Source organism: Glycine max, chromosome 8 (genome assembly GCF_000004515.6).
Source record: "Glycine max cultivar Williams 82 chromosome 8, Glycine_max_v4.0, whole genome shotgun sequence".
In the NCBI taxonomy this organism is placed as follows: Eukaryota; Viridiplantae; Streptophyta; class Magnoliopsida; order Fabales; family Fabaceae; genus Glycine; species Glycine max.
Window position 1 is genome coordinate 23490083 of NC_038244.2, and position 61075 is coordinate 23551157.

The following is a 61075-nucleotide window of genomic DNA, read 5'->3' on the forward strand; positions in this document are numbered from 1 at the left end:
AGTTTAAAATTTAAAGTGACTTTTAAATCTAATAAATTTAGCCCAAAATAATGCTAGTCCCTTAAATGTATTACTTAGTGTGTGTACAAATAATATTGAAAAACCTCAAAAAATGTGATAATAATTATGATCTCTTTATCCTAAAATAGAGAGTCTCTTAAATACGTTATTTGGGACTCAATTATGAACCATGCATGAGTCTGGAATAATAGGTTCATAATTTAAAAGATATAGTTTAAATAAAATTTAAAGATATAATTTTTTTTTAAAAAAATGTAAAGAGAATACATAACTAATTTAATTAAGTAAAAAGATATTAGTAACTTAGGTATAAACAAAAACGAAATATTAAGGAATACTGAGTTATCAATGATTATTGATTGCTCTTGGGATTTTTATTACTTGGGAGTTGGGAGTAAGGTTTTATATTTGGTAATGGCCTAATAGGTTCATATTTGCAATTTTCGTAATTTAAATAAAGATAAATTAGTTTAAAATTATTTATCATAACATAGATACTCAAATTAATTAATTATACTGATAAAAGAAAGTTGGTAACATGGTAAGCAAAAACATTTAGTTTTTCTTCTGAATATTAATTTAGTGTTTTATAAAATCGAATACAGTATTATTTTAAAGATGAAAATAATGATTTAATCAGCATATTAGAAAGACTTTTTTAAAAAAAATATATTTAAAGTGATTTGATTGATTAAAAGGATAATCAATATCTCATGTTATTATGAAGACAAAATCGATTGCTGAAGCTATTTCTTTGGGAAGATTGTGTAAAAGCAGAAACTACTACCAATGCTCCTTTTCTTGTCTAAATTCACAACATTCTAGACTCATGCATTTTTAACTCGTGAATGGGAACGTGCACGTGTTTGGTTTCCATGAGCGTCAGTTTCATAATTAAAAAACTTGAGAACGTGAACATGTTGGTGACTCAGTCAACAAAGTCGATTATTTCAATCACCCAACTTCTATTATTTGAAAACAATACTGTTTTTGCATCAATTTGATTATTAAAATTTCAACTAAAAAGAAAGAAAAAAAAAAACTTTACGCGGGAGTTTGTCTGATCTTCAACCTTGTTTGTCCAAACTCGTTCGGATTTATTTGACTGTAAATAAATCTGGCGGACAAGTTTGTCCCGACAACAATTTTTAAGGAGGCTTCACGTGGGACTTGCACTACTAAAAAACTTGTTTTTTACGATGCACATTCTAAGACGGTTATACTAAGACCGTCTTAGAATGTGACGTGATGGCATTTTTGTAATTAAAATTATTATATTTTATTTTTACGACGCACATTCTAAGACGGTCATGAAAAACCGTCTTAGAATGTGACATGGTGACATTTTTATAATTAGTGAAAACTTAAACTACGACGGGTTTCTTAAAGAACCGCCTTCATATTCGTTCATTTACTACTAACCCTAGCTTCAGTGGTTTCAATCTCAGACATAAGGCTCCCGCGCCGCACCCCACTCCTCCCCTCCAAACCCATGTATGACGCTGCACTCCAATCCTTTCCTTCAAACCCTCCCTGCCACATAATAACCAAGCCTTCATCTTCTCCTTCCGCTCCAAACCTTCTTTTTTTCATTCCCATTCCCACTTTTTCTATTTCTTCAAATTTCTCTCTCTTCCATCTTCTTCTTCTCAATCATCATGTTGCCACGTGGTTTGAATCTCCACCGAGACCTTGGAAGTCTCGTCGCCGCCTCCGCCTCCGGGTTTCAACTTCCGCCCCTTCCAACAACTACACCAACCTGCGCTGGCTTCTTTCGCGATGTTCCACCAAGGAAGGTCGTCTTGTCGATCGAGGATTTCGGTGGCGGCGGAGACGGGAAAACATCCAACACCAAATCGTTTCGGAGGGCGATTCGGTACATGTAACGCTTCCAGAACCGCGGTGGGGCCCAGCTTAATATCCGCACCGGCAGTTTCAATCTCACAAGCAATTTCACATTTTTTCTTCACCACGGTGCTGTTATTCTCGCCTCTCAGATTCCAACTTTCTTTTATTTATTTTATATTTCTTTTGTTTTGTTTTTGAATTTACGAATTTATGCGTGTTTAAATTAATTTATTTTGTTTGGATAAAAAAATGATAATAATCGGCTGGGTTGACGGAGGAATACGTGGGTGCAGCTTCATATTCACATGTGGTTCCGATTTGGGTTTTTTGTTAATGAAAAATTAAAATAAATTTACATATTTAACTGCTATTTCATTAATTTAAACTATTATGTGGTTTTGTAGGACAAAGTGGGATAGTGAATGGTCAAGGAAGGATGTGGTGGGAACTTTGGTGGAACAGAACATTGGAGCACACGAGAGGGCACCTCCTTGAACTAATCAACTCGGATAATGTTCTTATATCAAACCTCACCTTCGAAATTCTCCTTTTTGGACCATCCATCCTGTTTATTGCAGGTTTGATCTTTTTGGCTATATATTTTTACTTCTATGACTTGTTTCATGGTTTAAATATTTATTTTTTGGAATGTGAACTTAGGAATGTACAATATTTTCATATTTGTTATAAGCTTTGAAAAATTATTCCTTACTATTGTTCAATTCCAAGAAAGTATTAATCTCATGTTTTACTACTTCAATTTTTACTCAAATGATAAGGGGTAAATAAGAGGAAGGTCAACTTATTGAAGAAGCTGAACATAGCCCTACAAATCAAGGGAAAAATAAACTAGCTTTGCGGAAGTGTCGTGCGGAATTGATTACCAGCTTACAGTTATTGGGTGATTATGAGTCCTTACTGACACCACCTCAACTTGTTCTTGTGGAAGCCAATCAAGCTGCTGCCAAAGCTATTATGTTCTTATCAGGAAACCCTGTTGGTAGTGGATGCTTCAAATATATGAGCACGAATGACATGCCGATGAAATGTTGTGAGTAAATTCTTATGTTGTGGTAATCAGAATCTATAAAGTTCTTTTTTTTCTGTAGCATTTGTACTTCTAATTGATATGTATCCTTTTTATAATTTTATTTTTAGGTTCTAACTGAGGCAGAGCTAGGGTTAAACTGCTGGAGTGGACCAAAGTTAAAATAATCCAAGGAATCTATGGAAAGATAGAAAATCTGTTGGGCTAATAAATCTGTTGGACCAAAGTTAAACTATTGTGGTATTTAATCATTTTTTTATACGCCTGTGGTATTCAATCATATTTTCATAATTTGGTCATAATGTAATGCTCTTTTTACCTCTCTGTTATTTACTTTTCATATAAGGCTATCTCATAAAAGTCTGTTCATATGTTTGTTCTGAATCCCTATCTTTTATGTCTTTGGTGTGCAGGTGACACTTATTTTTATTTTTGTGTTCATTTTTTTTTACCTGCAGCTGGAAACTTGCGACATCTAATTGTTGAGGCTTGTATTGCAAAAAAATTGCTTGATACATCAGCTTATTTATGGCCTGGCTATATATATGAATACATGCAGCAATCAAATTCCTTGTAGCATTTCTAATCATGTGTCTGGCATGCATTGGTTAATGTCTTAGTTGCAACATGTTTCTCTTGGGGTTGGAGGGGAACTATGTACAGCTTCAGGGGGTGATTGCAGTCCCTAACTTTTGAAAACTTTAAAATATCCCCTCTTTTTTGTATGAATTTATCAATTTTTTTTCTGTTGAACTTTTCTGTTTTAGCTCTCTATTTCATTTCAGTTTATGCCATTGCTTTTTGTTTGTAACTTCATAATTTTATCTGATTATGATAGGGGAGGAAAGGGTAATGGCCAGGGTGGCTCTGGAGCAAATGGGACTATAACTGGGAAGGCTTACCCCAAAGGGTTGTACGGTACCCTTAGTGATCCTACTATCCAACTTGAGCAGGATTGCATCCATTAGAAGATACCTGAAATCTTAAACCAAAAAAATTAAGCTTGTGAAATGTGAATTGACTTGATTTATGTTTGCTTACTGTTTATCTAATTATGCTTTTTCTTTGCATATAGAATTTTGATATCACTCTTCTATATGGAACATGACTCACTAATAGCACTTGTAAAACTTGACAGATGTAGAAGTTCCAGGTGCCTGCATCATATTGATAGGCTTGTCATATGCAGTGGCAGCAGTGAGTTGCTTCTCTAAAACAATTTATATTGTTATTATTAGTACATTTTTAAATAAATGGTGATTAAAAGCACAATAAATTTTAATAAACTAGAAAAATATTATTCCATTATATATATTGTTCTTCTCTTGGCATCTGCAACTAGTTATAACGCACAATGAAGTGTACACAGATACTATAATATTATACTTTTTTTTATCCTTATACGTAAGATTTATTTTCGATATGAATTTCATACTTCATAATATATAGTTTGTATCAATTCCAGTTTACTTATAACAGTAGTAACCGATGGGATATTGTACATAGAAAATAATTGTACATATAAAGAATAAATTATTTTTTAAGAACTAAATTAAAAATGAGTTATATATATATATATATATATATATATATATATATATATATATATATATATATATATATATATAATAAATGAACTTTTTTCTTTTTGCTTAATTAGATTGTTGGTACGTACCTTCTGTTCTTGCTATGAGAGAATGCATGGTTATCATTTTTTTCCTATGAAAATAGCTCACAGTTGCCTATAATTGTACAATTAAAATCAGAGTAAATAATATTTTTTTGTTTAAAAAGTTTATTTTATTGGTAAATGTTAGTTGGTTTTTATGTCTTTGGCTAGAACAAATATCATGCTTAAATTAGTTTTTAGCATAAGATATAGTTAGAGGCTTCAATAAGTATACATATACATATTATAGTATATTATAATAATATAGACTCACGTGGTTGACAAATGATTTGTCTTTTAGCGTCTTGAATCTCTACAAGTCTACATGATTAATGAACAACACACACAAGCTCAATATAAATAGCCTACATAATCGTTTAGAAGATTTGGCTCAAAATTTTAATATATATCTATATATGAAATATCAAGTGCAATAAGTAGTAATACCAACAAAAATGGGTAGCTAATAGTTTCTATTGAAAAGAAACATTAGCTAAGCAGCAAAAAAGAAGATATACTTTTTTTAGTAAATGAACACTTTAAAAGTGTAAGATAATTTAGTTCATAAAAAAACAAAAAATTCTAATTTAATTTTTGTATATATAAAAAAATGTGACAATTATATTCTCCCATTAAATTTTGTGGGACCTAAATTGTAATGTTTAGAGATTAATTTGACCTATAAATTGTAAAATTTAAAAATTAATTTAACATTAAAATATACCACAAGAATATAATTGTCATACTTCAGTTTCAGATTGCATTGCCACAGTTGGAGCAATCATGTCCATAAAAAATTTCAACAACCTCTTCAACAATAGTCATCAAAGATTAGGAGCTGCACTATATGGTGTTATCTAGCTACAAGTTTTACTGGGCATTTTTCGACCACAAAGGTAAAAACTACTGAATTCCCTTGTTATTGAGAAAATGTGTATCTGCCTACATGATTTTATTGGTTAGGAAATTTTATCCATGTTGACCTAAAATTGCAAGCTTAGATCATTGAATCATTTTATTAATTGAGATTTTTGTAGAAAAAATAATTTTTTCAAAAGAAGAGAATGCATAGGAGCTTGTTAAACTTTTATCCTTGGACATTATATGTAGACTTTTAGTGTCACAAAATTCAAATACCAACAACACCCCGATCTTAAGATAAAACTGATAACATCCATAAGTTTAGGTAATGAAAATAATATCCTTATTATCTTTATCTATACAACATCCTATAAATTTGAAACATAACAAAAATTCTTAAGAACTAGATTATTCATTTTCAAACTGCAGACATTTAGGTATTTCAACAAAAATTCTTAAGAACTAGATTATGCATATGTACATCATTTATCATTTATATAATATATTTGAAGCTATTTTTAATTTTCCGTCAATCTAACCATTCCCAATTCAAAACTTAGGTTCTCTAATTTGAATCGAGAATTGATACCCTTGTTCCTCAAAATTATTAATAATTTTCATTATATATATATATATATATATATATATATATATATATATATATATATATATATATATATATATTTTAGTCATGTTTTGAACTAGAGTTTTGTCTGTTGCAACTTGCAACCCCTTCCTTCTTTAGATGTCTAATTTTTTTCGACTAAGTTGAATCTGTTAGTTTGGAGCTCATCCTCCTTATTACCAAAGAAATGTTTTTTCTTTATAAAAACTGGTCATTTTGTATTTCATTAACAATTTGGAGTGTTAACATACAGGATGAACATCTGATAAAATATTTTGTTAGGAATAATGTTTTGAAGCCAATTATTGATGCATTTGTTTCCAATGGCAATCGCTACAATCTGCTCCATTCTGCTGTTCTGGAATTTTTTGAGTTTATTCAGAAGGTGTGAATCTTTAGTAATTGTTCTGGATCTTAAATGCCTAAAGCAATGTTGTGCTGATGATATTGTATTGTGTTGGAGAATTTGAAATTATTGCTGAGATACATAGTCCATTCTTTTTTGGACCAGCTTGTGAAATTTGAGAATTTGGCTTCAATTCGCTCAAGTTAAATATGAGCAGGTAAGTCTTTTTCTTTTTGAGCATGAATTGTGGGCCAAACACAAGCTTGAGTTTACGTGCTTGTAGTAGACCTTTGAAGAAATGATGAGCGTGCTCTGGAGATAGAAGAAGAACGGTACTTTAATGAGGATAGGTACATACCTTATTTTTTTTATCATGCTAGTAGATTTTCAGATGCTTATACTGTTAGCACAGAGTCTCTTAAGTTTTGTTTATTTGATCAGTGACGAGGAGGATACTGCTTCTGTTCCATGTAATCTAAAAGGACACCAACAACCTAATATATCCAATGGAGTTGCTGCAAGCTATTCACAGTTAAGGTACACTTTAGTTTCTTAGTATTATGTTTAACTGTTTGTAGTTTATATGCTTTAAAATAATTTGTTCATCTTGATTTTTAGTCCAAGATCACTGATTGATTATGAGGATGATAAAGATTACAAGCCACCGCCAAGGAAGCAGCCAGAAACTTCTGAGGAAGATGATGGAGTCTCTTAGGCTGAAGAGGTAATTAGTTTCCCAAACATACTACGACGATTCGCATTTAACCGATTTAGAATGTGGAATTTTCTAAGACGGTTATTGAATAACCGTCTTAGATTTTGCATGTTTCTGAAGACATATTAAGACGGGTGTAGTGAAGACCGTCTTAGTATCTATTACTTTCTAAGACGGTTAAAAAATGAACCGTCGTAAAAAGTAATACATATTAAGCCGGTCCAGATAATACAACCGCCTTTAAAAAGAGAACACTCTAAAACGGTTATTAAATAACCGTCTTAGAAAATGCTATTATCTATGACGGTTCAATAACCGTCGTAATAAGTGCAATACCATATTATGACGTCTCATTCTACGACGGTTCAAAACCGTCTTAGAAAGTCGTATATAACCGACTTAGAATGTCATTTATGTAGTAGTGTTGGAAAAAGTCTTAGAGATTTCATGAAAGAAAGGACTTGTGTTTTCCATGTTTCGTATAATTGAGGTGTGTTCATCAACATATTCAATTAAATGCGCATCGTAATAATTGAACTGGGAAATTATAACTACATAAACTGAAAATTGAAAAAAAAATTATCTTGAATATCAATCTGATTCAAGTTAAATTGAACTACAATATGTATTTAAGATGATTCAATATTTAGTTACATATGCACAAACTAGAAATTTGTTATCACTATATAATTTGATTATCATAATTCGAAAATATAATTTATAAGTTCAAAATATTTTATTTTAAATTTGATTTATAATATTGTTTATTTATTAAAAAAAATATTTATATATCACAAATTTTAGTTATATAAATTAAACAATTTTCGTGTCATTGCACATACTGAAATATTAATTAGTCATAAGAGTAAAATTGCATGCATAACCTTTTCTTCTCTACAATTAACATGAAATTGTTAAGGTAATATTGTGTAATCAAAATTATCGAAAAAATAAACTCAAATACAATGATAGTTGTCACAAGTGACAATGACTTGTATCTCTTAATCAAATGATCAAGGATTTAAATTTGAGTATAAAATAAATCACATTGAGATTAAAATATCTACCTTGTGTGGATTCATAGTTCTTGACAAAAATTTATCATTGTTTTTAATAGAGACATATTTGTATCACACTACTAAAAATAGCACTTTCCATGATGGTTATGAGAATTTTTTTATGATGGTTTTCAAGCGTCTTTGAAGTCGTCGTCGTGAAAAATCAAGACTTTTCACGACAATTCTCAAACCGTCTTAGAAGATCAATTTTTTAAGATAGTTTTCTGAAAAATCATCTTAGGATATCCCTGGAAAGGATCAATTAGAAGTAAAGTCCACCAGTAATTGTTTGTCTTGTTTGGGAGCTTCAGTCATATACATAGAAAAACTCTTAATTTTTATACGTATAAATTAATTCATATATAAATAGATGTGAATTGATTTAGATTGTTGCTTTATTACACTATCTTTTATGAGATGACAAGTTTCTAACTTTAAAACCATGTGTTACGTATACAAATGTTTTTAAGATTAGGAACTCAAATTTTTTACATCATTAGTCAATGTCAGAACTCAATTTCTTTAACCACTAATTTAAGTGTTTGTGTGATTGGTTTAAACAGAGTAATTGTGAATATCTAATATCTCTTAATTAACAATATCAGAAATAGATAATTAAATAAGCAAATTACTAAAAAATTGAGTAAAGATCTTGCCATTTACATTTACCTGGAGAACTTCTTTTTCCCATGAAACTTGACAACTTCAGCCAAGGCCTTGGCATGTTACATCCATAATCCTTTAAGTGGTCGCCTCATACAAGAACACAAGCATCTCCCATGTCAGTTCAACTATTAGCATAAACAACAACCAAGTCGGCTTAAACTAGTGAATCACACTATTAAAGATCAAGTTTTCATTGCTCAATTATCATTCGTCTCTATTAATTTATATTAATGACTGGACCCTTTATAAGAGTTTGCTATGATAGAGGACACTAACAGAAATAGGTCATTAAAATGGAAATTTCTCAAGTATCAAGCTTATGAACATCAGACAAGATTTTGCCAATTAATTAGTTGAAGGAGTGGCTAGTATGTTTCGGAGTTGCTATCACCCAAGGTATATTCATTAATTATGGTTTATCAATTGGGGGGTTTTAGTTTTCCCAGTTAAGGATACTATTGCCCCATTTTATTTCCAGTTTGGTTCTTGGTATTACATTTTTATGGGAATAAGTGGGGTGCATAAATTGGTGTGGAGGGATAAAATGTCTCTTTCCACAACTTGAAAACTTTTTGCTTGATTATTATTGGCAATCATGAATTTAAGAGTTGTTTTAATTAATTCTTGCATACTTTGTTTTACCTAAAAGTATAGTAAATAAGCTATCCTAAATAAAAGAAAGTGAGTACTATCTATGCTCACTCAAAACTTAATTTCAAAAGGGTTTTCAGAACTATTAGTGAAAAAGATTATTTGTTAAAAAACAATTTAACAAAAATGAAATTTCTTGAAAACATATCTCTGAGAGAACTAATGTTTCTTATATATAATCAACATAAAATAGTACTAAGGATGCATTATGCCCATGAGAATAAAAATCACATTTAGGCACTATTTATGCTTACTCAAAACTCTAACCACAGATATACTCTTTCCCTACTTCTACCATGTTTTGACATATCAAGATTCCCCCCCAAAAAAGTGTAAACCAAAAGCAAAGAAAGATTGGTATGGTGCCATAATTAAGAACTCGTATATAAGCTTCCATAATCAAGAACTTACATCACTGCCTCCATTTCCTTTGTGTCAAAAGCCTCATTAACCCTAATTAAAGAACAAAAAAAAAGTTCAGAACAAAAAAATAATAAAAAGAAGATGAGGTGGAATGGTGCCTGTAAAACTCTATATGGATAGGGTCTTCAGATAGGATTGAGCACAATATAAGCAATCTTAGACCATAGGCCCTGAAACAATGACAAAAATATGTTAAAAGGAAGAAAAAAGGGAGAAAGTGGAGGATGAAAAAGGGAATGAAATTAAAATGGGACCTCTTCCAACTTCATCAATTCCCATTAGGCAAGGCTTCCCCATTTTGGAAGCTTTTTGGATCCCATTTTGCTTCCTTTCGACTACTCAAGGAAACACGCATTTTCTTCTCAAGAGTCAAGGGCTCTTTATTCCGGGAAAAAAGATCATAGTTGTGGTTTGAGATTGAAAGAAAGAGAGAGAAAGAGTGAAAACGGGAACATGAAGAAGAAGAACCAACTTGAGGTTTAGGAAATGGGAGCATTGACATCTTGCTGACACTCTGGAGAAGCTTGTCTTCATCGTTGTCGCTCATCTTCATTGTTGTTGCTTGTGGAAGGAAAAGACAGAAACAATGGAAGGAGATATTTTGAGAAAGGCTAGGGCACAAATAAATTAAAGGGTGTATGAGGAAAACTGAGCGAGACTAATTTCAAATATGGTTTTAATAAAAAAAATGTCTTTAAATACTTGATTTTTAAAATAATTTTATTAAAACCGTCTTTCAACACTCACCTTCTAAAACGGTTTTTATAAAATTGTTGTCATACATCTCTTGTTATTTACAAAATTGTTACCGCCTAACGTTCTAAGATAGTTTTATGGTAACCGTCTTATAAGGTTCATCATAAAAAAACAATTTTTTTTGTAGTGTCAATACCAATGATAAAAAACACCATTCAGCTCACCTACAATTTTTTTTACGTACTTTAGAAATTGGTTTCCCAAGAACTTTAAAAATTGGTTTATTAGAAACCGATTTCTAAGGTATGTTTCTTTTTCCTAGTTTAAAAATTAGCTTCTAAAGAATCGATTTATAAACTAGGTTTTTTTTAAAATCAATTTCGAAAATTGAAATTGATTTTTTTTTGTTTTTATTTTTTTTTATTTCTTTTATTTATTTTTTAATTTTTATTTTTATTTTTTCCTTATTTTTTTAAAAAAATGTTGTTTTTTTAAATAAACCATTTTTTTATTTTTTTATTTTACTGATTTATATATTAATTTATAAAAATATAATTTATCTAGAATAGTGTTTTATTTAAAAAAAAAAATATTGCTTAAATGAAACTCAACCTAGCTAAAAAAAATATTGTATTTAAATTTAGTTAAATATTTTCCTTGTTATGATTTATAACTATCATATGAAAAATTATTTTTGTTTAACTAATGTTTAAGAAAAAAAAATCAATATAAATATCTAAATACTCATAAAATATAAAGATGTATATTAAAATAATTACTTGCATAGACTATGGATATGCATTTTTAAGAAAAATACAAATTTTAAAAAATGTAATATAATATCTTACCTATTAAATAACATCCTTATAAAGAAAGAAAACCGTCAATGAAATAAAAAAGAATCATTATAATTTTTTTTACATCATATTTTTATTAATTTTCTTACTTATTAAATATTTTTTTTAAGAAAAATGCTTATATTTTTAAGTGATCTAATTCTTTTACCTAAAAAAATAAAATATGTTTAATTTTAATAGTATGCATTAATGATTGATGTAAAACTATGAGTACTTAAATATAATTTATCTAGAGCAATATTTTAAGAAAAATATAATCCTTAAATGAAATCAAGTTTATTTGGATTGAAGGAGATGGGAAAAAAAAAAAAGAAAATTTAGATAAACAAAACTTAGGTAAACATCATAATCTTCTAGGACTAACACGATTAAAGTGGAAAATCTTTTTTAAAAAAAGAAACAACAAAAATCTAATAATGAATTACAAGTTTGTTCTAAAACAGTAACAACAAATAGTTTATGGAATGACCATAGATTCATCACGCATTAGAATAATTATCTCACTAACTGTTCTTGGTTTCCTTGGTTTGTGTAACAGTGCAAAGATTTTATTTGAAGAATGCCAAAAAATTGCATTCAACTCAATTAGACCATTGGTATTAAATTTTGAATAGATGAAAAATATTTTTCCCATAGCAAAAGAGGGAGAGAAGTCGCAACAATGTCTGCATTTGAGCAAGTTTATACACAAGTACTGAACAAGGTCATCGAAGATGCACAGAGAAAAGCAAACACTCACACTGTTCTTGAGTTCGATCGACGCGACACAGGATTCTTAGTCTTGGAGACAATAAAGCTGAGAGAGGTTTGATCCACCGGAGATTTCATGATCAGGCTAAATGAAAGGTGGTGTGACTGTGAAAAATTCAAGAAATTACACATATCTTATTCTCATGTTGTTGCTGCTTGTAAGCATGCTCACCATGAGTACAAAAAACTACATACATTCTTTGCATACAGAGCATTGTTTGGAAGATTGCACAATGAAGCGTATTAGCCACCGTGTCACGAGTCAATGATTTGCCCTGACCCAGACAAGAAAAGAAATTCCAAGGGTTGTCCTGCCTCCTCTCGTATCCACACCAAAATGGATATCCGAGAAGTAGGTCAACCAAAACAATGTTCCGTGTGTTGCATCCCAAGTCATTCAATGAAAAATTGACACCACTGTGTTGGCTCAAACCAACAATGTTAAATTTATGTCATAGTCTTTGTATTTTGAAAATTTTGATGTATTATTTCAAATTTAAATATCTTATTCTATTGTTGGTAATTTCAAAATGTTTTATAATTTAAATATTTTAGTTCAATTCAACTTGTTGCTATATTTTTTTATATTCTTTTGCTCATTTGCTAGATTCTCCTTTTCTTTTTATTACCATTTCTATTTTAGAAATCGATTATTTAGAAACCAATTTCTTAACGTGAACAGTAATTTGTATTATCCATGTAAATAACTTTTATTTGTATTATTTGCATAAATAATTATTTTATTTGTATTATTTATGTAAATACCTCTTGGGCTCGATTAATTATGAACATAATTCAGCATTTCGGCCTGTGGTGCAAGCCACATTGGCCCACAGATAATCACCAAGCACACTCAAGTGCTGTATGAGCGGTCAATTTATTTATCTCTATAAACGACAATAATTTTTATCCCAAGTTTTCATATGATTAAATAAATTCGGATTTGTGTACAAATGTGGCAACCGGTCATATTTCGACCAAGACGATAATTTTATTAGGTTGCATACTGGCATTATTTATTTTATAGGCGATTTGTGGGGATTAATTTGTAAATTTTGTATTGAAAGCTACAAGTCTTGAATTAGAATGGAACACATTCCCCCTGAAAACATTTTCATATCATTTCATTATAGGCTTCACAAAAATTCATCAAAATACTACTATCTCGTGAACATAAAATAGACTTTATGTCCATCAAAAAAGGAAATAATTCTCATAAAAGACATCATGTCCATCATCAGTGAAACAAATGCAAAAATAGCGCATAACCTTGCCATGTTAAAAATTAACACGCAAATCAATTTCCTCTGCGTGACGGATGCACAATAATGCTATTTAATTGTAATTTTAAATACGTGGCATAAATAATTTATATTGTTAGTCACAAATGAAGACCTAGATGACTCGGAGTGGATTTGTTTGACATGACCATATTCAAATTTACATTGCAACCAAGGAATGTATATATAATAAAAATAACAAAATCGCCCATAACGTACATATACACCAGATACAAATTTTTCAAGACGTATGATATTGCAAATGACTTAAACTTCTACACAAGAACGAACAAAATGCTATAATGAATTCCCACACTGCCACACAGTTCAAAGTTATTGCATACCAATAATTTCAAGAACCCTTATTAACTTACACTTTCAAAGGGATTGGCACAACAATATTATATGCTAATAAATATAATAATCTTAAGATGATGAAGCAGGTTTGGAAGATGGGTTGAAAGGAACCTGCTCAGCGCATGTAAGGATGTCATGGGGCCCAGCCTGTTCTCGACCAACACCAAGAAGGTCAAGATAATACAGGTAATGGGAAACAATATTGTTCATTGAGTCCACATCACCTTGTCCACAAACACCATCCCCATAGAGAATGTTCATTGTAGTGCCAAATCCAGGAACCCGATTCTCCATAGTGTCATTCTTGGTAGGCTTCCAGCTGCCGACAAAAGCATCATGAGCAGAGGGCTGTGACTTTTTCATTGGTGTCATCCATCTCCAAATTGCAGCCTGGAAAGCAAGGGTGGCATTCTGCTCTATGTATTCTGGATGGCTTAGTAGGTCAATCTTCAAAGCTTCTCCGACAGCACCATAGTTGTAGTTCCTATATTGATGATACCATTAAGTATAACCTCCACATTCAACAAGCACAATGATGTTGATAAAACCTAATAAATAGTTTCCTTACTGCCTATCTATACGTTTCAAGTAAAAATGGCTCCAATGAAATATAACTAGATCTGCCTAAAAATATGCATAAAATACTATATAGCTTAAATCTTCAAAACAATTTCTTCTTTGACAAAATGTCAGTTGACAGTCTGAGATGCTACTCATTGCCAATATACTGATATGGTCAAATATCCAACCCATTCAGACCAAACAGAAACTAGTATATCAGAACATAGAAAGTTAGGGAACAGGTTTAAGATTTAGCTGGTCTTACAGAAAACGTGCACATGCATATATTATTTTAATTTTCATTGGTATAACTGATACTTTCGTAAATTATCTACACAAACCCAGAAATCTAGCTCTGTATCCCCCAGTAACTAACAAATTTTCATTGGTATCACTGATACTTTCGTAAATCATCTATACAAACCCAGAAATCCAGCTCTGTATCCCCCAGTAACTAACCAATTACTTTCTTTATTATGATTTGAAGGACCTAAAATTGCTACAATGGGAAGCTAAATGATATTTTGAATTTGAAGGTTTTAACCTTATAGTAGTTATCTGGGTATGAAATGTGTCATTTACATTTCATAGACTGCTCAGACCATAAACTTCTTTGCTAAAGTGATTTTGATGATCATGGTCATTGAAGTGCTTCAGATGAATTATTTTGTGCACTAGAACCTAACTGCTATCCGTTAACTCCATTTTATCAGACAAGAGAGGAGGCTATAAATTAAGAAGAAATAACCTTGTGGTGTTGGTTAACCATTCTAGAAGTCTGATTGATTTGGTACAGACTGGTCAGGGATATTGCAGAAACCTTAGAACAATACAGGACAAATTTGAGAAGAATGGCAATTTTCAGGATTGAGAAAGAAACATTCCAAGACTAGTTACATTTTAGCTTCTCTGGTCTCTAAGTATTACAAAGCAATTAAGTCAAACAGTGAAAAATAACTGAAAATTCCAAAACCAGGAAAATATGCTTCTATTATACATATATCCAAAGCCAAACAAACATATACATACCAAAAAATGGGAATGGCTCCACGTCCATAGTAGTCAGCACCAGGAGTACAGGGGTATGTGAGTTTGAAGTAGTCATCACAGTATGACTGCATAGGACTCATTTCATGATTGTAACAAAGACCCCAGGCCAAAGGTCCTCCAGTGGCCACTCCATAACCACCTGGCACCAACATTATAAGAACAATAACACCACACAGTTGTCCAAATTAAAGCAAAACTAAATCAACCACTGCACTACACCTAACATTCCCACAACATAAACAATTAATCCAAATCAGATGTCTCCGACAAATCAACTCTCACAAAACATCTTTCAACTTCACAAAATGCGGTTAAACACATCAGGCAGACAGACACCATGTCAATCACAAATCAAAACATCTTAAGACAATTCATGCCAAACCAACCTCTGATCCGAATTCCCTGCATCCAATTTTCCATGCATTCACATTCACACATTCAACAACTCATAACTGTCATATGAAGATCGAACAGCTCGAGTTTTATTTTGATAAATCAGACTTAAAACACACATTCAAAACCCGAGTCGTCCAATCGTCATCCAACAGCCACTTAGAAATGTGATGACGACTATGTGAACGCATGAAAAATCGACCGCACCGACACCAGTTCCAAACAAACCAAGGTTTACAGCATAGCAATCAAATTAGGCAACACAAGAACAAAATCCAAATCATTCAAAATCTCAAACATCACAACACACACAGATCTCACAATCTCAAAACCGCTAGCTCAACCTAAACAGATTCTCACACACGCGCGCAATCTCAAAACGAAGTTCAGAAAACTAAATCAACAAATTATCGATGGAGAGTACTACTACTCACAAGAGGTCTTGCTGCCGACGTGTCCGAAGAAGGCGGCGATCTCCATCATCTGCATCGTCTTGTTCCCGGTGGTGCCGAACCCTTCCGGCTCAAAAAGCGCGGCGGCGGCGATGAAGGAGTGGTAGTCCCAAAATCCGACCGCGTGCGCCACCGGCGAGTTCCGCTTGGAGAACAGATTCTCGAACTGGTAGGTCTGGAAATAATCGGTAATGGTGAGGTTACAACAGTAAATTGACCAGCCCTTACATTCCCATCCTTTGTCGCAGTACTTCTTCCCGTGCTTGTACTTCACCAGCGTCTTCACGTCCGAGTTCTCCTGAGCATCCACCGCCACACTCGCCGCGAGTAGCACCAACGCCGCGAGTGCCGCAACGACAGCGTTTCGCTTCGCCATCTCCATCATCATCTGTCTCTGGTCACTGAGAGAGAGCGAAGAGGGAGAAATCAATGAAATAATACTACGTGTTGTTGGTAGATGGAAGGTCCTTCTCCGATGGTATTAATGTGTGCTTAGAGACTGTGATTAAATGTCGAACATGTTTAGGGGAATCGACGGTCTGGAAGGTGTTGCTGGGACACCAAGTGTTCGATGTTTAAGTAAAGAACAGACTGGCTTTGAGGCAACGAACCACGCTACTCCACCGACACCTAATGAGGATACCTCAAATGACCTTACTGCCCCTTCACTCGCTTTAGTTGGCAAGTCTATTTATTCCTATATTTTTTTCTGATTCGCGGGTCAATTACAACGTGATTATTATTGTGAAACAAATGGACTGATGAAAAGTTAGTTATAATTATTTTTTTAAGTTAATTAAAATGTATGTTTAAATTAATTATTGACATTAAATTATATTAAAATGTATATCTTTAACTGAAATATGAAAATTAATTATAATTGATATTAAAATAAATAGGGATTAAGAAATTATGATCTGAAAATTTCATAGCCAAACACTTGAAATTAATTTTTTTTATTAACACACTTTTTACCTTTTTTTTACCATCACGCTTTTTAATTTAAAAACTTATATTAAAATTATTCTCCTTAATTTGAATATAAATTTTTTTAACTATGGAAAGAATTTAGTAAAGAAGAGGGGGATATTTTGTAAACTAATAAATTAAAGAGAGAACTAGAGAAGGACATAAGTAACGGCAACCGACAGGAACTAATCAACGAATTATCTTCTGATAATTGTACTCAGTAGAATCCACTAAACCATAAACTAATGAATTATGAAACATAAACTTAACTTTTTCTATTTTTCTTATCTATGTTATTAATATGAAGTATAAATTAGTGACTAATCTTCTTCAATAAAATAAATATTCTCTTTTTAATATAATTTATTTCATATTTAACCACCAATCAAAATTTAAATCTGAATTATTTGATTAACAAGTTGTTAGATGTGTTACCACGTGTACCAACCTACTTTAAAAACAAAATTTAACAAAATTTTGGATTTTTTAATCAAATTATTTCTTAAATTTTTTTATTTACTTCTTTGCATTTTAAATGTTTAATAATTCGCAATTTTTTTCATTATTAATAGTAACATATTATTTTTTATTCTTTTTCTAAACTAATACTTTTTTAGAATGTACATATAAGGGTGTATGAATCTTAGTTGCTCTTTTAGAAGAAAAATAATAAACTAATATATCTTTAATGTTTAAGTAAGAATAATGTAAAATTGTAATTTTTTAAAAATGTACAATTTGGTTTAAATTAAAGTAATATGTTGTAATTTAATCTAAAACTTATATAATTGTTTATTATATCAATTTACAATTCCCTCTCTTACTATTTACATCAAATTATAGATTTATATTAGAGATTAATTAGTCTATACTATGAGTGTAAATTTACTTACATACACATCTAATTATATTTAGACTATGTCTTGTCAGCAAAACAATCTAAAAAAAAATCTAAAATTACAAAATCTAAAATTATGAGAATAACTTTCTCACATTCAGATAAATCAATTGTGCTTGTGTCTTATTCCCAAAAATTATATAATATTTTTTACATCATTTTCTATTATACTATTTTTTTTCTCTAGTTCTTTTCACTACGTTACTGCTATCCATTACAATTCTGTGTCTTATTCAACCTCTTTCATGATTATATAAATTTGTGTATAACTTTTATGTTTTATTGTGCAAATTTTCTAATTATGATTTGATTTTTATGCTAAAAAAAAGCTACGGAATATGTTTTAAAAATGATGTTTTAATCTTAGAAATATATTTGAATGAACATGCCAATTTAGTTTTTGTAATGACTAAAAAAAGTTTATGAAATGACCAATAAGCCACATTTGTTGTCGGCGTATAGTACAAGCCCCTTAGACGACGTATTAGTTAATTAATGAACGGCATAAAAAAAAATAATTATTTTGCTAATTTTTGTGCCTATGTTTTTTTTAATTGTATAGGTTATGTTGTGGGATGATCTAAAAAAAAAACAAGACATAGCTAAAAATGATTTTTTTTTTCATTTTAGAACTTCAAATGAAATAAATTATGAGACAAAAAAAATTAAAAACATATATGATCAAAGTAAAAAGAATCATGAGTAGGGATGACGGAAATATTTGCTTGTTGATATTTACAGGTGGAATATAAATAGTTAATTGAATACCCGGAAATAACTTAAAACGGATTTTTAATTGATAAAAAGTGAATCCTACTAAGCTTTCCTTTTCTTTTAATAGGTAGTAAAATATTTATAGACAGAAAAACTCAATTTTAAATTGGAAGACTTCATGTAGTGAAGCTAAGGCAATCTCAAGAACCGAGCAAAACAAAGAGTGAAAGAGATTACAAACACTCACGAATTTTCAATTTGTGCACTTGTATATGAACTCCTAGATACATTGTCATCAATCATGATTAATCTACAATTAGAAGAAGGGACTTGGAAGTTGGAAGTGCCAACATTCCCAGAAGTGTTCTAACCACATTTTGAGGAATTAGGATCGTTAATGAGGGGATATTGAGCTTGGCTAGCCATGGCCAATTCAAATTGCTTGAATGAAATTGGAGACAAAGACAATAATTCAGGTGCCTTCATGTTGTCCCAACCCTTGACATTATTTGTAATGGTCGACCCATCAATTCCAATATGTGTCACATGCTTCACATCTGTTGGATACCCGATTTCCATCTCAGGTTCCATTTCCTCCACATCCTCCTTCTTGTAAACTAAATTCAAGTGAAGAAAATACTCAACAATCGACACATTACAAAGATGCAACAAAGCAAATATAAACAAGTAGAGTTGAAATAAGTTAAAATATTTTATTATCCTCCACAAATACGACTATAAACAAGTCGAGTTTTTTTGGTGGCAATAAGCAAGTAGAGTTGAAATAACTTAAGCAAATAATTAAATTAAAATTAACCTTAAATATGGCTCTAGGCCAGTCCATATGCTGTAAGCAAGGCCCAGTCCAATAGCAAGTTTCATTTTATTTTTGAAAGGCACCAATAACAAATTTTCTTGAATGACATAAATCAAATTTCAATAACATAATTATATATTAATGTTTAGATGTTAAAAATACATGATCACCCTGACATTTTTTTGTCAACACGTTTTTTTTTAAGATTAATTTTGCTCACGGTATATGATTGCTGTTAACTCAAAAGAATTTTGCACAGATGCCATGGGATACGAATTATTCTATTAGATATATTTTCTACATTTAAACACAACAATCTCTTACATTATTGTGCAAAGGTTGAGAGTTCTTGCAAGATTCTTTTAAATTTGTGTTTAGTTATTGCATTTCTTGTTTTGCATATTTTGCAACAGAACTTAGGTTACTAATTTCATTATTGATTATATAGACATTTTCGTAATTATTTTGTTAGTTTTATTTACCTACTTTTTAACTTAACTAATTAGTATTGTTTTTTTTAGTATATACATAATTTCATATATTTTTCTAAGGTCTTATTTATTAATGTTTTGTCCGTTTCTTTAGTAGGTAGGATTCAGACACTAAAATCAAATACAATTATGTTGTTTGCATATTATTAGAATTTAGTTTCCCATACTCCACAGCTGGACAGAATCATTTCAATAAAGGGAGAAGAGAGAATATAATCACCTAAAATCATAATCGGCCATCAAAATTCCAAACTACTCTGATCTAACTAACTCCTACGATGCCTCTAAATTTCTGCTACATATATATGTTTCATTTTCTAATGTTATGGGCCCATACCAATTGTGTCCAGTATTTTCAATTGGAGAAGTGGAGCAGCCCAGGTCATACATAGTCCAAAAATAATCATGTTACACATAAAAAAAGAAGAGAAAGATCCAACAAAAGAGAATTATATATCAGAAGGAAAAAGAATAATGCACCTACCATGAACTATATGCATTTAGAAAATGAATTATGGAGTGTTCAGGTATTAATAAAGAGTTGGAAACTAATTTTTCAAGATATGGAGATCTATTCAACAAGCTTATATCTCTCATTGAATTTTTTTTACATAGCTTCGAACTTAAGAATCAATTTTTTTTAGCACATATTTAAGGAATATGGTTATCAGCTAATCAGAATATGTTGGTAAAATGATTTTTGTCTGGTAATGGAAATCGATTTTTTTAATTCACAAAAAAAGACCAACCATAATTGATAACAAACAAAATTAATTAATAAAAGTAGAGATTGTTGCACTCACCAAATAATTGAGATAAACTCTTGATGCCCTTGATTATTCTCTGTATGCCAGCAGCTACATTGGGCTTTGGTAGAACCAGAAACCCAGAAGGCTTGCCTCTCTTCATTTTAGCCTTGATGATTGATCTATCTTGTCCTTCTTGTCTTCCTTGCATAACGAATATCTCAAATTACAGATAGCACTCCAATCACTTAACAAAAAAAATGAATAGAGAGATAGATATTAATTAGATAGAGAGCAGAGAGAGACTACTTGAAACAATAGTGCCTTTTGAATCTTCTTTTGGTCCTTTGGGTGCACCTAATTCCACACTTGAATGGGAAGCACAGCTGAAAGAGCATGGAACTACTAATCTTTCCATACGGTTTCTCATCTTTCCTTATCCCCAAATTTTATGTGTCTATAGCTATAGCAACTTCTAATATTCCAATAGCTTATTAACCTATATAGCTATCTATCAACAGGGTGCCTAGAATGGGGTTATATTTAGGTTCCTGTTTGTCTTTATGAGCAAGTTAGAATGATTTACGTGGGGAAAGGAAATTATTTTCAATTCAAGTTTGGTATGTGTATATATAAAATGATAATGGAGTGGGTGTGTTAGAGTAATAGAGTGGTTAGTTGGTTAAACTGTGCAACTCAACCTGCTTTGGCAATTTGTACAAAAATAAGAATGCTTTCTAAGATTGCTAGGCCAATAAGTTGGATTAGTACTGGGTTCTAAAACTAACTTTTGTTCCTCTACAAGCTCCTAAATAATAATCATATTCCAAAGTGGGCTCCTCCTAACTAGCATCACTTGTGTACTAAGGCATTCTTTTGCAGATTTTTCACATCTTTACATTATAGAGTTTTTGTTCCATCCACTTTATTTCCTTTATAAGTATGTCATTTTGAAATCATTTGTTAACTTGGTCTGAGCCTATTATTGAGTCTTACTTAACTTGTGTATATCAACATCATAGAGTGAATCACAAGGGAGCTCTGCAAGTAACATTTAAGCACGTGCCCTTCTATTTTTTATTTATTTATTGGTAAAATGCATTTCATTTTTTTTTAATTCCAATTAGTTGGGTGGTGTGATATACATATACTTTTATTAGTCAAAGTCAATTTTGCCGGTAATGAGTTTTGACTGCTGGTTATATTGTGGTGGATGAATGCAAGTTTCAATGGTTTTGTATGTTTTTTTTAAAAGCATTTTTATGTGAAAATGTATCCACAATATAACTTTAGAATTTTATATATTTCGTAAAGCGAAGCAATTTTTTTAGGATTCTTAACTAAAAAACAAAATTTTCACTGATGGGTGCATTCAAAGGTAAGATAAATTACTTTGGAAAAAATTACCGTCATCACAAGGCAGAAAGTATTCGAAATATTTTTTTAAGTGCATAGTTTGAGGGAATAGCCACTCTCCAAGGAACTCAACTATTCCAAGTGGCAATACCGCAATAGCAAAATGAGTCATGTTCATGTATCACGACATGAAAGTAGGAATGTTAAATGTTTTATAACTTATAAGTCCAATCAATGGTGGAATAACTTGATAAAAAAGAGTTGGATTAATAGAAAATAAGTTTAAATATATTTTATTTTGATTTGAGTCTGTCCCATATGACTTGGTTTTAGGCAAACAAGTTGGTATATGTCTAATTAATTATTTTATTGAAATATTATGAATAAATTATATGACATGTAAAGTTTTTCTTTTCTCACTTTCTCCAGCGTAAAATTAACAATTATGTTACAAAAGTTATTTATTTGATATTTACTAAGATTTAAACAACATAAAAAAAAATAAGAGTGATGAATCATAAAAAAGTTTTTAAGCGAAAAAACTAGAGAAAATTGAAAAAAGAAAGTTGTATTACTCGACTTAACAGATTACAATCGTTTATTCAGAATAAAAAAAAGAGTATTATCCTTAATTCGTAACTTGTGTAAAAGTAGGTTAAAGTTAAGAGAGAAATGATTATACAATTATATTCTATTATATATAATAAATTTATTAATTTTTTAAAAAATTATTTTATAATAATTTGTGATCGATCGATCACAGTAGAAAACTGATTTATACTTTAATACGGTAAAACTGCTTCAGTAAAGTTAAACCAATAATTTATTGGCTCTGGAAATTTTGACCTGCTCAAGACCTCTAATACAAGCTGGACCAAGTTTAACTGAAACAGTGAAGCCCACTATCATATAAGGAGGTGAGGCCTAATTTTATTCGAAGAACACCGAAGAGAGCGTGCATTCAATATTCCACAGAAAAAATATATCAAAGAAACTAATTTTGATACACCTATGACTTTTAAAATATTTATAATCAAAATTAATAATTTTAAATTATGTATCAATTTATAATTAAATAATAGTATAGAACTATTTATGCCATCAATATATTTATAAAATAAATATTTTTATATTGAATTTTAAAAAATGAATGTCAATATAAGAATCTTCATGTCTTTTGTTTTTAACATTTGCATACATGTATTCTTAAAATAAGCCGTTGTAAACATAGTCACAAGTTATCCCATAAAAAAAATAATAAAAAAATGTTTGTTTAAACTAAATGTCCTCCTCTTATTATCACTATAGTACTATTAATCTCTCCAAGGCCATCTTCGTGTAAATCTTCACTCATTGTTGTAAGTAGTGGATACTATCATTGAATAATCATGACAAGTTGCCCTATCTACTTCCTCATTTTGCCATTGTTCAACCTCAAAGCATAAAAGTGTTTGTTCCTGCAATTCTCACAGCAAGTACCCCTCAACTTAACACCTTTACAAATTTGTGAAGAAACCCTTCATCGACGAGAACCTTGCTAATAGGACTACTCGAAGCCAAGTGCCTCAACATCTCAACTGCAACATTCCAAGCTTGGAATCAGAGAAGACAGCTCTATAAATTCTTCAAACAATTTTCATTTTCATCTTCTCAATCGTTATTATAAAAAAAATTAAAAGAAGTGAGAAGACAAATAGTGATAAAATACATCTAAAAAATTCAAAAATATTTTTAAAAAACAAGAAAAATAAAACAAAACAGCAAAAAGGGAGGCATTTTTCAACAAAATAATCATTTGTTGGTAGGAGCGTTAACAAGTCAAGTTAGATTAGGTTTCACTAAATTCCTTCCTCAACCCAATCAAACATATACGAATTATATTGGGTTGAATTTGTTCAATTTTTTTGACAAAATTCAAATTGAACCAATCCGATTGAATACATGTTTGTTTCATAGTAGATCAATTGGACTTGAATTTTTTTTTTATTTTTTTTAAATAATAATTTATTTTTACCTAAAACTTTGAAAATATATAATTACTAAATAATCTAGAAAGAGGCCAAAATCAACAATATTTGACTAATAAAATAAATGATTTTAATATCAATACAATATTTTTATTTTAGATATTAAAATGTTGTATTAGCCAAAACATAAACCAATCAAAAAAAAAAATAAAAAACAATAAGTAAAAAAATCGTGAAAGATTTAATTTTATAAACTATATAAAAAAACTATAGAGTTTTGATTTGATAATTTAACGAGATCACTTCCTTCGAAGACAAAATGAGTGAATTTAAAGTAAAAATAAACTATTTGGAATGTGTTTATCAAGCATTCAAGCCTATTGAAAAAAATGTGTTTACCAAAAGTGCATTTTAAATTTTATATTTATAATTTTTTTAAATAATTTATATATTAATTTATGAAATTCAATATAAATCGATAAAGTTTAAATTAAAATATATAAACAATTCAAAATAAAAATATATAAAATAATATAAAATAAAAGTAAAAATATTTATATATTAAATAATTTTATTTTAATTTATAAATTTTTATAATTGAAAAAATTAATAACTCTTGATGTGGTGATTCATATAAAATATTATTTTTAACATTAACCAAGCAAAACAAGTTGCATAGTAATATATTGCCTTCTCATTATATTAAAGGTCATATGAGTTTAATTTTTATCAAGAGATTTTCTTATTTTTCATAAAAAAATTATAAGGAGATCAAAATTATAATTTTGTCGATAATTTATTTTAGATATAAATATAATTTGTATAAAATAGAAATCTAATCTCCTATTTATATACTAATAATGGTAGGTTTAAACACATGTAATTATTTTAATAAATATAGTCTATTTTTAATATAAAAAATATCATGAGAATTTCCGTTTCTAATATTAAAATAATTTTGGTACATTTATGACATTGTAGTTCATTTAGGACATTGATATTAAAATAGTATAAAAATTGGGTCAAAACTTTATATAATAATAATAAGATTTTTTTGACTGCATAATAATGATAAGATGTGTAATAAATGTGTTATAAAAATTTAATACACAAATTTATTTATATATATATATATATATATATATATATATATATATATATATGATTTAAAAAATTTGTAACTGTTTTAATGATTTTAAAATTAGTAAAATAACCTATACACTTTTGGGAAAAAAAATTCACCTATATTACTTTATACAATAAGATATAAAAAATAATATAAAAATTTTTGGTTTTGATATTAAAATAAGTTTTTGGTATATTTATGACATTGATTGTAGTCCGTTTAAGACATTGATATTAAAATATTATAAACATTGTGCCAAATTTGTCGTTATTCAGGAAAAAAAATGGTGCCAACAATTTATATAATAATATTATTATTATGTGTAATAAATATGTTGTTATATAATATTATAAATAGTCTTATTTTTGGCAGAAAATTTAATATATCATTTTTTATATATAAAAATTTGTAACTGTTTAATGATTTTAAATTTACTAAAATAACCCATACACTTTTGGAAAAAAAATTCTTTCACCAATGTATATTTCTTTATATAATAACGATTAAAATAAATTTTTGGTACATTTATGACATTGATTGTAGTGCGACTAAGACATTGATATTAAAATAGTATTAAATTGCGTAAAAAATTTATATAATAATAATAATAATGTTATTATTATTATTATTATTATTATTATTATTATTATTATTATTATTATTATTATTATTATTATTATTATTATTATTATGTGTAATAAATGTGTTGTTATAAAATATTTAAATAATCTTATTTTAGGCAGAAAAATTTAATACACCAATTTTTTTATATATAATTTTAAAAAAATTTGTAACTGTTTAATGATTTTAAATTTACTAAAATAACCTCTACACTTTTGGGGAAAAATTCTTTCAGCAATGTATATTACTTTATATAATAAGATAAGATACAATATGAAGGAATCCATGACAGCGGAAATTTATAATAAAATCACACATCTTGCTTAACCAATTAGTCTAGACCTAATTACTTTTTCCTTCTAATCCAATTCTTCATTTCAAGTAAAAAAGAGTATTCATTAATATTTTTTTTAAGTCAATAACATCTTTCTCCCTCTCCCATATCATCAGAGAGACACATTCTCTTTTACTGAATCTCAAAAGGCCAAATAGAAAACATGGACAAGCTTCCGTTGAGGAAGTACTTTGATAAAATCCGGTTTGTGTTTTTCACCTCCTTTATTTTTTGTTTGTCATTGCTTCTCTTGAATTATTATATGACTGCCTGTGATTATGGCGTTACCTTTTTACTCTTCAACATGAATGATGCAAAACAAGCACACATGCCCAAACCCTCAAATTCTTGTTCAGGCCAATACATCTATGTTTATGATCTTGCTAGCAGGTTCAATGAGGATTTGCTGAAGGGGTGTCACTCTCTCAGTAAGTCGATAGATATGTGCCCTTACATGTCTAACTTAGGCCTTGGACCTAAGGTTAGTAAGAAATCCAATGAGAAGGTTTTGTTGAAGGAAAGCTTCTATGCAACCAACCAATTTTCACTAGAGGTTATTTTCCATAACACACTGAAGCACTACAAGTGCTTAACCAATGATTCCTCACTGGCTTCTGCTATATATGTACCCTACTATGCTGGCCTTGATGTGGTTCAATACCTCTGGGGTGGCTTCAATGTTTCAATCAGAGATGCTTCACCAAAAGAACTAGTGAAATGGCTTGCACAACAACCCGAATGGAAAAGAATGTGGGGTAGGGATCATTTCATGGTTGTAGGGAGAATTGGTTCGGACTTCAGGAGAAGAACAGAAAATAATGATGACTGGGGAACCAAGCTAATGCTTTTGCCAGAAGCAAGAAACATGTCAATTTTGTCAATTGAATCTGGTTCAAAGGAAAATGAGTTTTCAATCCCATATCCAACTTACTTTCACCCCTCTAAGGATAAGGAGGTTTTTCAGTGGCAGAAAAAAATGAGAAAAGTGAAAAGGCCTTACTTGTTCTCATTTGCAGGTGCTCCAAGGCCTTATTATAATTACTTATCCTCCATCATCCGAAATGAGATAATCAAAGAATGCCAATCCTCTAGGAGTTGCAAACTTCTAAATTGCAATGCTGGTCATAATTATTGCAATGATCCTGTGCATGTTACAAAGGTGTTTCAGAGCTCAGTTTTCTGTTTACAGCCTCCAGGGGATTCATTCACTAGGAGATCAACTTTTGATTCAATTTTGGCAGGTTGCATTCCTGTTTTCTTTCATCCAGAATCAGCATATAACCAATATTTGTGGCATTTACCCAAAAATGGTTCTAGCTACTCTGTGTACATACCCGAAAGAGATGTCATAGAGAAGAGAGTAACGATCAATGAGAAATTGTCTAAAGTTCCAAAAAGTGAAGTATTGGCAATGAGAAAGGAGATTATAAGACTTATTCCAAGAATAATATATCGTTATCCAAGTTCTAGATTAGAATCCGTTGAAGATGCATTTGATATAGCAGTTAAGGGTATTCTTGGGAGAATAGAAGCAATAAGAAGGAACATTACAAATGTCAATTATACCATTTCCTAGCGTGCAGGAGAAGGAGACAAGGATTCTATGTTCAAATATACAGTCATGTGAAATTACAAATTAAATAAAAGAATTCAGAAAATATAGCCCTTGTTCTGGTTCTGGATAATGGACATCTACCTTGTATGGAGTTCATTTATTTGTAGAAGAAAATCTTTGAATCTATAACAGGGTTATTTCTCAAATCAAAGAATTGAGGTTGGAAATGAAGAATTCTGAAGCTAATGAGACGGGGTGTTTAGGAATAAAATTTAAGACAAAAATCTGAATATATATTTTGTTAATTTCTAATACGATAATTGTAATCAATCTATAATCAAAGAAGAATTAACATGTATCGGAATGTGTTTACTGATATGCCCAAATTGGACATGTATAGTGTGTTTGAAGTAGACCTTTGATGTGTCGGAGCTAGATGACTGATGTTACAGTACAGTTGATGATACACTATGTAAGATAGGTGAGTAGTGACTGTATACAAAAGCTAATAATAATGTCACCACAATTATATATATATATTTGTAGAAAATATATATTTATAGAAATTCATTTAAAAATAAAAAAGAAATACATAAATATGTACGTATACTTTTCAATAATGATTTTATATACTTTGTATTTTTTATAACTCTCACGTTTTTATCTTATTACATCACCTATTATATCTTACATTTTTTCTCTTACCTTCTGATCTCTCTCATCACTCTAAATAGATACACCTCTAAAAAAATAATATAAAACCATCATTTTTCATAATTTTTAAGTCATCCCCATTTTTCCCTAAATATTTTTCAATAGAAAAGTTATAAGATATTATTTCATTGTAGTGTTTCTTTTTGAAGTAGAGAATGCAGTATTACTATAATTAAATTTAAATACACTAACATTATAAACGCACAATGGTATCATCTTTTTATATTTTTCTACCATATTTATTCTTTTAAACCCTTATATTACACTTTATATTTTTTAATCTTATTTTTATCTTATATTTTCAATAATGTTTTTTATCTTATATAATCATATAAATTGTTATGCAGTATGCATGCTAAAATTATGAACTTTTATAATAACTATTTTAAAAATTATATCTAGAATAACTTTTTAATTGATTTACAAAATTTATGCTTTCAAGAAAGATAGATTAAATCTTGGGAGATTTGTGCACTACCCGAACAAATCCTTAAAGACAGTGTGTCAAACAGACGACTTGGATCACTCTACTAAGCTGCCGATTCATCACCATACAACAGCCATGGACAACTGATGCATAAAATTTAAATTCTTATTCTTAATATTCTCAAATTAAAAAGTAAAATTTGTTTTTTTATCATTGGGAAAATAAATAAAATTTGATTTTAACAGTAATTGATGATTAATTATGATGTTCAAATATAATAATTATTATAGATATTTTTAATTATTAGTTAACTTTAATATATTAATATTATAAGTATAATTTATTTTAGTTTTTCAATTAGGCCCCTTCAAAAGAAATGGCTTACCTTTGTCCTTGAGGCAAAATTTAAACTTGCTATTTACACCCCGTATTTTACTAAATACACCCATCTCCCTTTATTATATTTATTTACCTATTATACCCTTCTTCCTATAGGGGTATACACCCCTTGAAACTTTTTTTTCTCTACTGGAAATGTAGTACGGGATTGGTTGACATTGCTTGCAAGAGTATAACAGGTTTGGCTTTGGCACTTGAAGTTGGGGGGTCACTGATCCCCTTCAAACTTCAAACACACCTGGATTCAATCACTGAACATATGAGTATGAAAAGGATGCATGGAAGTTCTTGAGCCAGGTCCACGAATGGAAAAGAATGTCCCCTATCAAAAATCTTCCTATTTCAAACAATATTATTTCTTGTGTTCCAGAGCACCACACCAAGATAGCAATGTTTCCAAATCTCCTCTGCCCGAGTCTGACAAGTCTCCAAAAGAAAAAATTGATCTTTGGAGAAGCTATGTATATTTTGATCCTTTGCATGATTTTATTCCTTTAATGGCTTCTTCAATTAAATCGTATTACTTTGATTACTTTCCACTGTTATTCAGTACTTCCTTTCAAGTAAAAAGGAAATTTTCAAAGTCAATAATTCCTTTAATAAATTCCCCAAATAACACACAAACTTTCCATTACACAAATCTCTCTATGTCTCCCTCTCCCCATATGATCAGAGAAAAACACATTCTCTTTTACTGAATCTCAGAAGGCCAAAAAGAAAACATGGACAAGCCTCCGTCGAGGAAGTACTTTGATAAAATCCGGTTTGTGTTTTTCACCTCCTTTATTTTTTGTTTGTCATTGCTTCTCTTGGACTATTATTATGGCTGTCAGTGATCGTGGCATTACCTTTTTAATTTTTCGACATAAATGATGCAACACAAGCACACATGCCTAAACCCTCAAATTGTTTCAATTTTAATGAAACTGCCGATTGTCCTATAAAGTCTAATCATACCAATCAAAATGGTGTAACAAGTGGTGCCTCCAATGTACCAAGGTGCATTGTAGAGAATCACACAGAGACCATAGTTCCTGCAGTACATGGTGAAGTGGATAAGAGAGTCCACATGAGTTCCCCTCCTTTAAATAGAGACAATGTTGGACTTGTTTCAAAAAGAAATTTGGATTCTTGTTCATGTCAATATATCTATGTTTATGATCTTGCTAGCAGGTTCAATGAGGATTTACTGAAGGGGTGTCACTCTCTCATGAAGTGGGATGATATGTGCCATTACATGTCTAACTTAGGCCTTGGTCATAAGGTTATCGAGAAATCAAAGGAGAAGGTTCTGTTGAAGGAAAGCTGGTATGCAACTAACCAATTTTCACTTGAAGTTATTTTCCATAACACAATGAAGCACTACAAGTGCTTAACCAATGATTCCTCATTGGCTTCTGCTATATATGGACCCTACTATGCTGGCCTTGATGTGGGTCAGTACCTCGGGGGGCTTCAATGTTTCAATCAGAGATGCTTCACCAAAAGAACTAGTTCTTTTATTTAATTTGTAATTATCAACTCAGGTGAAATTACAAATTAAATAAAAAAAATCAGAAAATATAGCCCTTTCCAAGATGGGTTTTAAAGGCACTCTTTTAAGAACTTGGAAAGGTCTTGCAGGCAGAAGATGATATGAGTTAGCTGCATTTTCATTTCAGCTTGATTTTGACTTACCGGGATAAGATTTTGTTGTTGTTTCAGGGTAGACATATTGTGTGTATTTTCGCCCAACATGTCAAAATATTGCATTGTTATTCATTTTTAAGGCAAAGGTTCGATCTCAATTCTAATATGGTGATGTCCTAGGTACTACTAGGTATATACATGTATTTTTTTATTTGTTATATATATATATATATATATATATATATATATATATATATATATATATATATATATATATATATATATATGATCAAAATACAGTTTTTAGTGAGTTAAATCTTATTCATTATAGGTTACAAACTCACATTTGACGTGTCTGAGGTACACCATAAAGGATTGTTGTATTAGACTCTTGAGATTGTTGACTCTGGCATGCCTAGAAGGCTAAGATACGAGTTCTTCCAATCCTCTAACCAAAGCTAGCTTCAAGCCATATTCGATTTAGTTTGATCAATAAAAAAAAGACAAAAGGAAGAAATAATAAGATACTACTACTAACGGGAAAATCACATAATAAACATACATTTTCTCAAAAAGATTAAGTAAAATAATATGTACTGAATGTAAAATTAAACAAATTAAAATTAATCATTTCATTAAAATATCTAATTGAAAGAGCAGGGGCACTGTGGCAGGGTGTAGAAACCGATGTAAAAGACATTTTAGCAGTAGTGACTAGTGTGAGTAGTGACGCGCGAATTTGTATATGTATGTGAAAGAGAAAATTAAAGCAAGTAGTGTGATAGGCAATTACTATAAATTCTATTCTTAAGTGTAAACATATTCACAAAGCATCATGCATTAATTGAAGGTCACATAACATTCCAGCTTTTTCACATAAAATATCAAATGTTTGTTTTTTTGCCGTAGATCTGGTTAAAAAATTGTTTCTCATAAAAAAAAACTGACCTGGATACCACCTAGCTACACTCTGCATGAATTAATTAAAGATACAATGAAAGCAAAAATGAAGCATGGGTCCGAAGAAATGGAGTACGTAAGGTTCGTTGAACCCACCCAACTTCTTCAAAGCGTCCTTGTTTGAACACCGACTTATACAAAAGAGCTTCAGAATAGATATTCTGTCTTCCTCAAAAAATGAAGTGTTTGTTCTTCAAACACAAACCAGAGAAGAATGAGGGAGCAATAACCAATATTAAGTCCCAAGAGATTACAATTAGTTCTCCTTGTTACTTTCAAATATCCTCATGTTCTTTTTTCTCTCTTTAATTTGTAAAGGATCATACAGAAGAAGAATGACTTAATTGAAGATGTACGTTCAATTTGGTTAAGCTTCTAGGATATTGCTCTGTAAGCAGCAGTCCAAGAGGAATCCATCAACGGTTGTTGGTGTATGAGTTCATAATGCATGCAATTAATGCCTAACAGGACCCCTGGAAGATCATCTTTTCAATCTTTCTTTACTTCATTTACCTTGGAACACAAGATTAGAGATCATGCTCAATTGCCTTTCTATACATGCTAATTTGCAATTCTTCATTCATAGCAACCTTGTGGCATGTTCAAAACAAATCAGTTCCACTGAATGGAGTTTAAATCTCGATCTTAAAATTATATTCATAGTTTATGCGTGTGTGTGAATGGAATAGAAATTTTCAGAATTTTACTACAGTCCCTTAGTTTAGTTTTGTCACTTTTCTCGGGATTTTTTGTACCACGTTTTCTCTCAAAATTATTGAACTCATCCTAAAAGAATAAAGGATATAATTGAAAAGCATAAATAAGTATCGTAGGATCTCACAGGGCCTGTGATCAGTTTGATGTTAAATTGTTAATATCAACAAGTTCCCAATCAATTTTACATTTAATTTTAACAAAAGTAAAATAAAGAAATAAAAAATAAATAAATGATAACGTAGGGGCCTATGATGTTCGCATTAGGTCCCAAACCCCCCAACAGAAAAGGAAATGTTATATTCTCAAGCTCCATCAAATCAAAACCATTAAAAATAATGTACATGGTTTTGTATATATATATATATATAGATTAACATAGAGCTAACATTCAAATAAAAAAATCTTCAGATAAGAAATATAAAAAATAAAATGCGACATAAAATTTAGAAAAAAGTGTGACAGGAAATAACTAAATTCTATTCAGTGTGCACATATTCACAAACTATCGTGCAGGAAGGTCATTCCAGCGTTTTTCACACAAAATAATCATATGTTCTTCAGGAAAAATTCAGCCTCAGTTCCTTAGTCTCAATTCTCAAACCATGTTTTTAAGGTTATAGTATTCTCAATCTGGATTCTCTGAAGTATAATAGTGTGAAACTGAAAACTCTTAGAACGAAATCAACTGTTCAAATTTTAAAAGATACAGACTTATTCTTCATGTAGATGTGAAAATTCACTCCCACTGTACTCAAAGATTAGCATGCCTTCTGAAGCAAGATATGCTCAAGCTAACTTGTTGAGGCAATAATCAACTCACACTCAAGTAAAAGTCATGCCATAGCCAGTCTTTGTTCATTTTAATACATACATAAACACATATATGGAACCATCTGCCACAGAGTTCAAACCACTTAAAAAGACACATCAATTACTAGAAACTAGAATGGCTTATTCCTTTCAACTGTGAAGGCTTGCCACTCATACTGATATGTTTCTTAAAGTAGCAGCAGCAAACACTTAAGGATCACTAGTATAAGCATTAAGCAATGCACTTCATCATGCAGCTTTCCAAGAAGAAAGTGGTGGAGTATCAGATTCCTTCCATGTAGCAAAACCATCCATGTACCTGCCACCCTTGACAGCATCTGCAGCAGCAAAGGACTCGAGCTCTGCCATGTCTTCTGGAGTTAGTTTGACTGACAAAGCCCCAATGTTCTGATTAAAGTTCTCAATCTTGGTGGTTCCAGGTATAGGGCACACGTCTTTTCCTTGGTGATGAACCCAGGCCAATGCAAGTTGAGATGGAGTACATCCCTTTTTTGCAGCCAGTTCATTAACCCTCTCGAATATAGTCTTATTCTGCTCCAAATTTTCAGGTTGGAATCTAGGTAGACTCTGCAATAGATTAAAACACATACACTGAAGATTATAGGTATCATTATCAATCATTGGCATTTTGAAAGATAACATGCAATTTCCCTGATTTACATAGAGTGTAAGATACAAGGTGTCAGGTAGGAAAACTCCTATTTCCTGGATCTAGGGAAGCAGTAACAGCCTAACAGGCCATAACATGTTATGAAATCATATTTCAAATATATGCTATTCTTTCTGCCTCTTTAAGCCCCCTAATGTTTGTGAATGTATGTATACAGGTTTTTGATGATGCCAAAGTATAAGCAAACAAGATTGCTTCAAGAAACATTCAACATTAAGTAAATATAGATTGCTTCAAGATTAATTCAAGGTCAAGCAAACAAGATCAAGAAAAAAATAAGGCCTTAGTTTATTTGTTAAAAGAATCTCACACTGGTTGATCAGTTTTAGCCTCAAACAATTATTTTCAACAACTCAAGGCACTGGTGGTAATCGATTACCAGATACAGATTGCAAATGGGCTTTTCAAAAAGGATTTTGAAATTTGAATTTTAAATCTTGTAATCGATGACCAAATGTCTGTCATCAATGACTAATAACGACACTTCATAAAATACTTTGAAAAGTCATGACCCTTCAAAATATAATTGTGTAATCGATTATTAGTGAGAAATTTTTAGAAAAACTATTTGAAGAGACACATCTCTTCAAACTATTTTGAAAAGGCACAATGAGCCTATATATATATGTGTGTGTGTGTGTGTGTCTGACTTCAAAAAGGAGAGAAAGATTTTCTAAGAGAACTTAATTGTCAAATTCTCTCTAAATAACTATTGGTCAAACACTTGCAAATCTATTGAGAATTCTTCTAGGATCTTCAATTTGTATCATCTACTCTAAAGGAGAGAAATCTTTTTGTTCATCTCATAAACTCAGTCGTAATCAAGAGACTGTGCGTCTCTTGGATTGTGAGAATATTGAACACAAGGGTGAGGGGTCCCAATGTGTGTTCAAAGACTGTAAAGGATTTACACAGATAGTGAAAAATCTCAAATGAGTTGTTTGAGGACTGGACGTAAGCACGGGAAGTGGCCGAACCAGTATAAATTGAATTTGCATTTCTCTCTTCCCTTATCTCAGTTATTTTATTGTAGTTTACTTTGTCTTGCGCATTTAAAAGAACATTATTAAATTGATTCTTTCTCCTTCTGCATTCTGAACCTATCATATATCATTTAAAAAAGGGGTTAAAATTTGTTAGTGGGAAAATTTTAAAACTTAATTCACCCCCTCTTAAATTATTGAGGTCACTTGTCCAACAATGTTTTCATTTGTTGCCTCTTCTTTCTTTTTCTTTTAATATTTGTTTGGTCATTCAATATCTTAGATCTCAACATAGGATGAAAATATTGATTGATCATGAAAAGTGGAATGACGATAAGTACATAGGAAGTACGCAGCCTTGAAAATAACAGGCAAAAACCAGCGATCAACTTTGATGTTAACAAGCACTTTTGGTACCAACAGAAAAATCAACGCCAACACTTTGAAAAGAAATGTTTCATGGAAATATCTCAATGGACAGTGGGCATTTTATCTTAGTCTTTTCTTAAAGCTCGAGGTATGTGTTTTTTTCCTGCATTTATTTCACTTGGTTGATTGACTTATTTATCAGGCTGACTATCATGAAAATGCTCAATTAAACAACTACGAATTTTCACAGTAGTTGTCATTGAGTGAATGTGGCATTCAATAGCCTTGAAATAATCCGAGGTTCCAAAGCAGTGCTAGGACAGTTGATAATGAAAGAGAACAATTGACTTGAATTTCTGTAATAGCATGGTATTCGACAAACCTGTCGGAAATCATCCTGTGTCAAATTCTCAAGCAACTTTGGTCCTGATGACAAGAATCCTCGTCCAAGAGGACTATATGCAACAATTCCAATACCAAGTTCCCTGGTAAGGAGAAATTAAAAGTCATGTGGTTAGACTGCACACATAATTGCAGTGATATCAAAGTCCCCAAGAAAGAGAAATGCTAGACAACATAATAATTGCAAATTAGGTCACACCTGCATGTTGGAACTATTTCTTCCTCCACATCTCTTGACCATAGGGACCACTCCAACTGCACAGCTGTTATCGGATGAACTGCATGTGCTCTTCTGATTGTTGAAGCCGAGGCCTCAGACAGACCAATGTATTTTATTTTTCCCTCCTCAACGAGTTTTTTAAGTTCCCCAATCTTACCATCCAAAAAGCAACAGAAAAAGTTGAAGTCATCATACATTGTCTTTTTCAAATAGTTATTCTCATATCTAACACTGATATCATCCAGGGTCAATTACATGTTGTAATGCACATGTGTGGGTGAGATGTGAAGTGGGAAAGTACCACGCACAAGAAATTAGGAGACGAACAATGGTTATAAACTTGAATGAACAAAAAATTGATTCCTAGCTTATGGAGCAGAGGATTCAGAATTCAAGTATTTTTCAGTCATATAGTTTCACTCCTCAAAAAGACTAATAATAGTATTAGAGATTTATTGATCATCTATAGGTTTCATGGCCTTGTTAGTTGTTAGCACAATTAGACCCAATAACAAGCTAGCCTGAGGAAATCGGAGGAAGAATGATGATGATGTCAAATAATTCCATGCTTCATCCATGCCAAAATCCCAAAATGGCCAAAACTCTTTCAAACTCAGATGCAAACAAAAGTAATAGATTGCACTTTTCCAACATTTATAGAGAATAAATTAGAAATAGACAAAATCATCCCAGTATATACAGATTTATCTCCAAAAAGGTCAATTGGGGTTCTTATAAAATACTTTAAATAATATAAAGATGTTGCTTATGGAACTGATAAAATTGTCTGTCACACGTGTGCGCACAATAAAAAAGATAGGGAGAGGAAAGATCTCCTGATTCCAACTCCATTGAAAACAAAATAGTAGTCTTATAGCATTTTATTCCCAACTCGCACTACTGAATTTTCAAAAACCCGAAGAATAGGAGAATATGGGTATACCAATATTAAACTTTATCATTTGGAAGATCTAGACTCATGCAAGTGCAATGCATTATTGTCCTAGTTTCGTAAGCTACAAATATAATTATAATATGCCTCAAAAGAATATCGTTTATGTATCCAACAAATTTATCAACTTTTCATAAAATGATGGAAACCCAATTTTATCTCCTCACAAAAGATAAAATTTCCTATGATGAATTGTCTAATTATTGGAGCTATACTAATGAAGAAAAAAGAAACAAATTGAGCAATGAATTTGTAAATAGGGCAAAAGTTATGGATAAGGAATTAATTTCTTTGGATATATTAGAAAACCGAATTTGATTGTTTAATGATGAAACTAAAACAAAATATTTAACTAAAAAATATGATCCTTTCCTGAATGGACGCTTTCGTGGACAAATTGAAAATGTTTTTTCAACCTCAATCCAATATGAAAAAATGAAGAAAAAAAATACCATTTTGATAAATAAAATTCATGGTATCCTTATTTCTAATAATACTTATAAAAAAAATAATCCTTATTTCTAAAAATACCATTTTATTCCCAACTCAGCACTACTGAATTTTCAAAAACCCGAAGAATAGGAGAATATGGGTATACCAATATTAAACTTTATCATCTGGAAGATCTAGACTCATGCAAGTGCAATGCATTATTGTCCTAGTATCGTAAGCTACAAATGTAATTATAATATGCCTCAAACCAAGAACCAGCAAAAGCAATGAAAAATATTGGTTCCAACTTGCAAGGTAATACAAGATGAACAAAGTCTTTCCTACTAGAAAATGATTGATTCATATTTCCTTGAATTCTATCACCTTATATAAGCATGAGGTAGAGTAGAATCAGAGTGTAGGTGTGTAGAAAACAAGGTGAGACCAGTTAATGCCATAAATAAACAACAACAAAAGCCTTATCCCACTAGTTGCTGTCAGATGGTGAAAATTATGTAGATGCAAGATGTGTGTTTTTGACATTCCTCTTTCGCACTAAGTACAGTAAAGTTTGTTACAAAATTTACTGCAAAAAGAAAAAAGCATAACAGTACATAAGTGTGGGGTAAAAAATCATATTTTGAAAGTTAATACCCACAATTATCACATGAATTCACTCAATCATATCAATTGGTATAACTCACACAACATCGTGGTTGGGCAAAGCAGCATTATTCTATATGAAAATTCCATAACATGAGTGAAACATTGGAGAATTAACACGTGAATTATAAAAAGTGTTCCCATCACATTTCCTGAAGTAAACTAACACTTCATAGTAATCTGTTCAACCAACTAAAACCATTACAAGATCAAAATCTCTCACACAGTGCCAACCACATAAAAGAAAACGACTGAAATCAAAACAAAAGCATAGATAAGGAGTGGAACCGTGATTTCAATAGGCACACGAGTATCAATACGATGTTGGTAATAGAGATCTATGCAATCGATGCCAAGTCTCTTTAAGCTTCCCTCACAAGCAGCCCTCACATATGCCGGATCACCACGGATCTCTCTCTTCCCTTCAGCAACGTTGATTCCAAACTTTGTAGCCAATTCAACCTCATCTCTCACCCCTCCCTTCAGAGCCTGTTCCACAATTCCATACAAGAACACTTAATCATATCATATTATATTATATTATATCATATGTATGTATGATCAAAGGGCAAATTAAAGCACAGGCCAAAGCAAATTATAACTAAATTGAAACCCAAACACTTTTACATTTAAAAAATTGGTCCACGACAATGGTTTGGGCCACCTATGAAGCACGGACACTCCAGCCCCTTACCGTGTCTAGTGTGTCTAGTGTGTCCGACACGCATCCGTGTCAGTGTCCGACACTAACACGACACCCGTATTACATTTTATATTTTGAACATTACAAGTGTCCACGTGTCCTGTGTCCGTTCTTCATTGTGGGCCACAACATCAAGATATTTTAACTGTGTGCGACCGCAATTGGGGCGATTTGCCGCAATATAAAAAAAAAAAACCGCAATATAAAGCCGCAACACGACCGCGACCGCTATTTAAAAAACCTCGGTCATATGCATGCTCAATTCAAAGCACAGGCCTAGGATTATCATATAAAGCAACAGAAAGAATAAAAAGAAAAAAGATCAAAAAGGGTAGACAAAAATGGGAACCTTTCCTAGAAGGAGTTCGTTGGTGTGAGGACCATAGACGTCAGAAGTGTCAAGAAAAGTGACACCAGTTTGAACAGCGTGGTGGATGAGAGCAATCATATCGGGGTCAGGCTTGGGAGGACCATAGAACGCAGACATGCCCATGCACCCAAGTCCCTGCAAAGACACCTCCATGCCTTGTGAACCCAACTTCATTCTACCCACTCTCGCCATCGCTGCGATGTTCTCGATGCTTCCACTACCACAGCACAGATTATTTCTATTTCAAATTTTGTACAAAAGCAAGATAATATGAAATTTTCTCTAACCGGCCGGGGTTCTTAATATTTTTTTCCTGACACGTGTGTCAAAGTCAAAGGTTTCTAAATATGTACAAATAAATAAAATAAGGTTTCTTTACCGTACTTATTTTATTGTCGGATTGAACATGTCTGATTCTATTCTACTTTCGGCTAGCTTATTTGGGATGAACTTTGATCCAGGATGCCAGAATAAATATACTGCAATTAATTTGAGTTAAATATTGTGAAATTTTCATTTAATTCCTTTAAAAAAGCACTTAATATCGTGGGTTTTTTATGTTGAGCAAACTACACTAAAACAAACCCCACACCCGTTTAGATTTTCAGCCATCGAATGAGAATGCAATTACAATTTGTCTCGTTTGGTTGGTGCGGATGCAGAAAATACAAGGGAATGTGAAGAAGCATTCAAAGAGATATTTTTTCTCTCCACGTTGGACTGGGCGGTGGTGAACTGTGTCGAAAGGGTGTGTGAGAGGGTGTGGTACTAGTATTTTTTTTAAAAAATATAATAAGTAAATTATTGTAAAAATATATAACATAATAAGTAAATAAATTTAGATAAAACTAACAATTGTAATAAGCATCAGGATTTGGTTCTTAAAAAAAAAAACATCAGGATTCAGGACCTGGTTTCCCAAATGAATTGAGTTGGGTTCTAGGATAACTTAGGACAAAACTTCATGCACTTTTCACTGGATCCAAGAAAGATGAATCCCGAATACAATTTGCATTTCGGAATGAATTTTTTAAAATAGAATTATAAGTATAAAAACAATAATTGAAGTGTAGTAAGCAGCAGATATCTTAATATAGTTGGACCATATTAGTGTATGTTTGAAAATCAATTAGAAATTTTGTTGTGCTTTTTTAAAAACAATTTATCACTTTCTAAAGCAGCCAACATGAGAGTAAAAAAATGTTGAATTTCCGTTCGACGGAACACAACTTTTTATACAAACATAGCCTAGAATTAAAAGTTTGAGGCTTAACAGCAAAATTAAACTAATAATGAATCTGTAACAAAAAAATAGCCACAATAATGACAATTGATAGATTATAATGATAATAATTACATTAACACTTATTATTATTGTTATTATTATTATTAATAAAATTATTATTGTTATTGTTATTAATAAAGGCCACACAAAGTAGAAGAAGAATTAGGAAATCACTTAAAGAATGACCTTGTTATTCAAACTTGGAGATATGCAGATTGTATTTATAAATTTGATGACAAAAAATATTTTTTATCCTCTATTTTTTTATACTCATATTCATAATAAATATAGAAAATTAGTCTAGGTGTAAAATCAATTTTATACTGATATTCGGTCACAAAAATTATAATATATAATAAGTTTATAAAATTATACAATAATTATTTTAAAAATTTAATGATTATGTATTGATAATGTAAAAAAATTTGAATCATCGTGCAATTGTAAATTATTATTGATATGAATTTTAAAATAATTATTATAAAAATCAATAAAATTTTCATATATAATAATCTATGATTAAATAATTGTATAAAATTATTTTATATTATAAATAAATCACTTATTTTCTGTTATTTTAAAAATCATATCAATAATAATTTTTGGATTTATCATGTAAAAATGTTTTATATTGTGTAATCATTATATATTTGTAATTGTTGTTTGTTGCTCAAGACACAAGTAGAAAGGAAATATAATATGTATCATAATTTAAAAATTTGTTTGATTTTGTGGGTGAGATAGATCCAATCGGGACCGAGTGATATAATTGGATCAATTTGAATATTGGACTGATGATGTATCTAGTCCAGAATGATCCGATCAGTTTGAGATAAATTTAACGATTCGAACGATTTTTAAAAATCTGCCTAAAACTAAAAACAAAAAAAATACTCTAAAACACTCTAAAAAAATTAAGACTTGTGTAATTGTATTACTAAATTATTATTTATGAACTTATGTTATTAATTTTAATATTTCAATTGTTATTTTATATTTTAAAATATAAAATAAATTTTTATTAATAAAATAATATTAATTATATACTTATATATAATAAATACGTATAAAATTTTTGAATTTTTAATATACATCTATTACACCATTAATCCATCCGGTGCCTCAATCAGATTAATCACCAAACCGGATTTATATACTAATATTATTATTATTAATATAGTAGTATTTTATTTATGTTCACAGCTTCAAAACTAGGGTCCACTGAGGAAAAAAAGGAGCAGGGAGCATCCGCAAGGGTTTGTTCGATTTCATTGTCTTGTTTGTCTCGCTGATCGGAGAAACATAAACAATAAACAATCCTAAACGCACAGCACAATCGCAATTCGCCGAATCCTAAACGCAGCGTTTCGCGCTAAATGCTTCTCAACAGTGTGCGCTAGCTAGTTTGCTAAGACTCACTGGCGCCATGGCTCTTTCACTCGGCAAGCTCGTCATTCTCGTCAGCGCAGGTTCACACACACTCTCATCCACTTAATCTCCCTCTTCCTCTTTGTTTAATTTCAATTATTTTTCTCCATAATTGATGCCATCTCAATTTAGGTTCGTTTGCTCGTGGTTGCACGTCAATCTAGGTTTTTCGACGAAACTTAGATTTTGAATGCCTCACTAAAATGCGTTTGTTTGTGTTTTAGGAATTGCTGGTTCAGTAATTGCAAAAGAAGGGCGTCTGCCAGATGTCTCTGGTCTCGCCTCTGGTGCTTTTAAGGTTACTTTTTGAAAGCTCAACCTGTTTCACTGGCTGCTGCTGTTTTTGTTGTTGTTTTGGATGCATTTTTAAGCCTCTAGTGAAGGATGTATGCATTTAATGAACTATGCCGATGGGTACAAATTGATAAATGCAAGTTTTTTCTCTCTCGGTAAATGATGCTTATGATTTTGCTACCCCCCTACCCCCCCATGTTTTAAGATGCAATTGTCATCTTTTCCGTGTCCAAAGTGGTATGATTGAGATGATGTTTAAAACAATAGAACTTCAAGGAGGGCTGTACTGTAGTTACGTTGAGTGAATATATGTAGGAGGAGAGGGCATAATTGGTTTATGGTATGGGAGTGCAATAAAATTTGCTAGACTTAAGGTACGGGTACGGGGGGAATTGTATTTCAGAATTTGAATTTATAAAACATAAAAGAAAAGTGTTTGAAGTGATATTGTAATGCTCTAACTCATGCAAGCAAAAGGGAATCTAGTCTTTAGGTAGGGACCCTTCAACACAAATTTAATTTGGTAAGAAAAATGTTAATAAATTAGGAAGGAAAATGATCACTTTTGCTCTTTCTGTTGGCATTTGAACATAGTCTCAGGATGAGATGCTGGACTTTAGAAAATGTTGAAGAAAATGACTTTCTTAGAAATTATTTTGGTTGTAATGAAGAAAACTGTAAATCTGTGACAAACTGATAGGTAGTAATATCAGTAAATGGATGCATAACCAATCACCGCCTGAATTATGGAAGTATTATGCTTCATCATGACTTTTCCAACTGTGTAATCCTGTATAACCATACATCTTACTATGACTATGATTCATGAGATGCTCATTAAAGTTTTCATTTCTATTGCCTGTACCTCCTGATTTTCTCTGTCATGAGCTGGTTAAGTAGGAGTAAAACAAAGTAAATGAGATGTAAATTTAGTAAGATGTTAGGTAGCAGTGTTTTGATGGTGAAAATTGTGAATCAGATTGGACTATGCCCCAAGTCATTTTATTTAGTTATCTTGAATTGGATTTATTATTATGCAATCTACACTACAAAGTGATATGGAGATTGATGAGAATGGCATACATATAGGACTCCTGTTAAGGGGACTATTTTGGGTATAAGCGGATGGAAACTTTCCTAAGGTAGTTTAGTCATGTGAGAAGACCAATAAAGGCTATAGTCTAGTAGTGAGACAAATGGATCAAAGAAACATATGGAAGATAGTTTGATAAGATGAAGGCCAAGGAAATATTAGGAGAGACTATTAATAAATAGTAAAAAAACCATGATCTAAATAGTTTTACTGAAACTTTGGTTTTTTAATAGAAAACCCTTCTTGATCTATGTGGCTGATTCCTCCTGTTGGGATACATTGGTTGTTGTTGTATGTACTTGAGAAGTTCAGGCATATTCTTGGATGCTATTATAGTATTATTTTATATTTGTGATTGGGTCCAATTTCCATTGATATAGTGAGCATATGGTAACTGTCATTTATTCTTGGTAATTAAGTATGCAGGCTTTTTACTGATTGTTGACTTTTTTGCCAGGTTGTTTTGAGGCAACTTAAAAGCGATGATCCTGCTCCAACTGTTAAAAAGCAGCCGCATAATGATGCTTTGTTGGCTCAGGTATGCATGTTGTTGTTGTTGCCTTTTCATTATTGGTTATAGTTAATTTTATTTTAATTAGGAATAGTTCTTTGTCTAGTTAAGTTTAGTCTCATGCATCATGCTGAACATCATTTAGTGAATCATATACATGACTTGAGTTCTGAGCATATGCATATGGTTTTTTACTCATATATGTCTGATTCATAACAACTGAAGTTGTATTTTGAAAATATGTTATGTATAAGTAAATGTGCATAATGTAAATGCTAATCTTAACAATTAACATTGTACTTGTCTGAGAACTAAAAATAGCTTCTTCATGTTTCAAAATTGAAACAAACAACTGGATCACAAGTACTATAATTGATAGCATTGATTCTGTTACACCATTCATTCTGAAGTAGGTTGTGATCTGATCATAAATTATTTAAATTTAAAGCTCCTGCTGGGTCCGTTGCTTCAGGAATGTATGAAGTTACACTGTGCATTCACTTTTATCTTAGATTTCCAATATAGAGTGCTAATAATGCGTGATGTGAAAGGACTAGTGATCTTAGCTTAAGAGGTCATGTTGCAAAATTTCTTGTAGATAATGGAAAATATGTATTTGTGAACCTTTATTGTCTTCCATTTATACTTGAAGCATGTAATTGCATATATTTGATATGTAGCATCTGAGAAAGTGGTGGATGTTTGTGCATGATGAAGCTATATATAATTCAGCTGCTATTAGCTGTATAATTTGTTTCTTCTGACATTCTACGAATTGAATAAAAGTATGACTACATTTATCAGTTTATATGATAAGAGTTATAACTTTTAGTAGTTGAAGTGGGATTTTTATTTCCCCCCTGTTGAATTGGCTACTAAATCAAATGGTATATTTGTAAATATACCAATATTGTGATGCTGATTAACTGTTGATCTACAGGTAAACAGTCTTCGGCAGGAACTGCAACTTCTTGCTAGAGATAGATCGATCACTATTGTAAATGCAAGTGGAACAGGTACTGGGTAGCTACTTTCTTATACACAGTATAGGGGGCTTTTCTTATTTCTTCAGAAATTTAATAAATGCTGACGTGTTGATTTGCAAACCCTGTGATAACTGGTTTTAATTGTGGGGTGTCTCCATAATCTGCACAAGCTAACCAATATTTCCTTATTTTTTACTTCTGTGTGTATTTTCTGACTTGTTTGGGCAATGCACAGGTGGAAGAAAATATATAACAGTGATTGTTATTGTTGTGGTAGGATATGGATACGTTTGGTGGAAGGTAATGTCTTTCATTCTCTCAATCGTTGATTTAAGTAATAGGATGCTGTAGTGATACATTCTTGTTGGAAGCTTTTATGGCTAATTTGAATTTAAATATTGGTGCTTTTAATGAGTGCCATCTACTATTTGGACACGGATCCTCTCCAGCTGATTTCTGTCCCGCCACCTCCCAGCCAAGATCTTCACTGTTTTAGTTGAACTTAGTAACTGAAGAAGAAAGAGAATGTGATGGGTGGTTGAGATTTGGGATGGAGAGAAACCTACCTTGCTGGGAGAGGCTGCAGAGGATCCAGATTCCTGCTATATATTGACATGATAAATGTCAAGCCTGTAATTGAGAGTTTGCTAATCTTGTAGAATATATAAACCTTTTTTGACTTTTTTTTTAAAAAAATATTATGATTTGATCATATGGCATTCATGTTTGTTTGAGTTGTTGCAGTTTCTTTATGTTCAGATAAATTGGTATAATATTCAGTTTAACTTGGCGAAATTGCATTTATCATTGTTTTCTGAGAGTTGGCTTTACTGGTTTGAGTTGAGCTCAACTCATGTTGTTACTAATATTTTCCACATAATCTGGAGCAGAATCAACTATGCATTGCTTTCTGTTAGATGATTATTAGTTGGCAGGTTTGTATGGAGTGGCAAGTCCAGGAATTTTAGTTTATGGGAACAAAATTTATGTACCGAAAAAGAAAACTCTTAAAACTATGGGAGAAAATCAACAAAATTGTTGGTTATTATATTACAACAATCTACATGTTTATTGCCATAAATTTTTGAAGGCTTGTCCCATCTCTCTTATACATAGGTCTGTCATTGTGCATGAAGTTAGCTATACTAAACTCTATGCCAGAGCAGCTGGATGCTAGTTCACTTGTTCTTTAATTTTTTATTAAATGATTTTCTTACTATAATCTTACCTTACTATCTCCAACTTTAATTTTTTTTAAATGATTTTTTTATGGCTCTTGTGTGTTTGCAGGGATGGAAGCTTCCTGATCTGATGTTTGCAACAAGGCGTGGTTTGTCTGATGCTTGCACATCTATTGGTAATCAGATGGGAAAGCTTTATGAATCAATTGGGGTAATTTTTCCTTTTGATTGCATAGTTTGTTCTTCTTAGACTGTGTAAAAACCAAGCATTCTTTTTTAAATATGACAATGAATGATAAGTTGATAACTATCTGTTAATTAGAGTACAGCTATATAACAAAATGTCAAGGAGCAAATCAGTAATTATTTTTAATAATACAATTATGTATTATTTATTCTGATGATTTTGAACTAGAAAATGCGTGACATATGAACTTGACAACAATCTTAGTCTGTACATATGAACTTGACATATGAACATGTGTGGTTCCTCGAAACACTGGAAGTGCACATTAGGATAAATGTGTCTTTTATGGGACATTTTTCAATGACAATATATTTTTTTTATGAGCAGGGTTGTTAGTAAATCTGTTGAACTATAATTTGACACTGAGAGACAAGAAATACTACTTAATTGAGCTTATTCTCTTTATTATGACTGCATTCAAATAATCTTTGAGCTTGATTTCTCTGTCAAGCCTTTGTGGTAATATTATTCATGTAAATATTTTGTGACCGTGTTAAGTGCATAACTTGCATTTATCATTTTCATTGTGAAAATTGATATGGTTCCATTATTGAATTGAACAAATCTTATATTTCAAACAAAATTTTGAAAAGGAACTTTCTATGTTCTATAAAAAATGATGCTTTTAAAGTTTGCATTCAGCTCAGTTTACTTTTCTTTCTTTCTCTGGACATTAAAATTACACTGACAGTTGTTTTACTATGGAGTAATTAAGAATGGAAATTTACTTATCCGAAATGGTTTCAGGATACCAAAAAGAAATTATCTGCAAGAATCAACGGTCTGGATAAAAATTTAGAAGAATGTGCTGCCATTACTGAAAGTACCAGGGAGGATGTGAGTATAGATTTTATTATGTCTAGTTTTGTTTTCTTCCTTGTTTAACAATAGAATATCTCCTGTTCAGATATCTGTAATTCAACGTAAAGCAGATACGATAAGTGAAGATTCAAAGTCTTTTCATGTCGCAGTCCATGTTCTGGTAAATCAATTGCAACAATTCAGTTATTTCTTTAATTTATTGTTGGGTATTTTAACTTAAACCTGATTACTTTGCTTCTCAGGAATCTAAAATTAAAGAAATAGAAGAGAAGCAGGTATAGTCAATTTGACTTCAGTCACAGCATAATTTAATTATAGACATTTTTTTAGGTAATGAATATTGTTTATATCTGTGATTTACTGTTTACCGGCTTTAATCTGCTTAGGTGGCCACAATTGAAGGAGTGAACATGTTGTGTCAATTTACCAAGACTTTGGAGAATAGCAGATCCACAGAGTATATTCAGGCATGAACCTGACTTTCGTTACAATGGATTTTTTTTTCTGGCTTGGCCTTGCAGTCTTAATTTCAGATCTGCTTTCAATTATCTTCTATCTATTTATTTGATATCTATAGTATATAAGATACTAACACATTTTTATATTATATAGGCATCTTCATCCAGTTCTTCCAGGCCAGCCCTTGAGCCACCACCAGTTTCACCCTCTTCCAGTTCCAGGGTAAGCATTTTTTCCCAACTCCCATTTATCAATGCAATTATGCCTTTTGGGAGAACTGTTATTATCAATTAGGCATAATAGTATATTTTATAGGATGTCTTGTTAGTTTAATAGTATATTTTTTGTTCATTGGCCTAGTAAATTTATTTAACTATAAGCCAAAGCATGAATGTGGTCAAGTTTTGTTTTATATCGTAGTTCCCCCTTTCCCCACCCCTCAAGGTTTTCCCTTGTTTACTTTCTTTTGAAACTTGTTCCTATGTTTACTCTGTAATCTGAATTATACAGGGGTCACAGTCAGGTTCCGCTAGGCTATCTCTTGAGCCACCATCCCTTACACCATCATCAAGGGTAACTTCTATATAAATATACATACAAATAACGAGTTAAACCTGTGCTAGTCTGTTATGAATTATGATTATTTCCTGGACATGCAATGGTCTTAGTATCTGCATGGTTCGGTAGGTGGATAGTAAGCGGATATATTATTATATTTCCTAGACATGCATGGTTTTAGTATCTGCATAGTTTGGTAGGCGAATTGAGATGAAGCTACAATTGCCTTTAGCAGAAATATGAGAAATAGGAAAACAAAATATACTTATTTTCACTTTGAGCCATGAGTTTAATTTATTTTTTCTTCATTCCATCTTATTTTCAATCTTCCCCCTTGTCACTTACTCAACCACGCAAACCTAGTAATGCGATTGAAAGGGTGTCAAGCAGTTGTTCTACATCAAGAATCAGAAAATCATATATCCAAGTTAAAGGTGGGGCTATTGGTGCATTTGTTCATTCACAATCCTGTACTTATCAAGACTTTCCCATTCCCTCCCCTCATTAAAAATCTTCTACACAAGGGTTTGTGTCACTTTTCTCTTCCCCTCCTTACCACTCATCGAAACCCATCAGAAAAGTTGTGCAGCCTTTGTAACTTTGCTTAACTTTTAACTGAAAGCTTTTACTGCTGCTTCTCTATTTGTGTTGATCATTACTTCATTAGTTCTTCCCACCATTTGTTTTGTTAACAGACTGCATCCTTGCCACCGACATTGCCAACTGATCCACCATCTCCATCGAATTCTGGTGGATCTTTCCAGGTTTGCAATATTTCTGATTTGCTAAATTCAGATTTATTGTGTGTAGAGGGAATGATTAGTTTTTCACATGACATCTTGTTTAGAGATGCTCGGTTATGTTTGACTACCAAAAAATGATCAATCCAATCCCATTAAGTGTGCATTTTAGTGATTTATATATTTGTGGGTTGTGTCAAACAGTTAACAAGTTTATGTTCGGTATTTATGAAATGAAATATTTTCCTTGTAAAACCTATTTATAATATTATTGATGTGATTTTTGTAAGGGGAAAAAAACCTTTTCCATTTTTTTTGAATTGTCTCTCTAGTTGTAACTGAAATTTTATTTACCTGATTTTATTGTCTGTGTTAACTGACCTTGTTATTGTCTTTTCAGGGGCCAAAAGTAGACAAAAGCAATGGATCTAGTTCTGGCTTGTTTGGGTTGATATCTGGTGTCTATGGTCCATTGCTGACAAGAACTCGCAGTGCGACAGATGCAGTAGTCCAAAAAACTCGTTCGGCTAGTTAATAGTAGCAGCATGTCTCTTTTTCCTTTTTGGTCCGCAGTAAACTATGTAGATTCAGAAGAATTATGCACCGTCAATTATAGTATGCCCAAGCCAAATTATAAACGACTGGGCATTAAATTTTGCAGAGAGGCTGTTTCTCTCGAGTTTCATTAGGATTCAAATTAAAATAAGAATTTGTCCAGTATTCAACTGGGAAAGAGTGGCTATTGAATTGTTGTGAACCCTTTTGTTCACCGTATAATTTTGAGAATTAGATGCAAAATCTTGTTAAGCATATTATTATTATTAATTGATAATAAAACGATGACCGCGTCAGATACTCTTGTAAGGGTAAGAAGGTCTGCACATTGATAATGATCCTTGGGTAAATCTCGACTCCCAAATGAAACTTAGTACTATAACGTGGGTTACAAATGATCCTTGTCGCCTTCTTTTCTACCTTAATTCTTTTGATATCATTTTGGAAACTATTACTTTATTGGCTAAAATGTTTTTTTTCTTATAAATATCGAAAAGTTTAAAATTTGTCTTTAAAATTTTTGGTATATTTTTTGTCCTCATAAAATTGAAATTTGTTGTTTTTTGTTCTAGAGTTAAGCTTTGACGAATTTAATCCTGAGGGTTTGATGTGTGTCCACTAAAAAATTGGACACATGGAACTATGTCACTAACTTGCACCCAAATATCACTCCCTCACCATTTGTGACCAACCACCATCCTATTCATCTTCTCCACATAGCGTTGTCACCTGCACCATCTCCTCCACCACGCACTACTACCTACACGAGCCATCCTATGTGTCACCAATCCTAATGCCACCAAATTTGATGGTGGTGTTTGGTTGGTGTGGGTTGTGGCTTGTAGTGGAGGAAGTGATGTAGGTGGTGGCATGATGTGAATGAGATGGATAAGGTGGTGGTTGATTGCACGGTGGAGAAAGTTGTGCAAGTGGTGGCACGACGGGTGGTGGCTCTTATAGGTTTGGGAGAAAGGAGTATTTTGCAAAAAAAAAAAATTCTAACATTTGTAGCGGTTTTTATTATAATTTTTTTACGGTTTTTAACCCTTGGAAATTGCATTTTATAATTTTAAAAAATGCTATATAGGCTTAGATTTGTCTAAGCCTAGTTTCAGGCTGAAAACAACACATTTCAATTTGATGAGAGTGAAAAACATACCAAAAATTTTGTAGGGTCGAATTTTGAATTTTTTGATATTTATAGAGACAAAAAACATATTTTAGCATTCTTTATTTGAGGCGGTACTCGATGAATTTTCTTGACATATCTTGCTTTTTTGTCTCGTGACATCTTTATTATTTATATATTTACTTAATAAAATGAGTGTATTGATATGATAAACAAAAATTTAGTTAAAAATAGTAATATTTTTAAGAATTAAAGTTTATGGTTTTCGGAAAGTGTTGGATGATGGGTTAGACTTGAATGTGAACAACATACTTTATAATGTACTTTCTACTATGGATTAATATTAATATTTATTGAAAATTAAAAAATATAAGGAAAATTAATTAAATAAAAGGTGAGACTTATACTCTATTTTCTTATTTCACACAATCCAAGAACTTCAATAAATAAGGGAAGAAGTCTGTAGGAAAGCTATCCGAAGATAGGACTTTCCTCTAAGGCAACCAAAGCCTTTAGCTACTCAACTACTTGAGCTCATTCAATACCAGGCAAGCATTCATTGGCTACCAAAGCTACTCAGATCAGATCTTGGCTTCCTAACTCCTTTAATAGGAGTGCGTATGAGAGAATTATTGGGAATAAATTTGTATGTCCACGATTCAAGTTATCATGTAATCAATTCTAATTTTAATAATAAAGTATTATTTTATTTTCATTGTCATATTTTACTATTTGATTAAATGGTCTATTTGATAATGTCCTTGATTAAAATTAAAGACTTGTTATTATAATAGAGATTATGATAATGAGAAATAAATTTGTTCTAATTTTAATTTAAATCGTTCTTGATTATAGGATTATTGTAAATAGGATATGAATAATTCGGATAGATTAATATATATGTGATAGTATTTATTGAATAAATATTAATATATCTCATTTATTAATTTGCATATATAAATGAATCACATGTTGATGTGATCATTGAACTGACCCAATTGAAATTTTCTAATGATTAAAATTTATCATAAACTGTCAATAGAAAATTCTCAAGAAGAGGTATAATAACTTTCTTTGATCTAAGATTGTCATAGTAATTAACATGTTAGTTGTTGTATTTTGATTTCGGACACCTAATGCTTTAGAGTATTTGTTGAATGGATATTGGATATGATTAAATACCTGTAGAATTAATGATTAATCAAGAAGAAATTCATCAACTCGGTAATGAGTTTGAGCTCTATGAATAAAATTATATCCTGGCCAGGAAAATTAAATGAAAGAAGAAATGAGTTTCTTAAGTAATTATGAGTTAACTTAAAAGGGTTTGACAGTAATACCATACTTTAGAGTTAACCCAGAGCCGTAAAGATGGAATAAATTATTACATTATTCTTCTAATTGTTCTTCTTGAAAGTAAAATGCTACTTCATACTATCAGGATGTTAAGGAGTGTTGCTAAATGTCTACCTTGATTAGTATATTAATTTGATTGATATATTATCGGCTTAGTATTGAACCTACAGGGTCACATACAAACGAGTGTTGTTCTCTCTGTTAAAGAAATTATTTTAATATTTGATGATTAATTAAATTAGAGAATTTAATATGATCAAATGATTAATTGATTTCAAAAAGGTGGAATATTATTATATTTTTGCTAGTATGGAACATATAAATAATATGAAAGATTTGGTGGAAGAAAAGAAACAAATGAATATGAATTTGAAATTTGGGTTGAAAAGATGACTAGGTACAAGTCTGACTTGGTCAATTATTATTTCAAGTTTAATTGTTAAATGGTTAGCAATATAAGATAACAAGAAATAATATAGCTTAAAAAGGATACTATCAATAATGATTTTGATTTAATTAGAAATTTGGCCTTAACGTACTATAAATAGAGTCTTTAGCTATATGATGAAACGATCCCCGATATCACACGTAGAGTCTTCACATTGAAGAATTTTTATGCTTCAAGAGCTCATTAACAAGTACATTTTTAATATGTCATCTCTTTATAATATAATTTAAATATAAAATAGACCATTTTATTCTATGTATTTTTGAACACCATTTATCCTACAAGAATCATGTTCAAGAGAACTACAAGAAATTTGTAATTCTTAATAAATTTTAACCAATAATAAATTTTAGCTTTCATGATTGTTTCCAAATTTGTTAGTGTTGCTGTAAGAGCTGATATAGCTCAGATTTCGTTCCCAAGGGCCTTTTAGTTCCTCTTGGGGTGTAATTCAACAAAAAAGAGAAAAATCCAAACTCCAAAATCCAAAATTAGAATCTCAATTGAATCCTACATGCCAAATTGAAATCCTGAATCAAACATGTTCTTCATACTTTCATCTCTATTTGTTTTAGTCACGAAACAAATCATGAAGTAATAACCTACATCCCAAATAGATCTATAGAATATTTAATTTTTATTGAACGGTTGGGTTCCAAATGCTAATTGTTTTTGTTTTGCATTTCATTATCTTGGTTAGTGCTTAGTTCATGTTGATCCCAAAATTGTTAAGTTCATATTTTTTTTTTAATTTCTATTTTTTTAGTGTAAGCCGTATCTAGGTCAATGTAGGTGAACATAACGGCACAATATAGTGCAATATTTCTTCTGTTTGCATTAGGCCTGGAGTTCGTCCAAGTTATAAATTTTTATATTTATTTTTGTCACATAAATTTATTATTTATTATTTTAAAATTTAATTTACCGTTGAATAAGCATTTTAAAAAATCATGTATTTAATTTCAAGTCATGATTAATATTAAAATTTTATTGGTCAACAAATAAACATTTAATAATTAGATCCAAGTTACATATATTATAAAATTAAAATTAAATTACTCATTTGATCTATAATTTATATTTTGTAGTATATTTTCATATTTATGAATTTGGGTCTTGGCTTTCCTTTTTTCTTTTCCTGATAAAAACAAAAAACAGAGTACTTGACTTAAATTTCATTTACCGAGTAATAAAATGGTGAACGGGGCGGAGATCAGATATGTTTGGTTTATATTTTTATTTTTTATTTTTCATTTTTTGAAAATTATTTTCATGTTTAAAAGATTAAAATTCTGGAAATATGTTTGGTTTGACTTTTTGTTTTCTGTTTTCATGAAATAAAAATACTGAAAATTTATGATAGATTAAGTCTTGTTTTTTTGTATTTTTAGATTTGCTTAAAATTATATTTATTATCACCCTAGTTTCCATTTTACGGGAGATGGAGTTTCTGTTTTCAACTAAAAACACTGATAATCAAAATTTATTATTTCATTATCTGATTATTTCCTGCTTTCATTTTTACTAAAAATTCAAACAAATACGTTTTCATCACCGTTTTTTCTATTTTTAGGGAAAATAAAAACAGAAATGAACCAAATCAAACGTTTCATGATTTCCCTCTCTTTTCCTTTCTGCAGTTTGCGGCAATGGTCCTTAGCGGCAGAGAAAGCTTGATTCGATTAATCGGCAAACGGAGACGCTTCCTTCCCAATCGCCACTCTATCCTCTCCGATCCCAACCCTAACCCTAACCCTAACCCGGTATCGCATCGCGTCTCTTCTAATCTCTTCCTTTCTGCTTATATTTTAAGTGACTGACACATCCTCTTCGTTTTTCAGGCTGTTGAACAACCACTGCAACGACGTACAATGCCCTGTTTGCGGCCGCAACCTTCCCGGTGACAACCACCACATCAACTCTCATCTCGGTATGTATGCACTTGACGTGATTCACATATAGTATATTATATATTCTCTCTTGTTTCAATGTTTTTTTCTTTGCACTTTCTCATCTCAATTTACACACTTTCAGATGCATGTCTCTCTCAATCAACACCAGCAACAAAACGAAAGTTCTCCCAACGCACCCTCCTTCAGTTAAACTTCACCCTATCCAATTCCAAACCCAAATTTCACAATCTCACTCACGACAGTAACACTTCTCCCGTTCCGCCGCCCCAGCACAACGAGTCTGAAGAAGAAGAACAAGTCCCTGAAGCTCACGAGACCGATCTTGATTCTACAATTAGTACCACTTCCTCATCTTCCTTGCCATCAAACAATGGGGTGCCTGGCATCACGCTTGAAACATTCATTGTTGGCCGTAAATACACTGATAATCCCGAAGAAATATGTGCTGGTACTGCCATCTCTCTTTTGAGGGACCCTCAAAATGTTAAGGACCTCAATGCCATTAAGGTTCATTTCCTTTTGCCTCTGTAATACTAATAGTGATATCTTCCGTATGTATTTTCACGGAGCTCATTGTTGCTCTTGGTTTAGGTTGTTTCTGTAGATGCTGTGTGCTACAAGTCATTAGGTTTTATCCCCCATGAGCTAGCACAATGCCTATCACCTCTTATTGACAACTATGGCCTTGGATTTCAGGTATTAAAAAGTTTAACCTGATAATGAGTTTATGTATTTATGTTCCTTTATCACTTTTCCTATGCTTTTACTTATGTCAAATGGATAGTTTAGGTTGAACAAACACAGAACATCATTTTTAAATGTGTAAGGGTCCTCATCATTTTTATATTTGGAACTTGTTTCAGGGACACGTTACTTCTGTTCCAAAACATTCTCTTGATATTGTTCCAATTCAGATTACGTGCCACAGAACATCAGATGGTGAAAGCAAATATGCTGACGAGACCTTTAAATGCTTATGGAAAAATGCTCAATGTGTTGTTGAATTTGCTAGCAGGAGTCCTCCTTCATCTGTAAAGTATCAGCTGAATTTTTGTCTTATGCTACTAGAAGTGTGAAGAAATAATATTCACCTTCTGACGGAAGATGAAAAAACCTATATGGGTATTAATACTCGTGACTTTTATGTTCTTTAATTTTTTATCAGATATTTCAAACAATGTCTCATCTATGGTTTTGATTGGACAGAGTCATTCACTTTACTCTCAAATGACTGTCAGAGGCTTTTTATCCAGCTACACACTAGAAAAGGTTATTTGAATACTTGAAATTTAACTTGTTGGCAAATTTATTTTTCATGCCCGTTGTCTGCCGTGAGGCACTAAAATTGGTACAGTGCCATATTACCTACATCCCAAGTGTAGATACTGGTTATTTATGTCATGGCAGTGCCAGTTGTCTCTGAAAGATTGTGTTATAGTGCATCTGGGTATCTAAAAGCAATTATTCCATTTATATCCTAGTAGAAAGCATAGTGTGCCAAGTGTTATAACTTAAAATGTCTATTGGTTAAAATTTTGATTTTACTGATCTAGCTAGTAATCTTTTAAATTGTTTCTTATTTTAGAGTTGATATACATTGGGTTTTCATGAGGGACCTTGGTTTCACGTGTCTAGTATATCATATCCTGAAATAGTGGATACTCAAAAGGCAGTCAAGGGCCTAGCTGGTAATTCAATATAATTAGTAAGGTTTACTTTTTTCTTTCTCTGAAAATATAATTTGATTTCTTGTTGTTAAACCTTATTCCACCTTTGTAACCTGTAGCTTTGGTATGATCATATTGCAGAGAATGAATACATACATTCTATTGAAGATGCAAATCAACCATGTGAGAGTAATGTGAATGATATCTTGAATGTCCTCAGCGTCTCTGAGTTGCATGAAATTTGGTGCATTTTGCTTAAAAAGGTTAGAATGAATTCAATTTCTAGTTTCTGGGTGATATATATTTTCATATGAAACTTCATTATGAATGGATTGCACTAGTTGTGCAAATAATGTTTTTCTTGGAGTTTTTCATAGCATGTAGTTGACCTTACTTTGTGTACAAGTTGCATGCTCCATGAGTTTGTAACCTGGGTGTCAATTTCCTTTTGTTATTATATAATATTTGTTTCCTTTAATACACCTTAAGTGATATGAATTTACTCGTGAAATCTATCACGGACAAATTTATTATCTGTTGAAGGTTCTGAGTTTATTGTTTGTTACTTTGCTTCAAGATAAGTTATTGAAGTTGCCATGTTGGGCAATAAAGTTAGTTGATGTTCAGTGCCTACCCATTAGGTTATGACTCTTTTTTTTGTTCTTTTTTGAATTAAATGCAAAACATTAGAATATTATATCATTGCCTTTTAGTTTTAGAAAAAGACGAGTTTAGTAGGATTTGCTTTTGTTTTTTTGATGAATGACTCCCCATCCCTTTTTCTCTCTTTTGGTTTACTTTTTTTCTTAGTTTGTTTTCCTTATATAGGAGAGAGCATATGTCTTCTTATCGTAAGTGAGTGGAGCATTTTTGATGGATCCTTCTAAAGTTGGTTGTATCCATAGTAGATGCTCCTAAATTAATGATTGGCTTCTGATGACTACATAGTAAGAGACATGCTGTGTGGACAGATACGGGCCAAACAATTGAACATTTTTTTTCTTTCTCTTTATAAACATAGATGTGCATAAAGTAATCATAAACCAATGGTAATGCATTTCATGTGTTTGCCTCTCCTTGAGTCCTTGTCGATTCTCTTATGAGCTAGCTATTGAATTTGGTATATTCTATTAATGTTCTAGAGTGGCGGTCACCAGATGAAGAAGCAGCATCTGATTTCATCTATTCTTTTTACTGGTGCTAGCGTACTATGGTATTAAATTTTTAGTTGTGCTTTTATGATTTGTGGAGTCAAATAGTCTTTTATTTAATACTTGGTTCATGTATGCAGGCCACAACTATCAACTATGATTTTGGATAGAACTGTTTTCTGTATTAGGATTTCTTCGAAAGCTGAATCTCTTATGTGGCGTATTGAGGTGCCTCTTTGACTTTTACTGCTTATGTTGATTAAAGGATTCAGCTAAATTGGGTAGTAGTTAGATCTGATGTAAATGATATTCCTTTTGCAGAGACTTTTCTTCTTAAATGGAGAACAGGATCTCTCGTCCTTTCTACTTGTTGATATGGGAAAAATAGTGTATCCAGCTTACAACTGCATAATATCAGAACCAATTTTCTCAAATCGCAATAATCTGCTCTCTTATGAAGAGGTATGTGTCCAAGTTCAGAGATTTTAATAGTCTTTTGTTCCTCCTTCCATGTGTGACATTAGGTTTTCAGGCCATTGAAGTTGCACAAATTATGGATGAAGCTCTTGATGCAAACAAAACTGACGTGGTATTAAGGTGCATAAAGATAGCTGAATCCTGTGTATCTACTGATTTTCCCATCCAGTGCTCAACTTCTGAATCAGTATCTTCAATTCGTCGTGTATTTACAGCATCATGGGTATACTCCAAAGTGGTCACAGTAGGGATTTCCTTCCTTGAGCGGGAGCGCAGGTATGGAATTTTTTGGTATATATACTTCTTTAAATATTGGTAGAATGAATACATAATGACCTGACACATCCTCTTCTACTGCAACCCTGGCCGAAACAAATAACGTATTGATTTATTGACTCCAGTTCTGCACAACTCATGTCCTTGCACCTTTTCATCCCTCAATCAACCTTCATTAGTGGATTTATTTGCCATGTTTAGTGAAATAACTTCACATATAAAAGATGAACTCTAGATCCTGCTCCTAATTGACTGAACTTCAGTGATGATATTATCCTTCCATATAGCTCTAGCTCAAAATATTTTGTCCAATATGATTCTATATTTGATGTTTAGAAAGCACGTCTTTGATATGCTTCTTTAAATGGATGTGGGATATCCGATTGCTTGTGGTCCAGCTTCTTGAATGAATATTACATTTCTTAATTCATAAAATACACTGATGCAGCAGCATCACTTGTGCTCATACCTCATAGTTACCTGGTTTCTATTTATGTACAAATAGACAGAGCTTATATATTTGCTTACATGGGCAAGTTATCACCATTTCAGTTTTTTATCTCGTGCACTACAGATATTGGAGAAGTGACGTTTGTTTCTCAGGTACATTGATGCTATTAACTTACTCAAATGGCTGCTAAATGTTTTCACTTGCGATGTAAAAAGAGGATATTGGACACTGAGGTTATCGGTTGACTTGGAGTACCTGGGCTGCACTAATGAGAGCCTTCAAATAGCTGAAAATGGGTTGCTGGATCCATGGATACGTGCTGGTTCAAGAATGGCACTGCAAAGGCGGGTTCTTCACCTAGGAAAACAACCAAGGCACTGGAATGTTCCTAGTTTTTCTAGGTCTGCATTGCGGAAGATCCCTGAGGCAAATTACTTTATTGTTTTATGATTCCATGATTCTCACTTCTGATTAGCTTGTGTCCTTTTCTTGTCAAATTGATATTACTGATTTTCTTTAACATTATGGCCATCTCATTGTGGCTGGTGATGATTCCGGTTTTTGTTCAAGGAAGACCATTGAATTCTGAATTGGGAGAAAAGAATAGGTACTACAATGAAGAGGGGAAGCAATGTGGAGTGGAAGAACTTGCTTTGCATTACTATGCAAGGGATGGAGGTGGATGGCTAGGTGTCCATGCAGAGAGTGGCATATGGTTAACCATTTTTGGGCTTCTTATGTGGGATGTCATATATGCTGATGTGCCAAATGTCTTCTATACTAGATTTCAGGTACATTTTTTAGTGAGTAATTAACCTCCTATCTCAGCTTTCAACTCTGCTGCATTAATATATTCCCTGTATGTGTCATGGGATGTTATGAAATAAAACTTTCTAAGGTTCATGTATAGATTGTTGACAAAGATAATTTTCATGGTTTCCTTTTCCTTTTTTTAACCCTAGTCCCCCTTCCATTGTTCCTCTAGTTACTTGTGTAGTCAAGTCTTTTTGACCAATGCTTATGGTTCAATCCTTGTCAAGTAGTCATTTGCATTGTCCAGGAGTCAAGCCAAGGGCTCTAGTATGAGGGGGGCATGTTACATATATAAACCATTCACCTGATGTCTTCATTTGATATCAGCTGCTCTTTATGTTGATTAATTTTCCTTTTTCCTTTTACTTAATAGGGTTAAAAAAATAACTTTTATTGATAGGAGACTCCTACTTTGTGTTTGATTATAACCAGTTATATACATTCATTGTAATTTTACTTATCTGTCTTTGAATTTACAGAATGCTCCTTTAGATTTCGGTACTGATAGCTTTTATACTGTGAGAAAGAGTAGCATAGAATCCCCCATCTGCAGCAAATATGTGATGGCATGGCTGAGGAGTTTCTTATTAAGTCATGGGAAACACATATCGGAACAGCATGTAGAGGAGTTAATTGGGACTGCCATCCTTTAGATGAGCTTCATGCTATTGTTACTTGTGTTGGGGGAATTTGTTTGGCATCTCTCTGCAAACTTCTGGCTCAAGACTACCGGAGCTGGTCTAGTGGAATGCCAGATTTGCTGCTATGGCGTTTCCATGGAGAATACAGCGGTGAAGCCAAGCTTGTTGAAGTGAAAGGCCCCAAGGACCGACTCTCTGAGCAGCAGAGAGCATGGCTATTGCTGCTTATGGATAGTGGATTTACGATTGAGGTTTGCAAAGTGAAACCTTTGTAGAGATCTACACAAATCATTACAAGTTGCTTAAAACTACTGCAGATATTGAAGTTCATTGCTCTGGCAAATTTTTCATCACGAGAGGAATTCACTTTGATGAAGTTCGTTATTCATTTACAAGCATTACTCCTGGAAAGAGGAACTGTTCTATACCAAAAATGAACTACTCTAGACTGAAAGCGATAGGAGCCCCGCCAGAAGATAGAGTCAATGAACTAATGACGTATTGGAGCCCAAATCAAAATACAATCATGCTTTTATGCTTGCACTTGCTGATTCTTCATTCAATTAATCTCCTTATCATGTCTTAATTTAATGTATGTTAAGAGAGGCTAATCTTGTGTAAATTAAATTCTTTGTCCATAAATGATAATGAATAGTAATGTCAATCTCAATCGCACGAGTTATCTGGAACTGGAACAACCCCCACGACCCCAAAACAAGTGACCGTTTTCAACTCGTTTCTCTGTCAAAACTCTGTAGGACTACAGATTCCCGTCAATTGCTACGGTAAACATAATTTACGTTGTTGATTTTTCATTTGATTTTTTTTTTTTGTTTTTGGGGGGGGGGGGGGGGGGGGGGGTTGGTCAACAAAAGCTTTTTTTTTTTTTTTTCCATCGATTTGGTTTTTGCCGTTGACGTTTCGTAAATTGATGAATATATAATAGGAAACTTTTGATTGTGGTTTGTGGCATGCCTTCACTTTTTGAATGAGCATGTTCCTTTCGTCCAAAAATTTTATATACTCAAAATAAAATCTAAAAGCTACGGGACCTGAAAAGTGATAAATTAAAACAAAAAATGTAATTCAATAATGTTTTCATCAAAATTCTGGTTGTGATTGATGCAATAACTATCTCAATAATTTACTACTCGTTTATTTAAAGAAAAATGTTTCTTTTTTCAAGGAAAAATCATATTTTGGAAAAAATTATAATAATTGTAAATACCAAG

At 31.7% G+C, this 61075-nt stretch overlaps 5 protein-coding genes and 1 pseudogene across 7 annotated transcripts; 3 read left to right on the top strand and 3 right to left on the bottom strand.

The window, feature by feature from the left end:
- Window positions 1-13673: 13673 nt before the first annotated feature.
- LOC100808683 (chitinase-like protein 1) lies at window positions 13674-16987 on the bottom strand. Its single transcript, XM_003531872.4, has 3 exons — window positions 16310-16987; window positions 15462-15621; window positions 13674-14355 (listed from the first exon to the last, which is right to left on the bottom strand). The coding sequence occupies exons 1-3, from the start codon at window positions 16713-16715 to the stop codon at window positions 13941-13943; spliced, it is 981 nt and encodes a 326-aa protein (XP_003531920.1). The 5' UTR covers window positions 16716-16987; the 3' UTR covers window positions 13674-13940.
- Window positions 16988-19085: 2098 nt separating this feature from the next.
- Window positions 19086-21474, bottom strand: LOC100527236 (uncharacterized). Its single transcript, NM_001249879.2, has 3 exons — window positions 21272-21474; window positions 21020-21166; window positions 19086-19525 (listed from the first exon to the last, which is right to left on the bottom strand). The coding sequence occupies exons 1-3, from the start codon at window positions 21390-21392 to the stop codon at window positions 19275-19277; spliced, it is 519 nt and encodes a 172-aa protein (NP_001236808.1). The 5' UTR covers window positions 21393-21474; the 3' UTR covers window positions 19086-19274.
- Window positions 21475-26461: 4987 nt separating this feature from the next.
- On the top strand, window positions 26462-28290 carry LOC100802999 (probable xyloglucan galactosyltransferase GT14). Its single transcript, XM_003530440.5, has one exon. The coding sequence runs from the start codon at window positions 26530-26532 to the stop codon at window positions 27940-27942; it is 1413 nt and encodes a 470-aa protein (XP_003530488.2). The 5' UTR covers window positions 26462-26529; the 3' UTR covers window positions 27943-28290.
- Window positions 28291-33583: 5293 nt separating this feature from the next.
- Window positions 33584-39876, bottom strand: LOC100807798 (probable aldo-keto reductase 2). The gene is made up of 5 exons (XM_014779250.3): window positions 39342-39876; window positions 38578-38778; window positions 36222-36394; window positions 36003-36105; window positions 33584-34165 (listed from the first exon to the last, which is right to left on the bottom strand). The coding sequence occupies exons 1-5, from the start codon at window positions 39552-39554 to the stop codon at window positions 33827-33829; spliced, it is 1029 nt and encodes a 342-aa protein (XP_014634736.1). The 5' UTR covers window positions 39555-39876; the 3' UTR covers window positions 33584-33826.
- Window positions 39877-41848: 1972 nt separating this feature from the next.
- Window positions 41849-49764, top strand: LOC100803530 (uncharacterized). Of its 3 annotated transcripts, XM_006585784.4 has the most exons (14): window positions 41849-42116; window positions 42300-42373; window positions 43920-44000; window positions 44914-44989; window positions 45195-45259; window positions 46250-46351; window positions 47135-47224; window positions 47295-47369; window positions 47452-47484; window positions 47596-47676; window positions 47822-47890; window positions 48179-48241; window positions 48922-48990; window positions 49367-49764. In XM_006585784.4, exons 1-14 carry the CDS (start codon window positions 42074-42076, stop codon window positions 49499-49501), a joined length of 1056 nt encoding a protein of 351 aa, XP_006585847.1. In that variant the 5' UTR covers window positions 41849-42073; the 3' UTR covers window positions 49502-49764. The 3 variants fall into 3 exon arrangements, with proteins under 3 accessions (XP_006585847.1, XP_006585848.1, XP_040874378.1); XM_006585785.4 differs by lacking the exon at window positions 48922-48990; XM_041018444.1 differs by lacking the exons at window positions 48179-48241; window positions 48922-48990.
- Window positions 49765-50405: 641 nt separating this feature from the next.
- On the top strand, window positions 50406-60510 carry LOC100804595 (fanconi-associated nuclease 1 homolog; annotated as a pseudogene).
- The last annotated feature ends 565 nt before the right edge of the window (window positions 60511-61075 follow it).

Coding starts and splice junctions, on each gene's coding strand:
- LOC100803530 (XM_006585784.4), top strand. CDS start 42,074: ATGGCTCTTTCACTCGGCAAGCTCGTCATTCTCGTCAGCGCAG. Junction 47,891..48,178: donor CACCCTCTTCCAGTTCCAGG/GTAAGCATTTTT, acceptor TGAATTATACAG/GGGTCACAGTCAGGTTCCGC. Junction 48,991..49,366: donor ATTCTGGTGGATCTTTCCAG/GTTTGCAATATT, acceptor TTGTCTTTTCAG/GGGCCAAAAGTAGACAAAAG.
- LOC100807798 (XM_014779250.3), bottom strand. CDS start 39,554: ATGGCGAGAGTGGGTAGAATGAAGTTGGGTTCACAAGGCATGGAGGTG. Junction 38,779..39,341: donor ACGAACTCCTTCTAGGAAAG/GTTCCCATTTTT, acceptor ATTGTGGAACAG/GCTCTGAAGGGAGGGGTGAG. Junction 36,106..36,221: donor GAAATAGTTCCAACATGCAG/GTGTGACCTAAT, acceptor TCTCCTTACCAG/GGAACTTGGTATTGGAATTG.
- LOC100802999 (XM_003530440.5), top strand. CDS start 26,530: ATGGACAAGCTTCCGTTGAGGAAGTACTTTGATAAAATCCGGTTTGTG.
- LOC100527236 (NM_001249879.2), bottom strand. CDS start 21,392: ATGAGAAACCGTATGGAAAGATTAGTAGTTCCATGCTCTTTCAGCTGT. Junction 21,167..21,271: donor AAAAGGCACTATTGTTTCAA/GTAGTCTCTCTC, acceptor TCGTTATGCAAG/GAAGACAAGAAGGACAAGAT. Junction 19,526..21,019: donor GAGTTTATCTCAATTATTTG/GTGAGTGCAACA, acceptor ACTTGAATTTAG/TTTACAAGAAGGAGGATGTG.
- LOC100808683 (XM_003531872.4), bottom strand. CDS start 16,715: ATGATGATGGAGATGGCGAAGCGAAACGCTGTCGTTGCGGCACTCGCG. Junction 15,622..16,309: donor CGTCGGCAGCAAGACCTCTT/GTGAGTAGTAGT, acceptor TGTTGGTGCCAG/GTGGTTATGGAGTGGCCACT. Junction 14,356..15,461: donor GGAGCCATTCCCATTTTTTG/GTATGTATATGT, acceptor TCATCAATATAG/GAACTACAACTATGGTGCTG.